Source organism: Benincasa hispida, chromosome 1 (genome assembly GCF_027475165.1).
Source record: "Benincasa hispida cultivar pf3 chromosome 1, pf3_genome.v1.1, whole genome shotgun sequence".
In the NCBI taxonomy this organism is placed as follows: Eukaryota; Viridiplantae; Streptophyta; class Magnoliopsida; order Cucurbitales; family Cucurbitaceae; genus Benincasa; species Benincasa hispida.
Genome location: NC_143478.1, coordinates 39,801,928 through 39,874,016, shown reverse-complemented (window position 1 = coordinate 39,874,016; position 72,089 = coordinate 39,801,928). Strand labels below are relative to the sequence as shown.

The window sequence follows — 72,089 nt, the reverse complement described above, 5'->3', positions numbered from 1 at the left end:
AATCTCGGATCGTTGGAGCTCATGATCTGTAGGTCCATTAGGTTCCCCTACTAGCTCGCAAATGAAATTAGCCTTAGAATAGCGTGATAAGTTGATTTGAAATGTTCAAATTCAAATTAAGGGAATTAGTAATTATATGTGATATAATTACACGTTTAATTTTGGAATTAAACGTAATTGGAGAATAGATTAATATATAAATATGATTTAAATATTAATTTCATGAATAGGGATTCATGATAATGGAATTGGTGACAAATTACTATAATATTGGATATTAAATTAATAGAATTAATTAAATTATTTAATTAATTATTAAGCATTAATTTTATTAGAAAAATTAATTATTGAATTAATTTTTGTAAAATTAATAAAATTTTAATTTTAATTTTAAAAAATAAAATTGGAAAAAGTTTTGATTTTAAAAATCAATTTCAAAATCAAAAGGAAAATTGAAAATTGAGAAAATCCTAATGTGGATTTTCCCACTTTCAAGCAAGAAGGTTAGTCACCTTCTTACACATAATTCCACCACCAAATTCAAGGAGTAGCTAGAATCACTTCAAATAATCAGTTTGCATGAGAGTCATGTAATAAAACCACTCTTGATTGAGGTGAAAAGGACATGCAATTTACTGAATTGCTGAGTTTTTTATGGTTGAAGAAGTTATTCTTCAATAAGCTAAAAAACCAGAAAACCTCTACTCCAATTTTCCTAAGTTCAAGCTTGTTTTGAGTCCTACAACTCAATCTAAGGCTCCTAGATAATAGTAGGGAAGCTCTAGTGGTGGTTCACAACAAGAATTGGAGAAGATTGTAGCTGAATTTTGAGTTTGAAGAGGATCTTCAAAGGTATGTATTGAAACCCTCTTAATACCCTATGAACATGGTTTTCTTGATGTCAAAATTGAGGATTAGAATGTTTAATGATCCTGTTTTCTTCTGTTGCATGTTTCTGTAAACCAACAATTGATAAGCTCCATCATCCCACAAACGTGAAGGAGGTTTGATCTTTTCTTAGGCATGTAGGTTTCTATAGTAAGTTTATCAAAGATTTTAGCAAAATTACTCAACTGATGACCTCTCTTCTACACAAGGATGTGGCTTTTTAGTTTAATGATGAATGCAAGGCAAGCTTTAACGTGCTGAAAAATGCTTTGTCATGTGCTCCGGTTATTCAAGCTCCTTGTTGAGATCTTCCCTTTGAGATCATGTGTGATGCAAGCAATCATGTTGTAGGAGCAATTTTGGGACAGAATATTGATAAGAAACATCATGTGATCTACTACGCTTCAAAGACCCTCAATCCGACTCAGTACAACTACACCACGACAGAAAAGAAGTTTTTAGTTGTTATATTTGCTCTTGAAAATTTTCGTTCTTATATTGTTGGATCTGAGGTAGTTGTTTTTTCTGATCATGCAGCTTTGTGCTATCTCATGTCTGAAAAGGAGTCCAAGCCCAAATTTTTGAGGTGGGTTCTTCTCCTCCAGGAGTTTAACCTGAAGCTTCAAGATAGAAAGGAATGTGAGAATGTTGTTGTCGATCACCTGAGCAGGCTTGTAGCTGAAGGGGATTGTCTCAGTTCTGATGGAGACTTCTTTGACCATACACTGATGCCAGCAGACGGTATTTCTATGACTCCATGGTATGCTAACCTCGTTAATTATTTGACCAATGGTGAGTTCCCTTATGGAAGGAACGAGCATAGAAGAGATAAAATAAAAAGTGAGTCAAAATATTATGTCTAGAAGGAGCCTTATTTATGAAAATTTTGTTCTGATCAGGTTGTTAGGAGGTGTGTCCCTAATGATGAGTTCTTTTCTGTTTTAGAATTCTATCATAAGCATGCATGTGGTGGACACTTTAGTCCCAAAGGAATCGCTAAAAAAGTCTTAGATTCGGGATTATATCGGGACACTTTGTTTAGGAATGCATATTTTCTTTGTAAGACTTGTGAACGTTGTCAAAAGTCATGAGGTTTGTCTCGTAGGAATGAAATGCCACAAGTCCCTATTCTTTTCTGTGAAATATTTGATGTGTGGGGGATAGATTTTATGGGACCGTTTTCTTCATCTTATGGGTTTAAGTATATTCTGTTAGCAGTGGACTATGTTTCCAAATGGGTGGAAGCAAAGGCCACTATTACTGATGATGCTAAAGTGGTTGCAGGGTTTTTGTTAACATTTTATGCAGATCTGGCTTCCCTAAGGCAATCATCAATGACCAAAGATCACATTTCTGCAATCGAGTCATTACTTCCTTGTTGAAAAAGTACGGTGTACAACATCATATTGTCACCTCGTACCACCCCCAGACAAATGGGCAGGTGGAGGTATCTAACAAGGAAGTGAAGGCTATCTTAGAGAAAGTGGTCAACCCAAGAAGGAAAGATTGGAGCCTTCGTCTTGACGATGCTTTGTGGAGAATTGAACAAATGGAGAAAAAGGTAAAGAAAATTGAAGATTCTGCCTAGTCGGAGCATTGTGCAACGCTGTAAGGCAATAGCTACCTATTCCATGAAGAATAGCGCAGCGTTGCAATGCTACGAACTTAATGGCGGAAGCGCGAGAGACAGGGCAACATTGCGATGTTGTGCACAGCGTTAACGCTGCAGCGACTGCTATAAATAAATTGCAGTCCGAGGTTAAAAGAGAGAACGCCCCCATTCTGATTTGGCTTGATTTTTCCCTCTACTCTAAACAGAATATTGAACTTTCTTGCCTTTTGAACACCATAGAAATTGAGAATTCGATTTAGAAGATGATTTGTGGCTAAAGGGTAAATTCTTAGCTTGGGTTTCGTAGTTTATTCCATTCTGTTTTCGTTCTTGAGACTCGGTTTGTAATTCCACTGAGATTATTCTGTTTTGTATGAGAATTTATCTTGAATTTAAACTCCAATCTGTCTTGCATGGGATAATCTAAAAAATTAACTATGTTTGCGTGATTGAATGCTTTGATTGGCTCTAATTTATAATCGTTAGATAGTGATCACCTAGAAGCAATGATTAAGAAAGTTTGTGAAGTTAAATTGGGATTCCATTTGATAAGCATTACTTTATAATCTGGATAATTCTCGCTCAAATAATTGATTAGACGATGGAAATCAATTGTTTGGATTAGCATTGCCCTTAATCTTAATGCTTGTTGATTTATAGGTTAGTGGAGGATTCTCGCTTTTCTTTGAATTAACTCGATTTTATGGACTACCGATTAGGATTCAAAACGAGTAGGCTAAGTTTCAATTGGAAAATCTCAAATTAATTGTATGATTTAGTCTATGATAGAATTGAAAAGTGAATGGAATAAACTAGAACGACCCAAGCTAAGTGTTTTGTTCGATTGATTATTTAACACAAAATTCACTCAATTTACTCTATGCATTTCAATTTTCATGCAATTTATGTTTGAAATTTCACAACCCCCCCCTCCGGTTACATCCTATAAGTTTCAAACTTGAGAAATTCAAATCAGTTCTACGTACTTCCCTTGCTATATTTAGTGGAGTAAGTCATGGAATTTAATTTGGGCATGATACGACCTAGCACGTGGTTCACTCCGTACCAGTGAGTTACTCTGGACAAGGATATATGGTTGTCCTAGACATACCACACATCAAATGTCCCCTGTGGTAGTAAACTAAATAACAAGGTCATATATGCACGCAGAGGTGCCTCAAGGCTAAATATAGATACACATTACAGGCCTCAAGTTCCTCTAGACTTCCCAGTATACTCTGGTCATATCTGATCCAGTCATCGTTCCTTGTACTAACTTCAAAAATTCATTCCATTTTCGTATCGTAGGATGTCCTTGGATAAAACTTGTCATAGAAGAATCTTCTAAATTTCTCCCAACTAATCACTTTGCCTCTATGGCGTAACTAAGTCATATGCCACCAGTCTTATGCCTCTCCTTATAGTAAGAAAGTAGCAAGTCTCACCTTCCTGCCATATAGGCATCTCATTACTCCAAAACACTTTTCTATCATTTCCATCCATTTCTCTACATCTGCAGAATCAGCTGCCCTTGAAAATATTGGGGCTTCTAAGGCCTTCAAACGTTCTATCCCAAAGTTATTCTATAGATTATCTTGTATGACTCTCAAACTGGCAGGAATTTCCTGAGCCAATCTGGTCATCATCCGTTCCCCGAAATTCATCTCAATGTAGGGTTGATTGATTTTTTATTCCTCGGTTCTAGTTTTCACACCACCAGGAGCTTTACTAGTTCTATCAATTGGCTATTTCTCCGTCCTGCCACAACAAGTCATAATGCCTAGATTGTAATATATGGCACCATGTTTAGTAAAAATCATTGATATCCTACTAAATGCAAGCCTAAGACATGATGACGCTCTAACACCTAACCCTTAATGTAACGACCCGAGTTCATGAGGGGTACATGAATGAACCGATATCATATCCAAATGAGAGGGATCCTGAGGACATAAAAGTATGGTTAAGAAAGGCTTAAAAGAATTGAAAGTTACTACCTATACCAACAAGATGCACATTCCTTTTCGTTGGCTCAATCATAAGAAATCCAAAGTTAAGCGTGCTTAGCTTGGAGCAATTCTATGTTGGGTGACCTCCTGGGAGTTTTCCTAGGATGCATGTGAGTGAGGACAAAGCATGATGAAGATCAGTTACACAATGATCATTGAATACATTTAATTTCCATTCGATGTATTGATTTCAGGACATTCATAAACACATATCATAACTATCTCCATCTATGTACATTAGAAACACTTATATGGTTATACAACAAACCACTATTTTATGTCCCATGTTCCTAAAACTCATATACATATGGTTCCTAGTATGTTGTCTACTCACATCATTAAGCATTCTAATTCATTAATTTTGGCTTTAAATTGAGTATGCTCATAAACTAATAAGAGGGCTTCATAACATACCTTTGAAGAACCACTTGAAACTCGAATTCCAATTGCAAATCTCCTCCAAATCAGCTTGTGAACCACCTCAAGGCCTTCTCTACGGAGATGAGGTTACTGCATCACCATAGGAGAAGACCTTCTTCAACCTCAAGTTTTTCAACAAATACCTTTCAGTTGCATGCCCGATTTCCAGTTCAATCTTCTTTATTTATTGCATGACTTTCATGCAAAGAGGATTATTGCATGAATTGCACCTCATGCTTGGAAAATTGACTCAAGATTAAGGTGGAGAGTGTGTGAGCAACTTGGTTTGAAAGTGGAGAAATCCCACTTTTGGGATTTTCCATTTTCCATCTCTTTTCATTTTTTTTTTATTTTGAAATTTGATTTCCAAAATCAAATTTTCAAAAATGAAATCTTTATTAATTTTATAAAATTGATTCATTAATTAATTTTCTAATAAAATTAATTATTAATAATTAATTAAACAATTTAATTAATTCTAATTAATTCAATATCAAATATTAAATTAATTTAACATTAATTCCACCATCATGAATCCATATTCATGAATTTAATATTTAAATCATATTTAAATATTAATTGATTCTCCAATTTCATTTAATTCCAAAATTAAATGCATAATTATATCATATATAATTACTAATTCCCTTAATTCTAATTTAAACGTTTCAAATTAATTTATCACGCTACTCTAAGGCTAATCCATTTGTGAGTTAGTAGGGGACCTCATGGACCTACAGATCATGGGCTCCAACGATCTAAGATTAATTGACTAATCTCTTTACACCAAATTAACCCTCATTCGTTAACTACTAGGTCACTCCACTAAAGCCCAGAGTTGCACTTCCCTCACTGTAGGTATATTACGTCCACTCGATATAACCATGATTAGTAAGTTAACCCTTCACAGGTTCTTCGTAATAACGGCTGGGTCAAATGGTTGTTTTACCCCCAAGATTACTTCTTGTTCCTTAAGTCCCACTCATCCTCTAATGAATAATTGATTTGTGGTTCAATCAACAAACCGAGTCCCTCTTGGGCCAATGAGAGGGTGAGGCCCCTTGTTCAAGACCCGGCATCGGCACTTAAGGGAACAACCTCTCTACTATCCCTGAAAGCGGGTAGGAGTGAATTCCATCTTGCACCCTGTGTCCACAGTTATCTACCCGGTCTTACCTCTGAAATGGAGATTTATTGAGTCAACACTATTAAGCCAACCCTCACCTATGCAAATCTAAGGATAATCCCGAATAAATAGGAGTTCATAGTTAGCTTAGAACTAAGGTCAAGTTACCTAGGTCATCGCTTTGAAATAATTAGTCTTAAACAGTAAACAATGTTATAAAATAAGAGTGAATTATTTCGTTGTCCGATCTTATACAAACTCATTGCAAAAATGCCTCACTCCTCATGTCATGACATGTACGAATAAGGATCACTTCATCTCTAGCACTTTACAACTCCTTGTAACAACTACAGAGTGGGCCGTATCCGATAGTGTTACCAGAATAAGGCACCTAAGCTTGTTCATATACTATAGATCATTTTGACTATTTACTCGAACCTGATCCACTTTTATGTCTCTAAGTTCAAGTATTCATGTAATAGTCATGGATCTTTTAGTTTATTGGATTTATTTCTAAAACGAAATAAGCAATTCATATATTCAATAACAACTTATTGAATTTTGAGAATATGTTTTATTATTTACAAACCACAAGTTTTAAGACATAAAACCTAACAAACACCCACTTGGACTAAAACTCCAGTGGTAACATATATATCTGAATATATAATACTGAGGTTTTTGAGTTTTTACAGAGAAATACAATAAACTAGGGCATCACATACCCATGGTTTACCATTCGATATCACATACCCAGTTTTTTTCCATTTGCGCTAGGTTACCTGGTAGTATAGTCTTACTAGGAGATTCTCAAAAACTTTAGCCAAGAAAATCGCTGTAAACATGTTAGTATACAATACACTTCTTATTAAACTATATGGAGAATGCATCTTATTGTCACAACACTTGCTTCTCAATAATGGCTAAGAAGTCATATATTCCTCCCACTACATCAAGGTACTCTCAACTCTTTGAGTAAGATGCATTTGACCTGTCTAAACAACCTTTCGTTTACAGTGTCAATTTTAATCAATAATTTTTTATTAAAATATTCAAACTTTTATAGAAACAAATAATACATTGTGATGTCGAACAATATTCCAACACTTAAGGATTCGATATTAACACGTATATCAAGCTTTTCAAGTTTCTGAACTATGTAAAAAACTCTTACATATCATAAACAGCTTTTATGAGTTCTCCATATCTCATATGGATTTCAGAAATACCTTAAATTGGAATGATGTTCAAAAACAATTAAGGCAACTAGGTGTAGAAAGTTTTTACTAGATTTCATGTTCTATCAAATAGTCCTAGAAATCTCAAACTTTCTATACTTTGATCCAATCGAAGTATTTCAGTTTTATTTTACCTAACAAGTTTTATACACACTTGAACTTGTCAAGTGTTCTAAGCTTATTATTTAGGTTAAATAACTTCTTGCCTTTATTGATTTTTAGTTGTTTTAAATATCTAAATATTTGCAAAAGGCTTTTAATTAGATTGGTTCTAACAAAAGTTGCTTTGCAATAGAACAAACATAACTTTTGCTAATGAACATTTCATTTACAACAAAAAGTTTATACAATTTGTTCTTTACAACAAGACAAAATAACTTTTATTACAGTAACAAAAGTAGATAAGATCATCTTCAGATGGCAACATCAACTATTGGTCAACTGAAGTATAGCAAGCAATCATCAAGAACTAGTTTGCTTGTTTTGCTTTCTCTGCTATCTTCTCAGCAAGGTACTGAGGGCAGTTTCTCTTCCAGTGCCCTTCTTCATTGCAGTGGAAACATTTTCCTTTATCTGCAACATTAGCCTTGCGTCTTTTACCAAGGGGTTTTTTCTTCCCTTTCCCCTTGTTCTTCTTAACTGGAATACTCTTCGTCTGTGAAGAAGAAGCAATATCAGGCTTTTTGGATGACATTTCTCTCTTCTCAGCGGTAGTAATATTTACTTCTGGTTCCATACCTTTTGCTCTCATCATATTCTGGTAAGCCTGTAGCTCATTTAGAAGAGTAGTCAGGTTATATTCTATTTTATTCATAAGCGCGTTCGTACAAAACTATAGAAAACTCTTAGGAAGAGATTCTAGTATAAATCTAATGACATGCAAAAATGCATGTCATCTTAGACCTTTTATTTAGAATTATGAAGGTTGTTAAGCAGAATATGCGACAATTATATTAGGAATTCATGAGAAAATGAGCTTGCATCGTTCAGCATGATGAATCTCGACTAATCCATTATTATGTGTTATTATGCGTTAAATGTTCTATTTTTGTAGCTAACGCAAGAAGTGGACACAAACGCGGAAGTTGGACCACTACATAGACGACCCCATGCAGAGAAACTCTCCATCACAAAGGCGAACGCGTTCGATCAATGCATGGGTGTTGCAGTAATCAGCCGCATGCATCCATCGCATGGGAGTTGTACTCGTCAATAGATTGCGATCATCGTGTAGAGTTGCGGTATTAAGTGAATGCGATCACTGCATGATTGCGGCTACACGATAACGCATACTAGTGGGATCAACGTAAGGATGGTGGAATGAACGCGTCAACGCATATCTCGGAAAAATCAAAAGATGATGTTGACATTTCACCTACCATGCTGTTAGCAACAGAGATTCAGAAAGGACTAAACGCGTCGTGAATGTCATAATCAGAGCAATCCATTAATGCTGTCGGCGATCCAGGCTCTATATAAAGAAGCTTATGAGCAGAATTTCAACTCATCCAGGGTTTATCCCTACGATCTAGAAAAATACGTGACAAGAAAGCTTGAGAGTTCTCCATCTCCTTCCTCCATTCCGAGTGATGACCGGAGCCTTCGATCGGAGCTAGATCTTGGGAGAGTTAGCTCCACCGCCCATCCATGGCACCATCGACAATCTTAACGCACATTCGCTGGAAGTAAGTCTTTGCTTCAAGCTGGTCATTTCATTTTCTCTTCTTTTCTTATATTGTATTGTATTACATTTTGTGATTAAGGAATTAATACATTATATGTTCAATGCATTTCTGTGTTTCCTTCGATTCCATCTCTACTTTTCTTTACTTAGCATCCATAACTTCATTGCATCACTTAGTGAGATTGCATGTGGATTAGAGATATAAAGCATGTAGCAAACCACTGGAAGGTGTGTGTAAGAAAAGCTTATTTGCTTAGTGTGAAGCTGTAACACGCTTGTCCATGAGTAGAGTCAGCAACAACTAACTGCCCGAGAGGGTAAGTGGTTGCTCGCATTAAGCAATGTAAGCAAGTATTCACTAGAGATAGGAATAATCTTACGTTAGCCAAGTTCATGTGGTTACCTTGTCTTATGTATGCATCCATTGCACCTTTAGAGCTACTCGGGAGAGAGACTAAAGAAAGAACCTAAGACTCGAGAGAGCTAGGTTAGAATCGATGCTCGGAAGAGCTAGATTAGGTTTGCATAAGCAAGAATGGAGACTTAGGAATAAGTTTCGTTTGCCATCACACAGCGTAGGCACCCTACGGATAGGATATTGCATGCGTCCAGGAAGTAGGATATCGTGGTGATATGCGGCCATCACGCTCATGCGGCGAGAGCACGTAAGCGGGTTATAGGGGTTTAGGCTGGCATAGGCTTCTCGGCACTTTTGCATATACATCGCATACATCCTAAAATTAGGCTTAAGTGTATGTGCCATGACAGCATGCTTGCATTGACTAAGGTTACCCTTGTGGTCACTCTTAAGGGTTGGAATGAAGAAATCTCCACATTTTATCTATTTTTCCATCTATTTACTTCATGTCAATAGTTGTCGTGTCTCTACCTCTCATTCATATTCTCATTGTGTTGTCTGATAGCTAGGAGTAGGAGTAGTGTTAGCTTAACAACCCCTCCAACATTCTTTTATTCAACCGCTGCATGCACATTACCGCATACATCTTGCTACAAGTCCCTGAGTTCGACCTCGGATCACCCAAGAAACTTGCGTTCGCGTTATACTTGGCGTGAGCACATGAAAATTTGTGACAAGACGCATGGTCATCGCATACATTTGTTAACGAATAGTCATTCCAATGCACGACCATCGATGCATGATAATCAACGCATAACTTAAGACATGCATCGCATATTGCGTCCACGAAATTTTAGTTGTTGAGTAATTGATATCTAATTTTCCGTCATCAAAAACCATCTTAACTTTTCTCGTCAACGACTGCTCAATTTACTTCTGTCACATTAAAGAGGACCATCATGTCCAAGACATGTTCTCCAACAGAGGCCCTTTCTTTCATACGACAGTTGTAAACATAGTTAATAGCATCATGTCTCAGGGAGAAGGACGGTTGTCCAAACATCCAACGAAGAGATTCCATAATCTCTTTGGCAGTATCTATACTCTCATGTTTCTTCGCCAAGACATCAGATATGCTAGCAAGAATATAGGCACGGGCTTTGTCATTTGCCCTGATCCATCTGTCGTATGCATTTCGAACAGTTCGATTTGCATTTGAGCCAAGAATAAGAAGACATTCCTCTGTTAAAACGAACCGTAAATCATCTATCACCCGTATAGTATTCAAGTTTTATTTCCAAGTGGCATAATTATCCCTAATAAGTTTATCAGATACCAACAATTATACTAATGAACTCGTCATTCTAAAAAATATAAACAAATTTTATCAGTGAGTTGCATTTAAATCCAATCAAGTTTTAGCAAAGTAATAATATACCCAAGATTATTTTTGCAACGATACTATAGCAAGACATTTTTTTACTAGATACTATCCCCAGAATAACTCATATTTCGATAGTCATTTAGCTACCGTTTTTTGTCAGAAATTACTAACTCTTTAGTAATTTTGAAAGTTTAACCCTCTGTTTTCAGACCTCAGAAGTCGGCCCCAACGATGCTCCTAAATTATGAAGTCAAAGTTAAAAACGACTTTAGAAATCCTATCCATTTCTGGAGTTTTAGTTGTTCTAAATCCTATGTTAAAACCCTCCGAAGGGATAGCTATCGTTAAACGACTAGCGAGGCCGACTTAAAGACGACAAGCAGGCGCGACATAGGAATCTCAAGGTCCAAACCAACAGAAGAAACCGCAGGATATGTTGATCTACTTACTATGAACTACTTCCCTCATTCACTTTGATCTTGACCTCGTGTCAAACACTTTCTGAATGGAGCAGTCGAAGTATAATTGACACGAAATGTTGCACGGATCTCACGATGGAAATTTTCTAGGGACGTGAGAATTGAAATCAATATATCGTATATTTGATTTTCCATTGAACAACTTCCCCTAATTCCCTTTGATATTGATTCCCGCAAACATTTTCCGAATGGAGTAGTCGAGGTATAATCAACACGAAGTGCCGCATAAACCTCACGGTGTGAACATCTTGAGACGTGCAAATTAAAATCAAAACATCACATTTGATTTTAAGGTGAAAAATTTCCCCTATTCACCAAAAATCTCGATTCATGTAAACAATTTTCGAATGGAGCAGTCGAGGTATAATTGACACGAAGTGAAACATGAATTTCGATCGTGAACTCTTAGGGACATGAGAACTAAAAATAATCATATCATATATGTTTATTAATCTCCCACTAAAGTGTTCTAACATATCATATACGTTATTTATTTTCACTGAAGTGTTCTAATAGCATATCATATATGTTACTAAACTCTCACTAAAGTGTTTGAACATTAAACTGGGTATACATTTTCTTAGGCTTGTTCTGGCTAATTAAACAACCTAAGTCTATGTGTTTATCCAAGTATAACATTTATATATGGATTTGACCTATGATGTTTAGGTGATAAACCAGTTTTAAAATCTCACATCGCTCATGTATTGCTCATAAAACCAGTTAACAACGCTTAATTATTCGGCCATAATCCCCAGGTAGGAGGTGTTCCATAGACCATCAATTTAAATACCCCTAGCCTTAGTCAGGATTATATATCGGTTGGGTTTGTAACCCTAGTTTTATAAGTTTAACGACCTATTTTAACTATTAAAACAGGTGATTAACCCACGTGAGCATGTAGTTGTTCTTTGTTATGGATTATAAATGTCTAACCCAAATTTATAACAACTTACAAAATTTTAGACATGCTAAACATCCACAACATACATCAAAGGCATTCAATATTTAATATAACACTTATATTAAATAAAAGAAACCATAAACATATATACTATATATTATAACACTTTATAACATACTTGTAATGCATGTAACATGCTCTGTATAATGGGACTTTAAATCTACATGGCATACTTTATGAATATACAAGATTTATTTAATTATAACATACATCACATGTATAAATAATTAAACACATACTGATATGGTTTTAGTTTTGGCATTTTCAAGCAAACAAAGGCCTAATTCTTACAAAATTCAACAAGAATTGGCTCCAAAACGCTTCTGGACCACTCAAACCACCCCAAACCAGACCCGAACTGTTTGAACCGGACCAAACAAAAACCATTTGAGGCCAAACCAAACAGGACTGAAGAAAACCGATCGAACCAGCTCAAACTCGCTCGTCCTCACTTGGTCTTCGGTTGAAAACTCACTGCTCGACAGTTGGTTGGTTCAAACTCGCTGCTCGGTTGGTTGAAACTCACTCCTCGATGCTCGATTGAAACTCGATCCTCGATAGAATATGAGAAGCGTTGCAACGCTGCTTGGACAGAAGCACAGCTTCAAATTTCTACAACTCAACCTTCTTTACTTCTTTCTTCGATTACACCTTAATTTAAACTCTTATGACTCCAAATAAATTACAGACTCTTGACACACATATAAGCTCATCAATTAAGAGCAAATTACAAATTTAACAAAGGAATCAAAGAGAATTTAAATGCTAAATCTCATAAAACCATATCAGTGCACCATTTTCATATAACTCATGAAAAAACATTCACCAAGCCAAAATTAAACCAAATTGAATGTTTAAATGAAGCTTTAATACCAACTGCTAGAGTTCAAAAACACGCAGCGGAAGAAAAAACGAATCATTAAGCATTCTAATTCATTAATTTTGGCTTTAAATTAAGCATGCTCATAAACTAATAAGAGGGTTTCATGACATACCTTTGAAAAACCATTTAAAACTCAAATTTCAGCTGCAAATCTCCTTCAAATCAGCTTGTGAACCACCTCAAGGCCTTTCCTACTATCCTCTTGGTGCCTTAGATTGAGTTGTGGGACTCAAAATAAGCTTGGATTAAGGGAATTTGGAGATGAGGTTACTGCATCACCATAGGATAAGACCTTCTTCAACCTCAAGTTTTTCAGCAAAAACCTTCCAATTGCATGCCCGATTTCCAGTTCAATCTTTTTTATTTTTTGCATGACTTTCATGTAAAGAGGATTGCTGCATGAATTGCACCTCATACTTGTAAAATTGACTCAAGATTAAGGTGGAGAGTATTGATTCAAGATTAAGGTGGAGAGTGTGTGAGCAAACGAAAATTGACTCAAGATTAAGGCGGAGAGTGTGGAAAATTGACTAAAAATTAAGAGGGTGTCATGGAATAGAAAAAGAGCTATGGTTTATATGTTTCATGAGATGAAATATTAAAACTATATGTTATACATATAGTATGATAAGTTGGTTATCATTTATATTTATAATAATATTAATTATTGGATAATTAACTATTTTTCTCTAATAACCATTTGAGTAGGAGGTTATTGGTGGTTTCATGATAATTGTGAGATAAAAGGAAAAATGTTTTCCTAATTTTAGTAAGAATAAGAAAAAACTTGAGATTTTGTGAATTTGAGATTTCCTTTCTCGAAAATATTCTCACGGGAGTTGTCATGTAAATAGGATTTACTAAGTGACGACATGGATGAGGTAAACAATCGTGGAGTGTTTGTAGGCGACAGACACTTAGCTAAGTGATGAGCTAAACGATCACATAGCTTTTGCTAGACGATCGCTTAGCTTTTCCTAAACGATTGGGTATCGACCTATATGTTGGATCGATATGGAAACCCTAGAGGGGGGGTGAATAGGGTTTAATTAAACTTTTTTTTTCTAAATTAATCCAATTAAACTAATTAATACACTTTTTATAAATAATAAGAAAAATTCAAATTATGCAACAAATAAGATGACAAAAAATGTGATAATTTAATTTTATCAAATTTTAGCAAATAAATAAGAACAAACTAAAACATACAATAAACTGCTTAAATTAATTGCAAAAATAAAAAAGAAAGAGTTAGAGAAGAAGACACCATAATTTTTATAGTGGTTCGATCAAACTCGACCTACTCCACTCCCCAAGTGCCTCTTGGGAATTTGAATAAAATCTTTCCGACTCTTTCCACGGATTAGAGCCCAACCGTTACACCACCGCTCCTTTTACGGGTTCAAGAGCAAACCTGATCCTTTGCACGGTTTAGGATCAAACCGTTACAAATGTTGGAATTTGTGAAAAACACAATACAACTCTCACTAGAGTGGATTTACAAGTTTAAGCACTCAACAAGTTTATCCTCACAATACAATAACACTCTCTCAAGAATAAGATGAAAAGAAAAAAAATTGGGAACTTAGAGAGAGCAACAATGGAACTTTTGAGTTTTGGAGGATTATGAAATGTAAAATTTGTTAGTTTATAATTTGGAGAGGAAGATGGTTCATATAGAGATGGAATTTTTTTTTTTTTTTTTTTAGAAACCACAATTAATTTGGACCATTGAATTTTGGAAAAGAAAAATCAATGGTGGAGATTTTAACTAAACTAGTCGTTAGATACAAAAAAAATATATAATATTAAATTCTTTTTCTTTTGAAATTCATTTTCTTTTTAAAATTAATCCAAAAAATAAAAAACATACCATGTGTCAAAAACTAGCCATTAGACACAAACATAAAATAATATTAAATTTATTTTTCTTTTAATTCATTTTCTTTTTAAATTCATTCTTTTTAAAGTCAGTCCAAAAATAAAAAGCATACTATGTGTAAAAAACTAGCCGTTAGACACAAACATAAAATAATATTAAATTTATTTTCCTTTTAAATTTCTTTTTAATTTCAATTTTTTTTATTTTAAATCAATCCAAAAATCAAAAGTCCATCATATGTTAATCTCTTAATGATCCACCATTCAACCAATATGCCGCCACATGTCTACATGTAAATGGTCTGGTTATGCCATGTCATCCACCACAGTATTTTCTCTACAGATTTGTTTCGGTCATATCATCTTCGTTTTAGCTCCGATTTGAGTGATTCAAGAGGTGTTGGAATCGTTATTTCGAGCTCTACGCTATGTACATATTAAAATACTAAGATTTTTAGTAATTAAAAATTGAGTTTGTTATCATCAAAACATTGATTAATTAATTAATTTGAGATTAAGGACCAAAAAGCCAACATTATACGATAGGTTCTTCCATCTCACACTTGCTCAATCGTTTACACGATTGTGTTTCCTCCGTCTTCTTCCTCAAACCAAGTCCACACAGAGCCCACCCTCTAGATTCTCACACCGAGAATACCAAGGTAACCTTCTTGGTGGTGTCATACTCAACTCGACACTGTCAAGGTTCTGTGGAGGACGTTCGTGTTGTTCGAGGTGTTCGTCACCTAGGCGATCGCTAAGTTCGAGTGCACGGTGCTCGTGCAGTGTAGTGGTCATGTTGGACGAGCGTTCGTGTGTTGCGGTGTCATTGTGTTCGAGCGTTCGTGATCAAAGAGCTTGGCAATGAGTCTGCAAAAGTGTGTAGCTTTTGTCCTTGATCTTTTGTATGTCATGCTGTAATTTTCTGTAATTAACGCATAATCGTATGTTTCTGTTTGTGATTGTAATTGTAAAGTTCATATACGATTGTAATTTGGAAAGATCTTTCCGCTACTCATGGAAATCCTCGTGTTCGTTTTCCTTCACTTGGTTTGAAAGTGGAGAAATCCTACTTTTGAGATTTTCCATTTTCCATCTCTTTTCATTATTTTTTTATTTTGCAATTTGATTTCCAAAATCAATTTTTCAAAAATGAAATCTTTATTAATTTTACAAAATTAATTAATTAATTAATTTTCTAATAAAAATAATATTAATTAATTAATTAAACAATTTAATTAATTCTAATTAATTCAATATCAAATATTAAATTAATTCCACCATCATGAGTCCCTATTCATGAATTTAATATTTAAATCATATTTAAATATTAATTGATTCTCCAATTTCGTTTAATTCCAAAATTAAACGCGTAATTATATCACATACTAATTCCCTTAATTCTAATTTGAATGTTTCAAATTAACTTATAATGCTACTCTAAGGCTAATCTATTTGTGAGCTAGTAGTGGGACCTCGTGGACCTACAGATCATGGGCTCCAATGATTCGAGATTAATTGGCTAAACTCTTTACACCGAATTAACTCCCATTCATTAACTACTGGGTCACTCCACTAAAGCTCAGAATTGCACTCCCCTCACTGTAAATATAATGTGTCTACTCGATATAACCATGATTAGTAAGTTAACCCTTCACAGGTTCTTCATAATAACGGCTAGGTCAAATGGTTGTTTTACCCCCGAGATTACCTCTTGTTCCTTAAGTCCCAACCGATTCTCTTATGAATAATTGGTTTGTGATCCAATCAACAAACCCAGTCCCTCTCAGGCCAATGAGAGGGTGGGGCATCTTGTTCAAGACCCGGAATCAGCACTTAAGAGAACAACCTCACTATTATCCTTGAAAGCGGGTAGGAGTGAATTCCATCTTGCACCCTATATCCCCAGCAATCTACCTGGTCTTATCTTTGAAATGGAGGTTTATTGTGTTGAGATTTTCTGTCCTAAAACTCGTGGTTTGTAAACATTAGAACTTATTCTGAGGATTCGATAAAGTTGTTGTTGAATATATTGTTTTTTAGAAATCCAATAAACCTAAGTCCCTTGACTATTATATGAGTACTTGAACTTTATGTAGAGACATACAAGTGGATCAGGTTCGAGTAAATAGCCAAAATGTTCTATAGTATATGAATAAGGTTGGGTACCTTATTCTGGTAACACTAATGGATACGGCCTACTCTGTAGTTGTTACAAAGTGTTGTAAAGTGCTACATACAAAGTGATCCTAATTCGTGCATGTTGAGACATAAGGAGTGAGGGTGTTCTGTGCAAATGAGTTTTATGCAAGATCGAACCACGAAACCTATCACTCTGACTTTATAACGTTGTTTACTGTTTAAGACTGACTATTTCGAAGCGATGACCTAGGTCACTTAACCTTAATCCTGAGCTAACTATGAACTCTTGTTTGTTCGAGATTATCCTTTGATCTACAAACGGTGAGAGTAGACCAATTGTCTCTGCTCAATAAGCTTACCATTTTGAGGATAAGACCAGATGAATAGCTGGGAACATAGGGTGCAAGAGGGAATTTACTCCTACCCGATTAGGGTTAGTAGAGAGGTATTCCCTTCAAGTGCTGATTTTGGGTCTTGAACAAGAGGCCTCACCCTCTCATTGGCCTAAGAGGGATTCGATTTGTTGATTGGATCACAAATCAATTGTCCCTTAGGGGATTAGTGGAACTTAAGGAACAAGAGGTAATTATGGGGGTAAAACAGAGATTCGACCCAGCCGTTATTACAAGCAACCTGTGAAGGGTTAACTTACTAATCTTGGTTATACTAAGTGGACATAATATATCTACAGTGAGAGGAGTTCAGCTATGGGCTTTAGTGGAATCACCCATTGGTTAACAAATGGGGGTTAGATTGGTCTATTGAGTTCAGCCGATTAATCTCGGATCATTGGAGCTCATGATTTGTAGGTCCGCAAGGACCTCCTACTAACTCGTAAATGGGTACACTTTAGGGTAGCTTGAGAAATTAATTTACAACATTCAAATTGAACGGAACAAGAGAATAAATATTTAAATATGATTTAAATATATGAAGATAATTGTTGTGCAAAAAAATTAATTTAATAAAATCAATTTTTTGAATTAAAATGATTTACAAGTCATTTTTTGTTTTAAAAATAAAATGGAAATTTGTTTGCATGGATTGCACAAAGTGGAAAAAGAATTTTCTCCATTATCATCATCTTTATGCTCACACACAAAGCATTTTCTTCTCTACTTTGATTCTCCAAACATGAACTGCAAGCCATGCACTTCATCTCTTTGCATGTTGATCTTAATATATAAAGAAGATTGGAGTTGCTGGAGAAGATAGAAGAAAACAGAATTTTGAGAGAAAATATCGGTGAAGAAGAAGTTGTCTTCTTCAATTTGCTGTTGTGAGCTTTCCTTGTTTCTTGACATCTTCAAGATGTTCTTGAGTCCCACAACTCTGCCTAAAGCTCCAAGAGTATAGTAGGGAAGGCTTTGATGTGGTTCACGTTGATATCAAGTGAAGACAGCAGCTGAACAGACGATTTCTTAGAGAGTTCATCAACGGTATGTTCTGAAAACCCATTTTTATAAACAGCATGCTTTAGTGTTTGCCAAAATTAGTGAATTAAAATGCTTATGGATCCTTGATACTTCCATTACATGTTGTTTAACTCTTACAATTGGAATCAGTGCATCTTTTAAGCTTTCAATTCGATCTAATTTTGGCAAGGTGGGTGTTTTTTTCATGAGATATATGAAACTGATGCACTGCTATGGTTTTCTCTGATTTGGCATTTTAATTCTCTTTAATTTCTCAATTAAATTTTTAATTGGCTCTTGTTTGATGAGCTTTATGTGTTAGCAAGAGTTCGTAATTTATTTGGAGTCATTAGAGTTGAAATTAAGATGTAACTGAAAAAACAAGTGAAAGAGGTCGAGCTACTGTTCCAAAGTTTTCAGCTTCTGCTTAAATATGTTGCTGAGTCCAGTTGCTAAACGATCATTTTGCTCCAGACATTACACGATGAGAAGAAAAGCTAGACAATCATTTAGTAATATACGTTGATCATTGTAATATTGAACGCTAAATGATCATGTACCTACAGGAGCTAAGTGATGCGTTCATTTGCTATACGATAGCATTACGCGATCATTTAGTTTTAGTCGTGGGAACTAGACGATACGTTGATTTTGCTAAACGATGGCACTATACGATCGTTTGGTAACAATGTGTGCTAAGCGATCGTGTAGATAAATGCTATGCAATGTGATGATGTTCTATACAATGGAGCTATGCGATCATTTAGCTGCGGTGGATACTAAACGATGACTTGAATGCACTGGGTGATGGTGTTATGCGATCGCTTAGTACTGTGCGATGGCGCTAAACGATTGCACTGCGATGGATCCAAACGATCGCCTAGTTCTATGTGATAGAGCTAAACAATCGTCTAGCTTCCAACAAACACTATGCAATCGTGTACTTCCTCTCAACCCAAGGCGACGACGCTAGATGATTACCTTCAGGCGTTACACGATCAGCCTTAGCAGCATATTGAGGTTGGACCGAGAGCAATCGGTTCGACCTGATTACTCAAGGTTCTATTCAGTTCAGCCTTAAATGGTTGTGGTTGGTCCGGTTCAGACTCGTTCAGCCCGGTTCAAGTTGTTTTGGGTTTAGTTTGGAGCAGTTCGAGAGGTTCAAAGACGATTATGAAGCTGTTTGTAATAATTAGCTATCTGTTTGCGCCAAAACAAAAACCATAACAGGCCCAGGTTCCTTGTGACTTCCCGGTATACTTTAATCTTACTCAACCTCGATAGCCCCCTGATCGCCTGGGTGGCACTACAGGCGCAGGTTCCTCTAGACTTCCCAGCATATTCTGGCCATATCTAACCTTAGTAGCCCTCTGATCGCTTGAGCGGGGCTACTAAAATACATTCAAGTAGCATGGAAAAAATATCCATCTCTCGGATACAAGAATTTGTAGTTTGAAACCACTTTTACAAACCATTCAACATCATTTATTTCAATATCAAGAGGTTTTCTTACAAAACCATACAAATCAAGTAAAGTAAAACCAAGTTCCAAACTATATTTTTATAGCTCAATTTCATACAAAATCAATGAGAGTTCAAAACTCATGATTCAATGCATTTCGAAGATAATAATCAAGTAAAACAAATCATGCCACCACATTTCACAAATCATAGCATACTTTCCTACTTATATACTTCTCATATCCAAATTTTTAAAATAAAACCAATTACAGTCATAAGCATGAATTCCTTGGCTTATAGGCCTTCTCAATCTCAATCTAACTGGAAACAAGATCTCAACGTTACTAGACACTCATAAAAGGTTAAAATAACCCTAAACAACTCTTAATGATTCCATAAAACCAATTGAACTCAATTTGAGCCCTAAACTTTCACATTTTGCACCTTAATCACATTTTAAATACCCAAAATGGGCCAAAAATCACTTTAAAGTCCAAAATTGTTCATTTTAGGGTCAAAATATCAAAAAAAAAAATCTTAATTAGGCTTCAAAAATGCTCACTAACACCCAAAATGGTTGAGGTAAGGCCAAGGGATAGCAAAAATAGGTGTGGGCGCACGATAGGGGGCATGGGCGTGCGAAGGTGGGCATGGGAAGTGTGCTAAGGGGCACTGGCATGGCAGGAGGCACGCACGCGGCGTGGCTGATGGGTGTGAGGCACGTACGCAAGTGGGTACCCTAGGGGTGGTTGGCTTGCAGTCTTCACACAACGTTTTCCTTATTTCAACCCAATTTTCCAGAGCTTCAAAACGCCATTTCTAATTTTTTTAAAAAAAAACTTCAGATAACTTTTATATAACTAAAGAGGGACATTTAGCTAGCTTAACAAAAAGTTTGGGCATCTAAATCCTCCTCAAAGTCCCTTGAAAAATCCTTCAAAACAGCAAGCTCTGTCTTACCCGATTTCCAAACAACTTCTAATTTCTTCAAGTTTTCTCAAATTTTCTAATCTTCAATCACTCTGACATTTCTATGCTGTTTTCTACACTCATTCAGCTTTCATTTGATCCAAAAATCACGAATTTTGCATGGGTAAATTGGAAGAACTAGCCTTCCAAAAATATCCTTCCAAAAAGCTCTGTCTTACCTTTTCTTCCTCCAATCATATTCAGCCAACCAGTTGCTTGTTTGCTTATTTACGTGGCTTTTTTTCTTTTTTTTCTTTATCCTCTTCATCCCTAAACAAATTTATCAAGTTAAATTAATTTTTAATTTAGAAAATTAATCCAAAAATTATTTTTCAACAAAACAATTTATTCTCCTCCACACACTCGCAAACTCTCGGGTCCCCTTTCTTTCACTTATAAAATTTTGTTTTCTTCCTTTCTTTTCCTAACACTTAGCCAATTATCCACTCATAATCAATTTCTCCAGCACTCAACAAAGTTGCTAAGTTATTAAATAAATTAAAAAGAACTTCCACTTGTATAATAAACTCCAACTACCAACTTTAACACTTAGCAACAAACATATTTAGATCATGTAATCCAAATGATTTTTTTAGGTAAATTCTAAAGTTATTTATTTAAGTTAATCCTACACTTAAAAAAGAGGAAAAGGAACAAGGGCTTAAAATTCTTCTGTTAATAATCTCCACCTTTGAAACAATGATTTGAAACTCGATCCCTTTTTAAGACTAGATTTATCCTTTTTCTGGTAGGTTCAGCCCTATGAGCTCGAGGCAGTGTTCCAATTTTGGCTTTATAACTAGCTTTGTCATCATATCCGAGGAATTTTTAGAGGTATATATTTTTATTACTTTTACTTCTCCTTGCTTTATTTGATCACGGACAAAGTGGAATTTGATGTTTATATGGTTTGTACAGTTGTGGAATTGTTGATTTTTTATAGATAGATTGTACTCTGGTTGTCACATAATATTTGTACTATTCTTTAATTGTATCCAAAATCACTTAACAAAGCTTTAAACCATAGACCTCTTTTATAGCTTCGGATAGAGCTACAAATTCTGCCTTGGTTATTGAGAGAGTGACCACTAGTTGAAGCCTTCCAACTCAGGTTCCCAAATAAGAAGATATATCATGTAAGTAATCTTCCCCTATCCAAATCTCCTGCATAGTCCGAGTCAACATAGTCATATAATTCATTATTTTTTGGTTCATTATATTTGTACATAAATTTGGCATTCTTAGAGTAGTTTAAATGTCTTAGAACCCATTTTGCTACCTCTCAATGCCTCTTGCCAAGTTTTCCCATATATTTACTTATGACACTTGTAGCATAGGATAAATTCGTCTTGTTGAAATCATGAGATACATCAAGTTGCCAACACACTGAGAATAGGGTATTGTTTTCATAAAAGCTTGATGTTCTTTTTCATCTTCCGTAGGAGAGTTTTCTGAAGATATTTTGAAATGTTGAGCTAGTGGTATAGTGAAAAATTTAGCATTTTCCAATTTGAATTTTTGTAGGATCTTGTCATTGTATGAAGTTTGACTTATAGTTAAGCTAGAGTTTACTCTAGACCTTTTAATTTCTATCCCAAGTATTTTCTTTGCTTCTCCCAGGTCTTTAATTTTGAATTCTCTTTTCAGAAATGATTTGACTTGATTGAGATCTTCCTTAGACTGTCCTGCTAGGAGCATATCATCCACATACAAGATACACATTCCCTTTGTATGAATGAGAATTTATATAAACACAACTATCAAAGGAGCTTCCCTTGAATCCAATTCGAGTCGCATAGTCATGAAATCTTTGGTACCAACATCTTGGAGATTGTTTGAGACCATAGATTGATTTTTTAAGTAGACAACAAACATCTTCTTTTCCTTTCTCAATGTATCGTTGTGGTTGCTTCAAGTAAATGGTTTCATTTAGAAAACCATGTAGGAAAGCAGTTTTTACATCTTGCTGATCCATTTCTAAGTTGTTTTGAACAACAATAGACAATAGTCTTCTGATAAATGTTTGTTTTACCACATGTGAGAATATTTCAATGTAGTCTATCCTTCCTTTCGTGTAAATCTCTTAGCTACTAACCTTGCCTTAAATCTAGGTTCATGGATGCATGGGATCCCTTCCTTGATTTTATAAATCCATTTGCAATCAATTAGTTTGTAGCCCATTGGTAAAAGTTTTAAAATCCAAGTATAATTCTTTGAAAGGGATTCCATTTCCTCATTCATGGCATTTATCTATTGCCTTGCATTAGGACTAGTCACAGTTTGTTCAAAGGTTATGGGTTTCGTTTCATTTATGTAGTCTTTAGCACTTAGAACATAAGAGAGTAGGCCAACTTCAGGAGAAGCAAAATTAGCTTCTGAATATCTAGCTGGAGGTGTAATGTTTCTTCTTTGTCTATCTCTGGCTAGAGAGTAGTTTCTAAGGTCAAAATGTTCAGAACTTGTGATCTTTGATTGTTTTGTCACTTGGTGTTCAGATTCTTGAGATTCTGAATTCTCATTAGTGTTGCTAGAGCTAGGAATTACTTTATGTTGCACCTCAATTTGTGTAGGATCACTTCTAGATTTCTCATCTGAATTGAATCCAAAAGATATGTACATGATGGAATCCGTTAAGGTTCATAAGTGAAAACAGGGATCGGACCAAAATCCAAAAAATTACAAAATAAGAATTCTGCAAAAACATACATAACCATTATGCATTTAAAATATAATTACAACATGCTTGGACAATTTTACAGAAGAAATATAGGTTTAGAAAATCCTTATTTTTAAAGACCAATCTTCCAAACCCAAGGCATCAAAACCTCAACCTTCAAAATGCGCAGCGAAAAGAAGACATGTTGAGCCTTCCGATAATGAGCCTAGAAGTGAAGCTTCACAAGAAGAGCAAGAATCTGAAGCAGAGCTGACATTAGAGTACAAGAAAACCACTATCGTGGGCCTCAACTTACCTCTTCCTTCCTTAACTTAACCTCTGTTGATGACCAAATTGATCCAACACCCCAAGATGAAACACACAGATATCACATTGACAAAACACAAAGCCCTCAGCTTTCTCCTTTTTGCTCACCCCTACTTCCTTCCTTTAATCCTCCCACGATCGTCTATGAGCTAACTAGGATGGGAACCAACAACGTCCAACCCACTAACGACCCAGTTGAGGAGACGTATGAAACCCAACCTCTCCAAACCAACACACTCACACCTCCTCCCAAAGCCAATATAGATGAAATCAAACAATTCAGCCAAGACCAAATAAGACCCCTGGCCACATCCATAGAATCACTTCATTTGCAATTGGCAACACTGCAATGCTAGAACATTATTCTAAAGGATTATCTACGCCAACAAATGCAAAGGAGTTATGACCAATTTAACTTTACAATGCAGTATATCAACCAGGTCTTGATGGGAATGTTTACTCTTCCTCCTCTACCTCAACACTTGAGGACCCTTAGATTCATGGACGAAGACCCAACAGCTGAACGCAAGGATGATGTGCCAATCTCATAATTAAATTTGGGGGTGTTGACCTTTTTATTTTATTTGAATTTCTTTTCTATGTGTTTACACATTTTTTGAATTCCGTGTAAATAGTGATATTTTGCTATATTTGAAAATATTTTCAGCAGTTTTATCATTTAAAACAATTACCCTTTTTTTATCAAATTACATTTAAGGAATAAAAAAATTGTAAATTTTGAGGTTTAGTTTTTATTTGGCTACTAAATTGTTTCCAATATTTTAATCCTTTACGTTTAAAAAACGATTCTAAGTCTTCCAAGGGAAAAGAGAGAATTAAAAAAAATAATTTATAATAATAATTTTGAAAAACTCCAAAAGAAAAAAAAAATTATAAGAAAGAGAAAGTATATTTTTTAAAATATTGTTGTAATTAAACTAAGGGCTTGTTTGGAATGACTTAGAAAAAAAAATGTTTGTCAAAATTCATTTTTACTTAAACATTTTTTATAAAAACTCCTTAAAATAAAAATACACATGTGTTTGACCACTCTTTCTTAAAAGTATTTTTATATACAAGTTTTTTTTTTTGTTTGTTATATAATAAAAAGGTTTTTTATTAATTTTTTTCAAGGTTGATTGGCGGTGGTCGCCAGAGTTGTTAGTCGAAAGTTTGTCGGTGGTTTGTCAGAAGTAGTGGTCAAAGGTTGGTCGACAATGGTTGTCAGAGGTGGCAGTTGGCGTTGGTCAGTGGTGGTCACCGGAAGTTGGTTGTCGAACTTCCGAGATTAAATTGGGGGGGGAAAAAGATAACACGTGGGTTTGAATAGTGTTTACTATTCAAACCCATGAAAAATGGTGTAAGAAGCCAAGGCATCATAAATCCATGCCCCAAAAAAAGGTTAGACTTAGTATGTCTAACCCATCCAAGCCTAATCCTTTAAATAAACACCCTTAGGTCAATAAAAGGTGACAAAAACTTCCCCAAATCATCAAGCTTCATTTCCTTGGAGAAACTCTAAAAAATCACCACTCTTTCATCCTTTGTTTGAGAACCTTGGAGCAACATTGTTGTTTGATCCTCTCTATTGTTGCACATCCTTATTCGAACACTTATATCGAAAGAAAAAGTATATAGGCTTCAGCTTGAAAGAGATTGAATCAAGCTAGATAAAGGAGAATTTTGGAGAGTTGGTGTCATTCTTTGCAATGGCGGAGCAAGGAATTCTATATAGGGGGGCACTATATGTACAAATCTAACAAAAAAAATTCTATAAATGAATGTAAAAAAAAAAAAAGTGTTCATGACTTCATAAATTAACTAATTTAATACATTGCAATTTTCATCTACGAGATTTCATGTTTAGAAATCGATCCATGAAAACTTCAGTATATAACTTATCAAATAAATCATTTTCAATATAAGCTATAAGACAATGATTCATTCATTGACCTCCCATTAGATTACGCAATCAAGTCTTCACAATATACATAGCAAAAGATGTTCTCTCTACATGAGCTAACAACAGGTAAAATCAACGTTAAGATGAGTAATTTGTAAACTAATGGATAAACCTTGTCTTTATCTGTTAGGACCATTTTTACTACAAGATCACATATGCTTTTTAGCTGAACAAACTCAATATTTGAACGCATATCAATAATATAATTTTGAAGTTGATTCTCAAACATAGAGAGTTCAATAGCTAAAAAGTCTCTTAGGTAAAATTGAGCAAGTTAACTAAGCTTTTTTCTATCAAAAGAAATAAATGAATTATTCGGATTTAGACATGTTACACAGAGAAGCAATTCAGTATTTGTTTCAGTTTCACCTCTTGAAGTTGTATATCAATGATGATACCGAAAATTTCAACATGATAATGTTGTAAATTTGTAACTGATTGAGAATATCATGACTATGACAGAAATCAGATACCATACTCAACAACGAATCCCAATTAGGTGAAGGTTTAATGGACATCAAGCAAGTCAGGCATCTGCTTTGAGGCTCGCCTAACCAACCAAGTCTACCTTCCAAACCCAAGGCATCAAAACCTCAACCTTCAAAACGTGCGGTGAAAAGAAAACGTATCAAGCCTCTTGATAATGAGCCTAACAATGAAGCTTCATAAGAAGAGCAAAAATCTAAAGCTAAGCTGGCGTTAGAGTACGAGGACACCACTATCTTGGACCTCAACTTACCTCTCCCTTAAAAGAACTCTTATAGAAAAAAACCAGTGAGCAGAAGCAAAATCTTTGCAAGCCCATTGTGTAAGAATAAATGCATTCACAAACATACAAGAATAGTTATGCATTATAAAGAAAATTACAGCATGCTTTCTTAACTAAATATAACAGGAATTGAGAGACATACCTTTAAAGAACTCTTCTTCTAGAAATCTCTCGCTTTTGTGAGCAACCACACAGCAACATCTCGCTATCGTGAGCAATTATCTAGCCAACCTCTCGCTGTCGTTACAATCACGAACAGTCTGCTCCTCAAACAACAATCTTTCGACACTGCCATTCGGCAACCTTGGTATTCTCGGAGTGAGAATTCATGAGGTGTGAGCTCTGTGTGAATTTGGTAGAAGGAAGGAGGAAGAAAACGATCAAACTACACAATCAAGTAAGTGGGAGAAAGGTTTTGTCTATCGCATAGACTGAAAGTACTTGATCATTTAGTAATCTCTCGCTCTCGTGAGAATCGTCTAGCCAATTGTCTAGTAATATCTCGCTCTCGTGAGCAATCGTCTAACTGATCATTTAGTCTCTCACTCTATCGTTTAGAGTCGATCATCTAGCAAATCTCGCTTGATCGTTTACATGATCATTTAGTCTCTCGCTAGATCGTTTAGTCTCTCGTGAGGGCTATTGTATAGTCTCTCGTGAGCAAACGATTAGTAATGCTATAATAAAGCGATCATCCATAAAATGAAAACTCTTTTCATTTTATTCTTTAGTTATTAAAAACTAAAATTAACCTCCCACTTGCACGTTAATGAAGAAAATAAACAACCAACTAAACAATCATCTCATAATTGTTTTTATTTTTATAACCTATAGTTTTAGTATCACATCATTTATAATATTTAAACCATAGTTCTTTTCTCCTTATTTAATATAAATCTATTTATATTAATTCCTCCAATTGATGTATCTAATACATCATATCGATTATATCACATATAATTTAATTAATTTAATTATATCACATATAATTAAATTTCCTCTGGTTAATTTGAACACTTCAAACTAATCCAAAATCTGATTCTCAACTTGAACCCATTGAGCTACCAATGGGACCTCATGGACTTGTAGCTTGAAGCTCCAACGGTACGTGAATAACTAACTAAACTCTTTAGTCACGAGATCCACCATCCGTTAATTGTTGGTCACTTCACTAAAGACCGATAGTTGCACTCTTCTCACTACAGATATATTTCTGTGTCCATATAACCAATCAACAATGCGATGACCTTTCACAATTCACTCATAAGTATAGTTGGGCCAATTTATCGTTTTTTCCCTGTAGTTACATCTAACTCTTTAAGTACCACTGATTCCTCTAGTGAATAATAAGTCATAGTCCTACTGTGACTGAGTCCTCTCTTCCAAAAAGAGGGTGTGGCCACTATGTTCAAGACCCGGCATCAGCCCTTAAGAGAGCAATTTATCTACTTACTCCTGTTTCAGGGAATGAGTGAATTCCGTCTTGTATAGCTGAGTTCCCAGCTCCCCAATCAGACGAATCCCCAAAAAGGTAGGCTTGTTAAGTTGGCAATCTGGCCACTCTCACCCATACTAATCAAAGGACCGCCCTCATAGGCAGGAGTTCCCAACTCACTCAGTATTAAGGTCATATCACCTACGGTCATTTTAGCGAAATGTAAGTCTCAATTATCAACAGCGTTATATAAAGAGACTAATCATCTCGTGGTCTGGTCTTATACAAACTCTTTGTATAGGATACCTCCGCTCACATGTCTTCACATGAATGGTTAGGATCAGACCATTTGTAGCACTTTACAACACTTGTAACATCTACAAATTGGGTTGTATCCGTAGTGTCACCAGGATAAGGTATCCCTCCTTTATCCATCTACTACAGACCATTTAAGTTATAACTTAAGGCATGATCCACTTGTACGTCTCATATACATGCTTAAGTTACATGAAATAATCACGGATCTTAGTTTATTGGATTTGAGTAAATGCATATAAAATAACATTTATTTTATTAATAACAATGTGTGTATAAAATGTTTACAAACTACGAGACCACCGAGAGAATTAGGACACAAATCCCAACAATTTTCCACTTGTCCTAATGCCTCAGGAGACTAATGTACAATACATAAAAAATAGTACAATATACAATAAACTAGGGCATACTCTATACCCCAGATCATCTCCCACTTACCTTAGACAAGGTGTCGCATGTCCCTAAACTCAAACTCTCCAAATGACCCTCGAACACTTTAGCATGAGAGCCTTTATAAACGGATCAGCAACATTGTGCTCCGACGCGATCTTCGTTATCACATCACCGTGATGCACAATCTCCCTGATCAAATGATACTTCTATTCAATATGCTTGCCTCTTCAGTAACTCTAAGGTTCCATGAATTTGCCACAGCCCCGCTGTTATCACAATAGAGTGTGATCGGCAAAGACATATTTGGAACAACTTCCAAATTTGTAAGGAACTTCCTAAGAAAAACAACCTCTTTAGCAGCTTCACAAGCGGCTACGTATTTGACTTCCATAGTGGAGTCTGCAATGCATCCTTGCTTGATGCTTCACAAAACTACAACTCCTCCATTCAGAGTGAACACTAACCCTAATGTCGATTTCTGAGAATCTCTATCAGTCTAAAAGTCAGAGTCTATGTATCCTGTAAGGATCAAATCCTTACCTCCATACACGAGAATCTAGTCCCTCGTTCTCCGAAGATACTTGAGAATCATTTTGACCATCGTCCAATGATCTAATCCTGGATTGGATTGATATCGACTGACAATCCCTACTGCATAGCAAATGTCAAGTCTAGTACATAACATTGCATACATGAGGCTTCCAACAGTCGAAACATAGAGAATCTGTCTCATTACCTCAACCTCTTGAGGTGTCTTAGGACATTGTTCCTTAGAAAAAACGATTCCATGCCTGCAGGGTAATAAACTCCTCTTGGAATTCTGCATCGAGTACCTGATCAACATCTTGTCAATGTACAATGCTTGAGACAAGGTCAACCTCTTGTTCTTATGATCCCGAATGATCTGGATCCCTAGAAAAAGTTGTGCCTTTCCCAAATCTTTCATTTGGAATTGGGTGGCTAGCCACGTTTTAATGTCAGTCAGAAAACCTACATCATTCCCAATGAGTAGGATATCATCCACATACAGCACCAGGAAAGCTACTAAGTTGTGGATGATTTTTCTGTAAACACAAGGCTCATCAATATTTTGATCAAAGCCAAATGATTTGATAGCACTATCAAATCTAATGTTGCATGACCTAGATGCTTATTTCAGCCCATAAATGGACCTTTTAAGCTTGCAAACTTTTAACTCTTGATTTAGAATAATGAATCCCTTTGGTTGAGCCATGTAAATGGTCTCCTCAAGATTACCATTCAAAAAGGCAGTCTTGACGTCCATTTGTCATATCTCATAATCATAAAATGTGGCTATGGACAGGAGAATCCTGATAAACTTCAATATGATAACAGGTGAGAAAGTTTCCTCATAGTCCACTCCCTCAACTTGGGTATAACCCTTTACCACGAGTCTAGCCTTAAAGGTTTGCACATTTCCATCTACACCTCGTTTTCCCTTCTAGATCCACTTGCACCCTATAGGTTTTACCCCATCAGGTTGATCCACAAGTTCCCATATGGAATTGAAGTACATAGACTCCATTTCCTGATTCATGGCTTTAGTCCACTCATCTTTGTCAACATCCTCCATTGCTTGCTTATAAGACAAAGGATCCTCAACTCCATCATCAGATATGATGTTTTGGGCTTCAGTCAAACCCATGTAATGTTTCGATGGGTTTGCAACTCTTTCATTACGTCGAGGCAGTCTTAACTCTTGAAATGGTTGACTAGATGAACCGATATCAACAACTTTTGTTGATCTATCAGTCTGTTCAACAACTCTTGTTGAACTCTCAGTAGTCTCATCAGAAATCTCATTTAAAACAAGTTTACTTTATGGTTTATGATCTGTGATGTGGTCTTCTTCCTAGAAGATAGCATTTGTCGATACAAATACCCTGTTCTCACTCTGATCATAGAAATATCCACCTCTCATTTCTTTAGGGTAGTCTACAAAGAGACAAACTTTCGAACGCGGTTCCAACTTTTTAGGGTTAGTCACAAGTACTTGATCGTTTAGTAATCTCTCGCTGTCGTAAGAATCGTCTAGCCAATCGTCTAGTAATATCTTGCTCTAATGAAAATCGTCTAGCCAATCATCTAATAATATCTTGCTCTCATGAGCAATCGTCTAACCAATCGTTTAGTCTCTCGCTCAATCATTTAGAGCCGATTGTCTAGCAAATATCGCTTGATTGTTTAGACGATCATTTAGTCTCTCGCTAGATCGTTTAGTCTCTCGTGAGCAAACGATTAGTAATGCTATAATAAAGCGATTGTCCATAAAATGAAAACTCTTTTCATTTTATTCTTCAGTTATTAAAAACTAAAATTAACCTCCTACTTGTACGGTTAATGGAGAAAATAAATAACCAACTAAACAATTATCTCATAATTGTTTTTATTATAAATAAATATAATAATTAACTTATCATATTACATTTATAACCTATAGTTTTAATATCACATCATATGTAATATTTAAACCATAGTTCTTTTCTCCTTATTTAATATAAATCATATTTATATTAATTCCTCTAATTGATGTATCTAATACATCATATCGATTATATCACATATAATTTAATTAATTTAATTATATCACATATAATTAAACTTTCTCTTGTTAATTTAAACACTTCAAACTAACCCAAAATCTGATTCTCAACTTGAACCCATTGAGCTACCAAGGGGACCTCATGGACCTGTAGCTTGAAGCTCCAACGGTACGTGAATAACTGGCTAAACTCTTTAGTCACGAGATCCATCATCCGTTAACTATTGGTCACTCCACTAAAGACCAACAACTGCACTATTCTCACTACAGATATATTTATATGTTCATATAACCAATCAACAGTGTGATGACCCTTTGTAAATCGCTCGTAAGTACAGCTGGGTCAATTTACCGTTTTGTCCCTGTAGTTACATCTAACTCCTTAAGTACCACTGATTCCTCTAATGAATAATAAGTCATAGTCCTACTATGACTGAGTCCTCTCTTCCAAAGAGCGGGTGTGGCCACTATGTTTAAGACCTGGAATCAGCCCTTAAGGGAGCAATTTATCTACTTACCCCTACTTCGGGCAATGAGTGAATTTTGTCTTGTGTAGCTGAGTTCCTAGCTCCCCAATCAGACGAATCCCCAAAAAGGTAGGCTTGTTGAGTTGGCAATTTGGCCACTCTCACCCATACTAATCAAAGGACCGCCCTCATAGGTTGAAGTTCCCAACTCACACAGAATTAAGGTCATGTCACCTATGGTCATTTTAGTGAAATGTAAGTCTCAATTAACAATGGCGTTATATAAATAGACTATCATTTCGTGGTCGGGTCTTATACAAACTCTTTGTATAGGATACCCCCGCTCGCATGTCTCCACATGAATGGTCAAGATCAAACTATTTGTAGTACTTTACAACACTTGTAACATCTACAAAGCGGGTCATATCCGTAGTATCACTAGGATAAGGTATCCCTCCTTTATCCATCTACTACAGTCTATTTAGATTATTACTTAAGGCATGATCCACTTGTATGTCTCACATACATGCTTAAGTTACATGAAATAACCGCTTGTTTATTAGATTTGAGTAAATGCATATAAAATAACATTTATTTTATTAATAACAATATGTGTACAAAATGTTTACAAACTATGAGACCACCGGGAGAATTAGGACACCAATCCCAACATCCCTTCCTTAATCGTAACCCATGTTGATGACCTAATTGATCCAATGCCCCACGATGAAACGCATAGTGATCAAATTGGTGAAACGCAAAGCCCTCAGCCTTCTCCTCTCAACTCACCCCTACTTTCTTTAATCCTCCCACGACCGTCTATGAGCCAACTAGATGGGAACCAACAACACCCAAGCCACTGACGACCCAATTAAGGAGACTTATGAAATCCAACCTCTCCAAACCAACGCACTCACACCTCCTCCCCAAGCCAATATGGATGAAATCAAACAATTCATCCAAGATTAAATAAGACCTTTGGCCCTCGTCCATGGAAGCATTTCATTTGCAACTATCAACGCTGCAACGCCAAAACGTTGCTCTAAAGGATTATCTGCGCCAACAAATGCAAAAGAGCCAAGACCAATTTGACTTTACAATGTAGTATATCAACCAGGTCTTGATGGGAATGTTTACCCTTCCTCCTCAGCCTCAACACTTGAGAAATCCCCTTAGATTCATGGACGAAGACCCTGCACCTGAACACAAGGATGATGCGCCAACCTCATAATTAAATTTGGGGGTGTTGGCCATTTTTATTTTATTTGAATTTCTTTTCTATTCGTTTACACATTTTTTTTAATTCCATATCAATTTCTTGATCAATTAATGAAATTTACATCAATATGATTCTTGAGTTTGACTTTAAGTATTCCTCTCATGCCTTCTTTTATTACTTTTGTGCCTTGCGTCAAGCTAGGATTCCTTAATGAAATTATTAATATTTGATAACTTACATGTTTAGTTGGGCGATAGAAATATAAGAATAAAACCTTACTAAATGAAACATAATTTTGATTTCCCATGCGTGTAAGCCTCAATCAAACCTCCTATTGAAATTTCTAGGGCATTTTTATAGTTCTTTTTCAACAATGAGGACCTTACTGATCTCCAAAATTTGAGGATGAGGGATGTCCGAGTTGATGCATTCTCTAGTTATAAAATTTCCATAATTTCATTTCATTCATAAAAAAAATTAATTTCAGACGTAATAAGCAAACTCCACTATCAAAGCAAAGGAAAAATCCCAATGATATGAGTTAAAATTGGAAATGGCACTTACCCATAGTTGGATGCCCGCATGACACCAGTGGAGGTAAGCCAAAACAAAGTTAAGAACTAAGACCAACGCGTCCCAACTCCACTACTAACATTGTAAAGTCAAATTATCGACTATTCAAGATATGGGTACCTATATTTAATTCATGAGAAGTCTCAATCTTTGGACATTTTCAAGTCTTTCAAAGTTGAAGTAACTTCAACTTGGAAAGAAAATTAAGGCTATCAAATCTAATCATGGTGGTGAATATTACGGTAGATATGATGGATCAAGGGAACAACGTTCAAGGCCCTTTGCCAAATACTTAGAGGAATGTGGAATCATCCCGCAATACACTATGTCGGGCAAACCCAGTATGAATGGTGTAGTAGAAAGGCGAAATAGAACACTTAAGGATATGGTAAGAAGTATGATTAGTCATTATTCTCTACCATAATCCCTCTGGGGTGAGGCACTAAAGACTGCAGCATATATTCTTAATAGGGTACCTAGTAAAGTAGTAGCCAAAACCCCTTATGAGTCGTGGACAGGAAAGAAGCCTAGTATTAGGCATCTTCACATCTGGGGTTGTCCAGCTGAGGCTAGGCCTTATAGGCCTAATGAAAGAAAATTGAACTCAAGAACTATTAATTGCTATTTTGTTGGGTAATAGTCGTCTATGGATGTTGAATAGATGACTATTACTTAACTATGCATATATGCTTAGATAAGAAAAATACAATGCATATATGCTTAGATAAGAGTTAGTAGTGAAGGACATTTGCCCATAGTTGCATATACGCATAAAGACAATGCATCAAGGTGAAAACATAATAAATCATGATTGGACGGAAAGCTGATGACGGTCGAATCTGAATTTAGTTGACAAACCGTTAACGACACACTATAACAAGTACACTCAACTTTTCGATGACCATTAATCAGCGCATCAGAGCAGGAGATTTAATTACCGCCCATCATTGTAATCATTAAAGAGAAAAGCTTCTTCACCTTGTGCTCTATAAATACTGGAGGTCACCATTGTAAAATGGTCAACAAGTTAAATCATATAAAAAATAGATAGTCGTTAGTTTGTAGTTATTCTTATACTTAGAAGACAGAGACGAGCGAAGAGAAGAAGATGTCGAGAGATCATTCTTGGATAACTCGAAAGACTACCGAGAAGCTAGCAAAGATATTCTTCTAGGCAGAGTTGGAGTGAAAAGACAGTGTAAAAAGCCACGAGAAGCAAGACATTGCTACCAGGCTTTCTATCCCTACATTTTATTATTGTTTTGTATTCTGCACTTTATTTATAGAAAATGAAATTTTCATCTCACCATCTATTCAATCTCTCCACATCTCGCATGAATAGCTAAATTTTTGAATGGGTTAAGAAGTACTTAGCTAGCATGACCTAAGATTTACACCTTATGCGATCATCTTGTCTTATGTATGCGTCATTCACCCTTTGGAGATACTTGAGAGAGTAGTCTAAAGAAAGAATCTAGACTTGAGAGAGTCAGATTAGAACCGCATAAGCAAGAGATAGAAACTTAGACATAAGTTCTGTTTGCTATTATGCATCGCATGCACCCTAGAAATAGGGTATGATAGTATGCGGTCACCTTATGTATGTGTGTATCATTCATCATCGCATAGAAAAGAATAGAGGCTTAACATAAGTCCTATCGACATTATCGTATACATCGCATGCGTTTGAGAAATAGGAACTATGGCATTTGCATTGAGAGATGACATGTTGTCGTGTGTGTGTAGCATGATCGCATAACTTGAATGCAATCTTAGGAAATGTTAACTAAATCTCTTCTCAACCCGTTCATCGCATACTCATTGTAATTCTCGATTTCATCAACTCTTTACTCGAATTCGTCGCATAGGAAATATACTTAAACAAAACACCAACCAACTTATTTGTTTGTGCCACCGCAAATGAATCAAATTTACTGTCGCATAGTAACTCAGTAGTCCTTGTGTTCGGTCCTGGACTTATCAGGAAACCTAGTGAGATTTATACTTAGGTTTTACTAGGAAAACTTGCATGTGCAACGCATAATGAATCACCGCAATTTCATACCATTATTGCATCACATTTACAACGCATCAATACTCGAGGACGAACATTGTTCAAAATCTAAGGGTGTGATAACTTGTAAAACTTCAAGTTATTGTTCTCTCAAAGTTGGAATAATTAGGATCTTTAGTGATATAAACACACTTATTATGAAATAAAAACGCATAAAATTCCATTCATGTAGTGAACTTATACAAAAGTATCTTTTTTAAAGTAAAAAGTTGCTTCACTAATGCATCTCAATGCAGAAATCAAAGAAATCTACTAAGTGTTGCAGCCAAGGCCAACGCAAGTGGTATGCGCTCGAGAATATTCAACGCATGAAGGATACATTGGCTCTGCATTTCCTGCCAAATCAACACTTGCAGGCATGGGCATCTAATTGAGCGAAGTCTGAACATTTCAGAAATGGTAGGCAGTTGCTCCAGGGTATGGAATTATTATAGGTCCAATCACTAAGTTGTTGAGATTTGCCTATATAAGGAGAAGCCACCTTCAGAATTAGAGTTGGCCAGTTAGAAACTTTTATTTTCAGCAACAATAGATAGCATCTTCCGTTTGTAAGCAAGTAATAGGGGGAAGATATCATTTGACCGTTGATCAAGAGGTGTCGTTAGAGAGAAGCTTGAAAGAGATATCTTCTTCAACTCCTCTACCACGTTGGTTTATAGAAAGCATGAAAAACAAGCCAAAGAGGACAAGAGACTAAACTCTCTAGCTTGACTTCTACTTTTCACATTTCACTTCTATTCACCATTTCATTTCATTAAGCTGAGATTGTTTGTATAAACACCGGTTATCTTTAATTCAATCTTAAATTTGACCATTTATCACTTCTCCATCTATTTACCTTCGAAATTGTATGTGCTTGTGAAATTTTCTAACTTAATAAGAGTAGGAATCTGTTGCTTAAGTCTCCCTAATCAGTTGATTTAAGTAATTAAGTAATTAAGTCACTCGAGAGAGCAATGTAACTATTGAATGCATTAAGTCAGAGCGTGAAATAAGTCTAGAGATAGAGTTGCTCACGTCTTTTGCATGTTCTTTATGGCCAACGCATGCACCCTAAAGATGGGATTACATGTGGCTTTCGCATCGAGAGATGTTGAACTTAGCATGAACTAAAGAATAGAATTTCCAACGCATAACACACACATTTAGATTTTAAACAAGTGTCGGTATCATCTTCATCTCATCTTCATTGCGCTCACATAGGCTTGCTAAACTTACCAGGAAGTCAATGCATACCACTTACACTTAAGAACCATTCATCCATCAAATCCTTTTCTCCTTCTCCTATTTCTTCTTGCATGTGTCTCATTAGCTCAGTGTAAATAACCAAATTTTCTTAAGTTAATTAGGAAACATCTGTATTAGATCCAAAAACAAAGTCTGTGTTAGAAGCATTCTAGTGTCCCTACGTTCAACCCTGGACTTACCAGAAAACTTAAGTTAGATTTATACTTGGGTCTAACTTAACAGAATTTGTATGCATTCACAAGGTGTGCATGCATCCACTACCAACGCATCGCCCACCAAGAGAGAAATCATTCAATCATTCATCTCTATTCATCATATTCATTTATCTCATTCTTCTCCATCTTCATAAGCACATTTAGCATCAAAATCACGAGGCAAATAATTCCCTTTTATCAACAGCAAATCTCCCTCAACCTAGAACTGCCTGGTTTTACCAGCTTTAGCTAGAGCAATGATAGCTTGGGCGGAGGAGTCCTTCTGTAAGAACTCTTTGATGATGTCCCGCATTGACTCGTCGACCTTACTTGCATGAATGTGATCTAACATGCACAAGCCTGTATGCTCACCCTTTTGACTCAGGGCATCGGCTGCTTGGTTACTCGTCCCTTTCTTGTGTTCAAACTTAAAATTGAATTCAACCAGGAACTCTTGCCTTCGCGCCTGCTTAGAAGTCAACTTGGAATGTTCGAAGAAGTGATAGATGGCATTGTTATCGATCTTCACTACAAAAGAGGATCACAATAGATACTATCTCCAAGCCCTCAGAAAATGGACCACAACCAACATTTCCTTCTCACAGACTATATATCTTATGTTGACGTTGTTCAGTTTTTGGCTTTTCATAGGCCATAAGATGGCCTTCATGCATGAGGACACCCCCAAGGGTGTACTCTGACGCATCCGTCTCTACCTCAAACAGCTTTGACACATCAATTAGACAAAGGACAAGACCCCTTGTCATGGTTGCCTTTAACTCTTCAAAGGGGTTCTGACATTCTGCCGACCACTGCCAAACTGTGTCTTTCTTTAATAACTCGATCAGTAGGGCAACTCTTCTTGAAAACCCTTCAATGAATCAGCGATAATAGTTAGCCAATCCCAAGAAAGAATGCAAGTCGGTTATAGAGGTAGGGTCTCGCCACTCCTCTATAGCCTGTAACTTCTTACTATCCATTCTAATCTTTCCATATTCAATTATGTGTCCCAAGAAGTTTATTCGTCGTTGCACGAAAGTACATTTCTCTTTCTTGACATACAACTGATTTCGTCACAACTTATCAAAGACTAATCAGAGATGAATTTGATGTTCTTCCAGGGTAGGACTGTAGACGACTATGTCATCCAGATAAACCACCACAAACTGGTCGAGATACTCACGAAAAACTCGTTTCATCATGGTACAGAACGTCGCAGGGGCATTCGTCAGACCAAAGGGCATCATAAGAAATTTGAAGGCTTTGTATCTTGTCAAGCAAGTGGTCTTCTGTTCATTACCTTCTGCATTGCGAACTTGATAATAACCCGATCGGAGGTCGAGCGTTGTAAAGTATCGAGCTCCATTCAACTGATCAAACAAATCAGATATGATCGGTAGTGGGTACTTGTTGCAAACTGTAACTTTGTTCAAAGCCCTGTAATCAATACACAGTCGTAACATCCATCCTTCTTCTTCTGAAACAGGATCGGGGCCCCATAGGGCACTTTCACTAGGCAAATAAAGCCAACGTTCAGTAGCTTATCTAGTAGTTCCTGTGTTTAGCAAGTTCCGAAGTAGCCATCCGATTAGCATTTTTCGTTGGTGATTTAGCTCCCGACACCAGGTCCATTTCATGATCGATCTCCCGTCATCTTTGGAAAGCTTCATGACATGACATAGGCATATTCATTCAGAACTCCTGGATTTCAATAAAAATAGGCTCTTTCCTAGTAGGCTCATCAATAACCAGGATAGCCATAAAGGTGGGCTCTTCTCTACTAAGCCATTTCTTCAACTGGAGGGCGGAGATCATTCTCACTCCACTAGGCTACTTGATATTAGTTGGGATTACCATGAGGTCACTACTTTTAATGATTAGGCGCTTAGCCAAAGGCATAAGGATGACTTTATGCTCCAAGAGGAACTCCATTTCGTGCACAACGTCAAAGTCATCCATGCACACAACAACAAAATCAACATTTCTATTCCATTCACCTATTTTTAGGGATACCCTTTTTTAGGTCCCCACAACAGGAAGGGCTTCAGATTTAACAACTTTCATCTTGCTCCTGACTCTAAAATGAAGTTATGGGTTGCCCCTAAGTCTACCATGGTGCTTTTTGCAGGTTTGGAGTTGATGACTGCGTCAATGGACATAAGGCCCCTTTCTGAAGCATCCTTATGACAAGAGGCTTTCCTTTGGATTCCTGACAAGAATTTCAATGCTCCTACTCAAGAAGTTTCCCTATCCTCTTCTTCCTTTCAGCTTCAGCTTCTGCCTTTTTTTCATTATTATATTGTACTGAGGCTCGTAAGGCTGTCAAGGCATCTTGGTGCAAGCACTCGGCTATTCGGTGAGGGCCTTTGTTGATTTGGGTTTGCTTGATAGGACCCCTGGGAAGGGCCTGCACCCGTGGTTTGCAGTTTCTTGTCATTCATAAAGTTCTTCGGGGGATTAGGCTTAATAGCCTTATTCCCTTGATTCGAGATTTATGCTTTGAAATACTGCTCCATATCAAAAATGAAATTCTCAAATTCTTTAGCATCATGTTCCCATTGAAAGATTTGGGCTTCGAGATCTTGCACTTGCTTGATACAATGCATGTCTGGTTCGGAGTCTGGTTCCCCACCACAAGCATTGTCAAATTCACTTGCGACTTCATTTCTGCCATCTCAGCTTTGATGGCATCTATTGTTGCTCTAAAGTCGTCAGTTAGGTCATTGAACAACTTTAGTATGTTCTTCTGCAAACTATCAAGCTCTTCGACACACTCCTCCATGTGTGTAGCAGAGCTCATGGAGCTATCCCCACGCTTATAACTACCAGGTTATGTAGTTTTGTGTTCCAACAAATCAACTCTCAGCGTCAATTCTTTTATTGGCAGCCCTCTACTAGGGCATTTAGTGCCTCAATTCCTTCAACCTTTTCCTCCAACCCATCAAGGCGGGTTTGGACATACCTCACTTCATCGGGCAATTCCCTCATATATAGAAATTTCTCTTCAATCTCAGTAAGTCGCTCAGATTGCAACCTCAACAATTGTTTCATTGCGGACATGATTGCGGTCTTTATTAGTCAATGAGCTAACTAAGCTCTGATACCACTTGTCACAATCGTCGACTTTTGTAGACAAGACATATAATTATACGGCACTTGCTCTAATCCGGCGAGCAAGTCACCCATGTAAAAATCGAAAGTCGCGAATAGCGTCCATATATGATGTAGCATCTTCTCACGTTTTGAGAGAAAATGGTTTTATAAAACGTGAGAGAGGAAAAGCATTGAAAAAATCAATAAAAAATCATTGAAGACTGACAATTGCAAGAAATCTTTAATTGCAAAGAGTACATCAATACATTAGTCGGGGAGTTGACTGGTGGGTTTCCCCTATAGTGCATTCTAAGCAATTTCTAATATGCCTAACTTGCATATCAAAAGTGGCAAGGGGTCACTCACATGGAAAACAACATGAAATTTTTTTTAAAAAAAAAAAACTTGCTAAACTAATTACAAGACTCAAAGATAGAATGGTTGAGGGTGGTTTGGACATGCAGCCATGGGCTAACATTACCCTGGACGAGTATGCCCAAGAGAATGTGCGCCCCTGACCCCTGCGTGGCTTCACCTTTGGTTCTTTATATATTTTTTTTCTTATCATTTAGTCTTACTTTTATGTCATTAACTTTTGGCTTGAGTTTCATTCTTTCTATAGCAATCTTTATATTCTTTATTTTCCATTATAAACAAATCAGGGTTTCAAATATATGAACGCCCTACGAAAGGAATAAAAGCCCCACTTGTGCGCTTTTTACTTTGCTCAACACTTAACAGTCATTTGTTTTTATTGCTTATATCATTTATTGTTAATCTAGACCAGTCATTTAGATGAATATACTATGTTGAGACTAATATCAGAAGATTTAGATAGTATATGATTGTCATAAAACTAATATAGGAGAAAAACCTAAACATAGGATTTTGCATTAGGCCAATGCCTATCGTGCCATTAGAATTTTATGTTAATTTATCTAAGCTAATATGTATTTAATTGAATTCAATTCATGGTGCTTAAGTGTAAATTACTATAGATTGCATGCATAATTTGATCGTATATATTTTAAAAAATCTTTAGAAAAATATATACGAATCGTGAAGGAGGCAGGCATTTCAAGAAAGAAATTAAAAACTTTTCAAAAGAATTTATAAAAAAAAAATGGTAAAAGAAACAAAATCGAAGCAAAAAGAAAAACGTTATTGACGAGCAGAACAGAGTGAGAGAAGAAGAAAAGAGAGAGAGGGAGTGGGGGCATGGAAGCACTGAAGTACATCTGGGAAGGTGCAATTCCATTACAGATTCATCTCCATGAATCTGAAGTCACCACCGTCCCTCCTCCACCGCCTGCAATGGTAATTCTCTGTTTTTTCCCCCTTCGCTGCACTTTCCCTTCTAACTATCTAATTTGAGGCTCTCAATTTGATCAACGGATGAACATCATGGGTTCATTCTGCTTATTTATCTCTTTTCCTCTGAGAAATTTGACTTTGGTTACTAGGGTTGTTTGTATTTGCTGCTTCTTGTGTTTTCAATTTGGTGTTTTGAATAAGGGATGACTTTTATGTGTCTACTGTACGCCCAAGTAGAACGTCGATTGAACTTAATCGAATTGAATTGCTTTCCATGTGAGATTTTGTCTTTTGATCTACTTTAGGTCTTAGCTCCTCGAATTGGCTACCTGCCTCTTTTGGCTTCTCAGATTAAACCTTACTTCAGTAGTACGCTTCCTCCTGGAGTTGACACCATCTGGTTTGAGTACAAGGGTTTGCCCCTTAAATGGTACGCTCTTCTTTTCTCTTCTAAATTTCATCTTTTTTAATAGTTTCTTTGAATTTTGTAGATCAGTTTGAATTTTCTTTAACAATCTGCCAATCGCATCTCGTGGTTGATCCTTGTACTTTTCTCTGTTTTTGTAACTACTTACTATACACTGCTCCTCTCCGTCATTCTGTCCCTTTTAGGGAAGTACTTATGGCTGTCTAACATAATTATTCTTGCTACTCTTTCGCTTTTGATCCAACTCTTTCTCTCTCTCATTGCGTATGTCTCACAAGGTACACTGTGCACCATCTGCCTTTGTTCTGGTCCTTTGGGGATGAAGCTGAAAATTTAGACATGTTAAATTAAAATTATTGTTCTGTATTATTTGTTAGTAGGATGGACTTCAGTTAATATAGGAACTGGAAAAAAAGAAAATAAGATTAGATATTCATCTCAACCTAGTCGAGTATGATTATGGACACTCATCATTTAGAAGGGAAGAAGATGATAGACACTCGTGATAAAAGAAAATGACAAAATGGAAACAAATGTCATAGGTAAAGTAAAAAAATGAGAGGAAAGGACAGCCTTCACCACTGCTAATGGGAGTTACAAAAAGGCCTGTTAGCATATATATCTGTTAAAGAATGATTACGAAAGGCTTTGTTAAGTCTACACCATGAATCTACTGTCTAAAGGATGCAATCCCCAAGAAAGGGGGAAGTTTTCTCCCACCTCACTTGGTGTTGGACTACAAAAGAGGGAGTGAAGATTGGAAGTAATGTCTCTCAGGTGGATGGGCTTAGCAAAGCTAGGTTGTAACAGGATTTCACATGGTGGGGACAAGCTGGCAATGAACAAAAATGTGATACCGTTGTTTTGAGCTCCTCTTGCAAAGAACAAACCAGTTAGGGGAGAGAGCTGGATGCAGATTCCTCTTCTGAATTTTGTCGTGGGTGTTGGTGTTTGTCAGGGGTGTTGGTGTTGTTCAGACTACAGAGCAATTTCCCGAATGAAAATCTCCAAAAGGCCTTGCAAAAATCAGGATTGAATAATTTCCTATTGATGTTTAGGTCTTTGGGAAGAAACTTGCACATTGAATAGCCTGGAAGATCAAAAGTCCTAAATCACTTATCTGGAGAACTGGAGGACAAACGTCCTTTAATACTTTACAAGGGAGAGAGTCAATCTGCAAAGTCTTTGTCAATGGACTTTTTTGTGAACAAATTCCAAATCAAAGGTTTATTGACCAAATATGGGCAACTATCTTATTTGAATCAACATAGGGGGAATGAAGTTGTAGGTAGGGAAAGCAAGGGAGGTATTACCCCTCCAAGAGTCTTGATACATCAACACTAAGAACTTTGGTGTAGGCTATCCTTTGCAACCCTTTGGTTATGTGGACCTCCCGACCACAACTTAAGGAAAAGGTCAGAAACAGATTACTTTTATGGTCTAGGACCAAGATATGAGAGAATTCATTCTTATCTCTGGGTTGAAACACTCCACAATTTTGGTAACCAAACTTGAATATTTCAAGATTTGAAATCTAGACACAAGGCTTGTAAGGGGAATTGGCTCTGTAACATCAAGAAAAGTAATCAAATATCATTCATCATCAAAGTTTGAGAAGAATATGACACTCCTTGGGTTTATATAGCCAATGGTGGAAAATAAAGAGAATCTAAAAACCCTAGGTCTTGAAAATCCTTAAGGGGGTGTTTGGACCAAGGAGTTGGGAAGTAAGGAGTTGTGAACTCCACTCCTTATTTGGCCCAAAGAATTCGTGGACCCCACATCTAAAAAACATCAATTTTATGTCTTATTAATTCCTTACACCGTGAGCCCAAAGAGTTCACAACTCTCCAGACTTCATAACTCCTTGGAGTTCACAACTCTGCCCCTTGCCCCAAATACCTCCTAAATAATTAGGGGCTAATTAGAAACTCTTTCTAAAAATAGGAATTTCAAGATAATTGAAAGTTGATTCATCTAACATTCACTCCTAAGAATCATATATAGTATTAAAATAGCAAAATTTAAAAGAAGCAAAATTCTTTTGGAAGGAAGCAAGGTTGGTGACAACCCTATGAGGCAAGACACATGGGAGTAGGGGTGATGCTTGATAAGCAATAGGTGGGCGTGCACCTAGTTGATCGTTGAGCAGCATGGGCGTTATGGGCAACATGGCTACGGAATCAGGGCAACATGCAAAGTTGCAGAGGGGTTGTAAGGCAGGGTTTAGATGCATGGAATATGGTTGAGAGTGCATGTAGGTTTATGCTGACAGGTCTGTGTGTGTGGGCTTCGTCCATGGATGCATGTTGATGGGCTACATTAGGAAAATTTCGACTATGCAGACCAGGCATGCATGGGTGGGCTTGCACGAGGAGCAGTGTGTGCAATGGGCCATGCAGATATGTTATTGAGCACCAATGGTGTGGGCGCGTGGATGGATGGCTAAGTGGTGTGAGGTATTCGGCTTCCTCTTTAGAGTTTTTCCATGGGCTTACGTGGGCTTCTTGTGCAATGTCATGTCATATAGAGCTTATTAGGTGGCTTCCAACCTTTGGGCCAGCTACTTGCAATCTTGGATCTTCATGGACTTGGACAAGATTGTGATCACATCAGGTGGCCTATAAAATGGTCTAAGACCATCAACAAGAGAATGGATAACTCAGCAAGATATTAGCTTTTTGGCTTTTCAAATATCCTTCCAAGGGCATTAGGAGTGCTTTGTGGTGTCATTCTGCCACTAACCTCTAGGAGAAAACTCAAATTTAGCTTAAATGATTTTCCTCGAAAGTGAGCATTTTTTTTTCAAGAAAATAGAGCAGTGCCAATAGACTAACACTCTTGAATTTACATTAAAAAAGGGGAAGAGTCATTACAATAAGCTCTATAAACATCACTCCAATTCGAGATGCCAAAATAAATAAGCTCCCAAGGTTTCAGAAAGTATCTTTAAATCTTTCCTCTCCTTGAAAAATTATTTATTTATTTATCTCAAGTCAAATCTGTCTAGTTGGGATGGGAAAAAAAAAGACAAAAAGAAGGTAGTAATGCTTAAGACCTTTTGGCTGTTTTAATTATTATGTTTATTGTTCTCAGTGGAGAAATAGAAGTTGTAACTTGTAAGATGATTTTGTAGATATTTGTTTCAAATGATTTATAATTTAGGACTATAACTGGAAGAACAAAAGTATTTAAGATGGTAATAGATAATAATAAATTGAGGTTGCCCAAGTGGATTCTTTTCTAATTTCTGTGACTTAGTTGTCAGTTTAGTTGGACAACAACATTTCCACAGTTGTTTAGTACGTTACGATTTCCAATTAGTTTTAGTAATTTATTCAGAATGAACAATCCTAGCAAAAGTTTGTGTGTCTCATGTATTATCTGGTGCATGCTTCTCAGGAATATACCGACAGGAGTACTCTTCGACCTTCTATGTGCAGAACCAGAAAGACCATGGAATCTAACGGTACAAGTTCTATCTCTTCATCTTTGTAGTTCAAGCTGCATTTTTTTTAATTGTATCTGCGTCCCATTTTCCTTTGAATTTGGGGTGAATTAAAATTTAGGAAAAAATCAATTTATATTCCTACTCCAAATTAATAATTGTATCAATTCAAACCTTAAACTTTTAAGATAAATCAGTTAGCACTTTATAACTTTTTCACTTGATTCCATTTAAAATTAACTCACAAGTCACCTAAATAAAAATATTATTCTCCCAAAATCCTACCTAAGCAATAAGAAAAATTTATCATGTAATTCGTTCTAACTAGGTATAAAAAATTAAGGAAAAAGAAAACAAACCACTCGTAACCGCTACTATTCATTTAATTTTAAAATTTCCCTCTAATATTTTGTTAATTCATGCATTTGAAGAAATCTTATTCACATACACATGTGAGAATTATGTATTTATCGTTCTAAATTGGAATCATAATGGAGGGTCTAAATTGATCCATTTAGAAAAATTTTGGGTTTCAATGGAAAATACAACCCAAGGGGTATATTGAATTTTTCCCAAAAATTTATCAAATGAAAAAGTTACGACCTTGCTTGGTCACACATGAGGATTAATATATATGTGGATCTGGGTCTTGATTGTGTATTATGTGATTGCAGTTGCATTCGAGAGTATGAGAACCCTAGGTGCGTTTATGATGAATATAGGATTGGTTGAACTTTTTGTAGGAATGAAATTTCAGCTACTTCAAGGTTTCTGTTTAAATCTCTTCTTTCAGGATTGTAATTCAATCCAAAGTTAAAAATTTCAATAAAGTTTCATGGAATCCAGCATACTTTTTAGTTTCCATCATAAAGAGTACGAATGTATGAGAAGAGAAAAGTAGAAGGCGATTTTTGCTCAACATCCAAAATAAGTACGTCAATATATCCACACTCCAATTAGGCTACTGTAATTTGTTTCAATGTTTTTATCCTTTGAGAAAAGGGTTCATTGAACAATTTTAATGGTTGGTTGCATGTTATTAATGAGTAAGAACTTAGCTCTCCTAGCCAAGTGGCTGTCGCTCTACCTTAAAGACAGATACTTCATGGTACAAATCAAACACCGTTTTCACATTTTTAGGCTTTTGACTCTCATTTCCATACACACTCAAATGCCGGTTTCCAAATCCCATCGTTCCTAATTCTGGACTTTCAAGGGTGGAAGGCCTTTGTAAGCGTTTTTACCTACCTAGGAGTGCAAATGCAATATACCAAATCAAGCGTGGAAGGCCCCTTGCTATCCCCTGCTCAAATTCCATCCAAATTTTCTTCTCTAATGGGCTCCAGTTGAGAAATATTTCAACAAATCTACATTAGTTTCAGTTTGATCATGAAAAGATTTTATAATATGGCTTGAATTTTTATCGAATTTCTCGTGGTCACATTTGTTTAGCAGCAAAGCTTTTATCGAATATATGGAAGTTTGTTAAATTGGTCTTGGCACAAAGTTGTTGGAAGATGACCTTTTCTTTTGGGTTTATGTTTCACATGCCACGTTCTCGGTATTTTGGTTTGAAAGGCCTTGGTCTTGATATTCTAGAAGTCTTCTCGTGATTTTACGTGTTTTGCTCGTCTGAATTCGTCGTCTGATATTCTGGAAGGCCTTTTTCCATCTTTTTGCTGGCTACTTTGTTCACTTTTTTATATTTATGGGTTGCTTAATTTTCTCTATCAATGTTCTCTTGGTGTTCTTTTTTTACCCTCCTTCAAAAGTTATGTAATTGGAGCATTAGACTCTTTTCATTTCATCAATGAAAAGTTTTGTTTCCTTTAAAAAAATTTTTTTTAATAATAATATAAAAAAATTGGTTACTGGGGTATTTTAGCTAAACCTAGGACTATTTAAATGGGGTATTGCTTTTACTTTCTCATATTTTGTGACAAATGAGTGACGTGAGAATCATCTCATTTTTTCTAACAGGTACATTTTAGAGGTTATCCAAGACAATTGTTAATTCCTTGTGAGGGTGAAGATAGTATAAAGTGGTGCTTTATTAACTCATTAAAGGAGGTCAGTTGATGGTACTTTTACTTTCTTGGTTAAATTACAAAGTTAAACTTGTGTTTGTTTGGTCTGTAAACTTTCAAAAAGTTTATAATTCCATATTAAAATAAGATTTAGATCTAATCGATCAATTAATTCTAAAAAAATTGAATTTTTCAAATACTTAAGTTTGAGGACCTATTAGACACATTGAAAGTTTTGGGACTTATTAAACACTTTTGAAAATTTAGGAACCAAATAGATGCAACTTCTAACTTCTGATACTAAACTTGTAATTTAACCTACTTTCTTTAAACTTGGTCAAAATCTTCTAGAATGCCACAACTTTGTTTTAAGGCCCCAAATGGGGGTAGGAAATAAAAGGTTAAATTACAAATTTACAAGCTTAGTTTTGGAACTTCCTTGTTTGTGTCTAGAGGTCCCTACCTACCTTGGGGTGGGGGGAGTCCATGGGTTTGGCATTTGAAGTCGAACCCATGTTTGGGCCATTAGAATGAAATTCTCAAGATTAAGAAACCAAATCTATGGGTTTGGAATATGTTTTTTTTTTTCTAATGAATGTCATAGGTTTGAGAAAAATTTTCCGTAATTTCCTACATCTTATCATTGGTTGTCAATGACGGTGGACAACTGTTGGCCAAATTTTGGTGATTGACCCTCAGCAACCGATCGTCTTGACCGTCAACGACCGATCTTGACCGGCAGCAACCTACCGTCTTCAACGTCGATGGGCGATTGTCTTGATCGTAAGCGACTAACTGTGGTTACCGTTAATGATCAACCATAGTGACGGTTGGTGACCAGCCGACCCTCTTGACCATCAATGACTGATAGACCGTCGTGCCATCATCAATTGATTGGCGTGATCATCTTTGATCGATGCATGATTGTTGGTGATAGTCGGAAATTGTTGTCGGTAGGACGGTCGTCGGTAGGCCGCTTATGACCGTTGACTGTTAGCAACTTTTTCCCTTTTTTACTTTCACAATTTTTTTTTTTTTAAAAAAAATTTCCCTTATTTTAGGACCTTCCTCTCTGAAGCATGGTTTCGATTATGCTAGTCGTGGATAATCGAATGTTCTTTGTCGCTCGCCACCCACTGTCGGTCACTAGGGTTTTATTTTTGTTTTCCCCCCTTCCTTCTTCTCCTCTTTTTCCCATTCTTACTCATTTCCACACACTCAAGAACAAGAAATTGACTCTTTCATCTAGGAGCACTAAAGACTGAAGTATTGCATCGATCGTGCTGTCATGGGTCATCAAATTCTCTTCACCGGTCATTTCACACATACCATTGTTGGTCACCCACTGGCAGTCACCAACAGTTTTTTTCTTTCCTCCTTCCTTCCTTTTTTCCCTTCCATTTCTCATTATCTTGATCTCCTCCTTCATTTTCCCACACACACACACACAAATAAAAAAATAAAACAATAGAAACTGACTGATAGATTAAAAATATTATTAAATCCAAACCTCAAAGGTAAAATTCATTTCATGACTACAAGAAAAAAAAAAAGATAATTTAAGGATTTAAAGCAATACTATCTTCGTTATAAATGTGTTAGTATACTAAATTTCAAACTTTACTATTGTATTATCAAAAGATATATTTGTTATTTAAAAAGTGATAAATTCGAAATTTAAAGGCAAACTAAATTTATTATAAAACTTAATTTCAAAGCTTTGTTACTTTATTACTAAATTCTATTTCTTTTTACATAAAAATAACTAAATCATTGTCATTTCTACATTATTTTCCTGGAAATTAATGGACCAAATGAATTAACTTAAGATTTTTTCCGCAAAAGTATTAGATTAAAATACGTGGGTGGGGAAATTGAACCTCTGGTCTCGAAGTTGATAGTACTAACACTATGATGTAGCCTAAAGGAGATAAAAGGAGAATTGTCTCCAAGAATCAAGATTGTGGATCTTTTATTAGAATGAATAATGTGTTTGATGCAAGAGAGGAAGGTTCCTATTTGTAGAGTTTTGTTACAAGTGGGGGTAAAAAGGGAATTAACCTAGAATATTACCTAATTACCCAATTACCCAATTAACCCCTATTCTTCTTACATCATTCTACCCCTTCAAAAAGAAAACTTGTCCTCGAGTGTTAAAAAGAAAAAATTTATGAAGCAAACAAGGAATGAAATAAACTCGTTCAACGAAGTATGACCAAACCAACCTCCTACATTTTGAACAAAAATATTATGATCAAAGGGATAAATTTGAGACAAAAAATCCAATATTTCCACCAAAATATGAACTTCTCCATCGGCCATAAACCCAAAAAAGATGTTTCCTTCAGGCTCATTCAAAACCGTATTTGAAGGACCAATCATTAAAAAACCGCCTTCCAAAGAGAATCGTTCAAGACTCACGTCTTCTTTATTATCCGCTTCAAGTTCTTCGACAATTTGGTGATCCATTTCCATCGCAATCAATGTGTCGTTGTTCTTGTTTGATTCTTACTTAGTGTTCGATACTTCTCTTCCATCTTCTTTGTTGGATTTTTGTTCTTCACTTGCGACTATTTCCAAATCAACATCTTCAAATTCTTGTTTTCTTCAATTTTATCTTCAAAATCTTCTACTTGAAATTTTTCCAACCGTGATTCTTTTATTTTTCTTCGGTATATGAAATCAATCTGTTCTTGAACTCTTGCAAATGAATTGATAATTGATCAATATGTTGAGTCATTTTCCCCAATGAACGTTAGATTTCTTTTGTTGTTTTCTTTATTTCCTCCAATGCTACGGGATCAAAGTAGTTATTTTGTTGGATATGCCTCAATCTTGTAGTGGGTATTGGACTCATCCATTTATTTTCTTGAATAAACCTTTCTTGATTGTGTTTCATAACCAAAAGAATAATTTTGAGTCTTGAACGTTCTCCTTGGGCTGTAAAAATCCATTCTTGATGATTCTTTAATTCATATAACTCCTAATCTTTACGTTGATTTCTTGAAAAATGGGTTTGATTGGATCATTGGGCCCTTTTATGATATTGTCGCCTTCTTATTCTATCTCAAACTGCCTTAGAAACATCATCGAAGTCACTAGAATCACTAGAATCAAATTTCTAATGTGGTTATTGATAGGTTTTTTGAGAAAATCGAGCATGGACAAATTTAGTATGTTGGAATTCTTCTTCTGAATCACTTGAACCAGAATTCATGCATTATTTTTTTAAGTAAATTTGATTTTCTTGCCTATACCATCTGCAGATTTTTTTTCTTGGATATCCTCTTTGATCAATAATAGGTCATTCTTGCAAAATCTTGATAAATCTTCGGTTTCTTCAATCCTTCTTGGTATTTCAAGGGTTCCCCCTAATTAGACGTGTGTTGTTTGGCAATGAGCACAACTCACGAAGCTCCCTCTTGCGATCGGCGTCGTCAAGAGTTTCCCAGTCTTCCACCGCCAACAGTCAACATTGACCTAGACGGATGCTCTGATACCAAATTGATGTAACCTAAAGGAGATAAAATGAGAATTCTCTCCAAGAATCAAGATTGTGGATCTTTTATCAAAATGAATATGTGTTTGATACAAGAGGGGAAGGTTCTTATTTATAGAGTTCTATTACAAGTGAGGATAAAAAGGGAATTAACCTAGAATATTACCTAATTACTCAATTAACCTGTATTCTTCTTACATCACACTATGCGAATTAGGATTACAAAAGACAAAGCTAACATTAGCTTCATTTTAATATGAATAGATTAAATTTTTATTTCTAAATTATCATAAAATTTGATCCAAAATACACTTGAGGTTATCCAGTTCACAAAACAACCACTAAAAATAAGGGGAAATCATATTGCCCAAACCATACCTGCGCCCTAAACATAGGCATTTGTGATTTCCAGGCTTCAGGACCTTCTCAGATAAGCCCCCGGGCATTTGATTCTTAGGCTTTTGATTCCAAACCTGCACTTAAACACCTCTTTAATTTGGTGTCTGATGGATCCCTAAAATTTAAAAATATTAAGTAGGGCCTTGAACTTTCAATTTTATGTCTAGTAGGTTTTTGAATTTTATGTTTAGTAGAACATTTAACTTTTATTGTGTCCAATTTGGTGAATTTTAGAAGATTTCTAGTAAGTCAATGACCTTTTAGATACAAAATTGAAAGCTTAAGGACTTATTAGGTATCTTTTAAAGTTAAAGGACCTATTTGACATAAATCTTACTGATAGGTTTCCATTAAATAAGATGAAATTCATAGAGTTAGAGCTTACACTGATAACATTTTAGAGGACCATCACTCTCCCAAAATATTCTCGGCCCAAGAAAATATATATATTTATATATAGGAATTAACTAAGGAAGAAGTTGGTGTAACTCCCTCCACAACGTTCTCAGACTAGAAAACTACTTCATACTAACATTCCTAGACCATATTTATAACTACATTTCCACTTCTGCCCTTCCTCCTGTACACTTCCTGAATTGGAGTCTCCAAGCTAGAATAGAACCTCAAATGTAAGCATCATTCACCTCTTATGCATCAAATATAAAATTGGAAGTTGAAGGATACTAGTTCAGGACCTATTAGACACAAATATAAAAGTTTGAAGGCTGTAATTTAACCAAAATAAAATAGAATCCCAAATGGAAGCAACATTTATCTCTTATGCTCCAAAGATTTTCCATTCCCCTCCAACCAAATGTATCAAAGCAGAGAGCTAAGAGACTTTTCTTATAAGACTCAACAATCTGTCCAGTTAGATATTTTCCATCAAATATACCGTGGGACACTATTGAAGCTCATATTGAAGCTCATATTTGCCATCATATCTAGCACCAATAAACTTTTGGGACCATATGGTTTTACAGTAGTGTTCTTCTAAAAAACCTGGACCAACATCCTTAGAGTGTTCCACGATTTTTTTCCAGAATTCTATCGTCAAATGTTAGGCTTAACAAGGTTTATATTTACATCCCAAGAAATTGGATCCCAAATCAGTGGGGGACTATAGACGTATAAGTCTTACATCTTGTTGATAAAAATCATCACAAGGATTCTCTCTGATAAACTGAAATGTGTGCTTCCATGCCCTTTTTCCAATAATCAATTGGCCTTTATGGCCGGTCGACAAATCCTTGATGCTTTCTTCATGCCAAACGAGCTCATTGAGCAAGGTAAATCCTCGTAAGGGCAAAAAGGAAGGTTTGATCATTTAATTAGACTTGGAAAAAGCCTTTGATAAGTTTGTTTGGGCTTTTGTGGATGAGGTTCTAAAGGCCAAGGGGTTTGGAACAAAAGGGAGAGGATGGACCAAGAGCTGTTTGTCTTCTAGAAACTTTGCTTTCATCATAAATGGCAAACCTAGAGGCAAAACCTTGGCATCAATGGCCATTTGACAAGGTGATCTCGTTTCATATTTTCTTTTCATCTTAGTGGCTGATTGTTTTACTAGAATGATGACACAAGCCGCTCAAAACAATCCGATCCATGGCTTCCCCATTGGCAATCTTCACATCCACCATCTACAATTTTGCCGATGACAATTCTCTTTTCCTCCATAATGAATTGGATATTGAAAAAAGGCTTCCCCATTTACAACTTCCATTTCGTAAGAATTCAAGTTCCCTAGGAAGGGTTTAGAGTTTACCATATCATTTTATAAAAGGAAAGATGCACAAAGACAACGGGGGGATAAGGCATCCCTCTTGAAATCTTGAAAAGGAGGATCAATAGGACCCCAACTTACAAAATTACAATATTACCAAGACCCTTCTTTATCTCATAAAATAGAGTAATAATATGATAGAATCTCGGTTATGTATTCACTATTTTGGCTCAAAAATAGTCTAGGAAGTCGAGACCTCCTCCCCTGACAGCTTACAAGCTCAATTCTAAGATGAAAATTCGATATCCATCCCTCCTCCTACCTCCTATCTTTATACTAAATCAGTCACCCCTAAATAACAGATTTAATAACAGATTTCTTCCTCCCCTAGTGGCCCCATCTCTAACTACTTTTATTCTCTTCCTCATTTACATTTGTACCCCTCTTCCTATTCTTTTTGTTAATTCTCCTTTCATACTTTCTAAATATGGGGGGTCTATCATTACCCTCCCCCCAAAGCACCACCTTGTCCTCAAGGTGAAAGTTCGGGAATTGCTCGACTAATTGTGCTCCTCCTTCCCATGTTGCATCTTCGATTGGTAAATCTTCCCACTGTATGAGTACCTCGAAATCATTAGGTGATGATATGGTCGAACCAATCTTCCGGACTCTCAAAACCGACATTGGTTTGAGCTACTTCCCGAATAGTCCAACTGTTGGTGATGAGAATCTCCGTAGTAAGGTCCCCTCGGCTTTTCTCAATTGTGAAACATGTATTACAGGATGTATGCTTACATTGGGGGGTAGGTCAAGTTTGTATGCAACTGGTCCGATCTTTTGAATTATTTGAAAGGGGCCAATGTAGCGTGGAGCTAGTTTGGGATGCTTGTGCAACAGTAAAGAGCCTTAGCGGTATGGCTTTAGCTTAATGTATACCCAATCGGAAATTTCAAAGTTCACTTCTCGTCGTTTAGAGTCTGCTAGGGTCTTCATTCGTTGTTGAGTTGCTTCTAACGTTTTCTTCAACTGTCTGAGCATATCATCTTTGTTCTTTAGTAACACATCTACTTCCCCCACTATGGCATTCCCCGATTCATAATAGATTAGTGGAGGTGCTGTGCTGGTCTTCCATATAATACCTTGTAAGGTGTCCGTTTGATGGTTGTGTGGTAGGATGTGTTGTAATTGTACTCGGCCCATGCTAGCCATTTATGCCATTGTGATGGTGTCTCCATGGTGAAGCATCGAAGGTATGCTTCTAATCCCCGATTGACCACTTCTGTTTGTCCATTCGTTTGTGGATGGTAGGATGTGCTTCTCTTGAGTTGTGTCCCCATTTGTTTGAACAATTCTTTCCAGAATAAGCTAGTGAACACCTTATCTCTATCTGATATAATGTTTCTCAACACTCCATGCAGTCATACAACTTCTCTTGAGAACAGACCAGCCACGGTTGCTGCGGTATATGGGTGGCGGAGGGCAATGAAGTGTGCATATTTGGATAGCCAATCAACTACCACCAAGACTGAGTTATAGCCCTCGGATTTTGGCAGGCCATCTACGAAGTCCATGCTGATATCTTGCCAAGTGAGTTCGGGGATAGGCAGTGGTTGTAGTAGTCCGACAGGGGCTAGTGCTAAGTACTTGGCTTGTTGACAAACGGAGTAGTCTCCCACAAACGCCTTCACCCTTGCTTTCATGCCTGTCTAAAAGAATTCTTTCTTTAATCGCTGATACATCTTAACTACCCCATTGTGTCCTCCGATTGGATTATTGTGGAACTCTTGCAAGAGCAATGGTATGGTAGGTGACTGTGGTGGCAAAGCAATGCGCTGCTTATATAGTAGAAAGTCTCCCTGTAATGTATACCCTCGGGGGTGTGGTTGCCCTGCTCGGATATTATCCCAGATAGCCCTTAGTTCCGGATCCTGTTCGACTTGGCTGGTGAATACCGTCGGATTGAGTGAACGCATCATGCTGAGCATCGACATCTCCATCTCCATCGTGGTAGGTAATCTAGACAAAGCATCAGCGGCCGAGTTCTCTAATCCCTTCTTGTACTCGATATCAAATTCGTACCCGATTAATTTGACCACCCACTTTTGGTATTCCCCTGCTATAATACACTACTCCAACAGAAATTTGAGGTTCTTCTGATCTGTCTGCACGGTGAACTTTCTTCCCAACAGGTAGGGCCGCCATTTTTGCACAGCCATGACTATGGCAATCAGCTCCCGTTCGTATGCAGCCTTGAGGCGATGCGTAGGTGGGAGAGCCTTGCTGAAGTAGGCTACCGGTCGCCCTTCTTGCATCAATACCGCTCCAACTCCTACCCCGGATGCATCTGTCTCTATTATAAAAACTTGGTTGAAATCAGGGAGCTTGAGGGTAGGAAGTTGGGCCATCCTTTGCTTCAAGATCTCGAAGGCCTCCTGAGCTTCCTTATCCCATTGTAACTTGTCTCTCTCGAGCTGCTGCGTTAATGGGAAAGCAATGGAGCCATAATGGACTACAAATTTGCGGTAGTATCTGGTTAGCCCCAAAAATCCCCTTAGTTGCTTTACTGTGGTCGGGGTTGGCCATTGAAGCATAGCCTCCACCTTCGATGGATCTGCAGCCACGCCATCCTCTGATATTATATGGCCCAAGTAATCGATCTGTTTTGCCGCAAAAGTGCACTTCTTAAGATTGGCCATGAACTGGTTATCCTCCAATGCTTGTAGTACCAAGGATAAATGATGCACATGATCACACAATGAAGAGTTGTAGATTAGGATATCATCGAAGAATACCAATACAAATTTTCATAAGTACGGATGTAAAAGGTCATTCATTACCGATTGAAATGTAGACGGGGCATTTCTTAATCCGAATGGCATGACTAGAAACTCGTAATGGCCTTCATGAGTGCGGAATGCCGTTTTGTGGATGCCTAAAGGGGCCACCCGAATTTGATGATAGCCGGATTTCAAGTCAATTTTGGAGAAGACTCGTGCTCCGGCTAATTCATCTAGGAGTTCATCGACCATCGGAATAGGAAAATTATCTGGCACCGTGACTTGGTTCAATGCCCTGTAGTCAACACAAAATCGCCAGCTCCCATCCTTCTTTTTTACTAATAATACAGGGCTGGAAAAAGGACTTACACTCGGTTGAATAATCCCAACAGTGAGCATCTCTTCAACCAACTTCTCAATCTCATCCTTCTGGAACTACGGATACCTATACGGTCTGACATTCACCGGTCCTGCCCCCGGCTTGAGTTCAATATGATGCTCTTGGTGTCGCACTGGAGGTAGCCCCTCTACTGTTTGAAAGACTGATTGATATTTTCTTAGGATTTCTCGGATTTCTGGTTGGTGTTCTTCCTTCGGTCGGTCTCCTTCCCTCTCAGTGGTCAAGAGAGAATTCAACTCGAGTAATATGCCTTGGCCCTCTCTTCTGACCAGTTTCATCATCGACTTCAGCGAGATTTGGGCGTTCATCAGACTGCGGTCCCCCTTCAAATGTACCCGCCAATCTCCGATTTGAATTTCCATCTCCGACATTCCCCAATCACACTCAACCTGTCCTAAGGTCATTAGCCATTGTACTTCCAACACCACATCAGCGCTGCCCAGAGGTAAAGGGAAGAAGTCATTGATAATAGTGAGGTTAGGGAGATTAAGAATTACCCCTTTACAGATACTCGTCGTCCTCACTGAAGTTTCTGTCCCCAACATGATCCCGTAGCTTGTCATGGGCGTCTTTGGTAATTTCAGGGTCCTCACCAGCTCTTTGTCGATGAAATTGTGGGATGCTCCGCTGTCAATGAGAACGACCACATCCCTGTCCCCTATAGCTCCTCTGGCCTTAATCGTTCGGGGCGAATCAATTCCTGCCAGCGAGTTGAGGGAGAGTTCTGCCGCCTCGTGATCGCTAGTCTCCACCACCATCGATTCCAGCATAGTGGTCACTAGAATTTTAACTTCGCCTGTCTCCTCTGCTTCGTCTGTTCCTTCTTCCTCATCGTGGTACAGCAGGATACTCAATTCCTTCCTTTTGCATCGGTGCCCCGACGTATATTTTTCTTCGCATCGATAGCACAGCCCCTTATCCCTCCGATTTTGCATTTCGTTGTCGACAGCCGTTTGAATGCTCCAACCGTGAATGATTTCCCATTAACGTCTCTTAGGGTAACTGAGTTAGAAGACGTACCTGCCACGCGGGTCGGGTTGAGAGAAATTGTTCGGGCGGTCGACTGTGTGTTTTGGTTCGGGGTGGGGCCGGGTTGACCCGAGTTCGAAGATGCCCCTGTCGACTTCGATGGATTTGGGCTGCCTCCGCCCCATTTCTTCCTTCGGGCTTCCTCCGTGTCTTCGATTATCTGGGCCATCCTCATCTTCTACTTCAGCCCAATTAACTTAAATATTCTCATCTCGATTTGTATATCATCTTTCAGCCCACTAACAAACTTACTTTCCAACGTTTCGTCTGAAAGGTCCTTCAACGGTCTTGTAAGCTGCTCGAATCGCCACCGGTATGCACGAACACTACCGTCCTGCTTCAGAGTAAGAAACTGGGCTCTCTGATCTTCTTCTTTGACCGGTAGGAAGCGCAGCAGGAGCTGCTCCTTAAACTTTGCCCAGGTATTCATCGGTGTTCTCTCTTCCTCCCATTGATGCCACTCTAACGCTTCACCTTCCAAACACAGAATCGCGGCTTCGATTTTGTCCTTCTCTGATAATCGATTAACTACGAAATACCTTTCTACTTTGTGAAACCAACCCATCGGGTCTTCTCCTATTTCCCCTTTGAATATCGGAATTTCCAGTTTTCACAACCTCATGTCGAACAGCAGCACTCCTCTTCTCTCGCCGACATCCTCCCTTGCCGATTGCTTCCCTCTGTCCGTCACCATTCTCTCCCAAGACCCCGATTCCCCTTCCTTGAATATTTTTTATTTCTTTGACCATACTTCCAACGCACAGATTATGTTCTGTTCCAGAGTTTCTCCCAAGGCTTCGATCTTTGTTGTCATCATGCTCTCAGTGATTTGTTGCATCTCTCCAAACCGTTGATCCATCCTATTTTCCATTCCTACTTGTAGTAAGGTGAGTTGTTCTTCCACAGCTGATAATCTTGCTTCCATCTTCTTCACCATACCCTTCCCAAGAACGAACGACTCTGATACCAAATTGATAGAATCTCGGTTATGTATTCACTATTTTGGCTCAAAAATAGCCTAGGAAGCCAAGACCTCCTCTCCTAACAGCTTACAAGCTCAATTCTAAGATGAAAATTCGATATTCATCCCTCCTCCTACCTCCTATCTTTATACTAAATCAGTCACCCCTAAATAACAAATTTAATAACAGATTTCTTCCTCCCCTAGTGGCCCCATCTCTAATTACTTTTATTCTCTTCCTCGTTTACATTTGTACCCCTCTTCCTATTCTTTTTGTTAATTCTCCTTTCATACTTTTTAAATATGGGGTCTATCATAATAGTATATAAAAAAAAATAACAATAAAACCCATCTTTATATTTATGGTTTTTCCTAATTACTATTTTGATTGTGTTATTATTAGTTTTATTATTATATTTGATAAAAGACACTTGACGTATCATATAAAAAATGGAAAGATACGGAAAGAGAGTGGATAGGCATCTCCTTCAAAATCTTTAAAAAGTGAATCTATGAAAGAACGCCAATGAAGTCAACAAAAGCAGTAGGAAAGACGGTGTGTGCCAAACAAACTCCCAACGATCATAAAAATGCCTGCTAGTCACTTCGGAAATTCTATTATTATTAATTGTTATCATTAATATGATTGCTGTCTTGTTGTGTAATTTTAATTCGACTTTTAGTAAATTAATGACATTTGGTGAAAGAGAAAAAGATTTTCTACAAGTTGACAAGGGATGTTCATTATAACCAGGCCAATTACATTGTCAATGGGAACACCAAGAATGTCATGAGCATGTCTGAACCTGATCTGGTGGAGTTATGGCGTTCTGTATCGAATGGTATGTTAGCAAGTGTAGTAGTACCGTGGTTTAGAAATTAAATCAATAGTTTATCAATGTAAAATGATGATGACTAGATGGCATTACTTTAGCTTTCCATAATTTTGCACTTCTAGCTAAGTTAATATTGCACTATTATTTTGTAATTTTGCACTTCAATTATTTTGTGATATAGTTAATTTTGCAGCCTCCAATTAAAGCGCCCTTTTCTAAAAAGAACATGTAATATACAAGCTTAGGAGCCAAGGATAGAGAAAACCCCTACGTGAAGGTGAAACTACAGAAGGAGAGCCTTCTAATAGTTTATAATTATAAAAATGTGTAATTACATAATAATTTCTCGTGGTTAGACCACTACCAAGAAGTAGTATGTTGTACATTTACCATCTTAAAATGTCCTCTAGTTTTTTCCTTCCTGATTAGTCAAACAACAGCACCATTTTGGTGAACTTCTATAGTTCCTATTTCTTTATTTACTCCAATAGTAATATTATTGGCAAGCTCATTTGGTTAGAGGGGCTCTTCTTCCTTATATGTCTCTTCATTGATTTGTATAAAAAGGTTTCCTATTTCTATTGTAAAAGCAGGAACATAAATTATGTTGAAATTAGGAGGAAGACTGTCTATATGTATAAGACAAAAATGCTAAATAGATAAGGAAATTATAAATCGATAACTAATATGACTAATATTTATGAAGAATATAAAGGAAATCCAATGGACTTCATAATGTGTTTTTTCCTAATTTTTTGGCTTGCTGATTGGCTACTAGCAGGTGATTTAGAAGCCTACCTACGTATATCATCTAAACTTAAACTTGGAGGAACTGGTCACGAGAATGTGTTGAAATCTATATCAACTGCATCATTGCCTGGTCAAAGTACTGGCGAGATGGATATAGCAGGACAACCAATGACAGGTATGACAACCACTTTTAGGTATTCCACTTTTGTGCTTCTACTAATTCTTTGTCCTCTGCATCTAATTTTGCATATTGGAGATTTATTTTGTAGACCCTTTTTTCTTTTTTCAGATGGTTACATTTTGTAGTATTCCTAGTAATTTGTCTCTTCATTTATTCTTTGAAAAGACGTCACCATCTAGTGAAGTAATTTGACGACATGTTTTCTCTTGGAGGGGGAGAGTTGTTCCAAATTATTGTTTTGACTTCAAATGTGAGATGTTTACGCTAAAAAGACCATTGACTTCAAACTAGTAGTGTTTTATCATTCTACTTTCTGCCTATTTGATTTGAGACGCAAAAGAATCTCCGTTAATGCTTTTGTATGTCAATCAAAGCAAGTTGTGGTTTGCGAGACATTGGATTTCCATCAAAATTACATGAGGGTTCCGTATGCGTGTGATTTTTAAATTTTCACACTTCTGTTACTCTCTCCCTTGAAGGCTAATAATCATTAACCCCTCTTTATGTTATCATTTCACTTGTTAGGATAAGTTTCTTATTACTTCAGCATGTCCAGGTCGAATTCCAGTTCGATTATATGTAAGGAATTTAGGCGATGATTTTGATAACTTAGAAGATGCACCGCCAGTTAATAATTGGGATGATGTCTCATACATTAACCGTCCAGTAGAGATTCATGAAGAAGGTAAGGCAACATTAACGATCACTTTTTGTTTTTAGTTTTCTTATTCTTTTGGAACAGTCTATTATATGAGCACGGTGTTGACTAGCCAGATTTATGTTGTCCAATTGATAAAAGAATGATAAAAGAAAGATTAGAGGCTATTTTATAAACATGGAGGATCGTGTGTAGATTGATTTTTCTCGATCAATCAAGAGTTCTTGTGCTTTAAAAATATAGTTATCATACTGGCTTAAGGTGTATATCCACGACCACAAAGATCAACAGTTGGTATCCTCACCCCCACAGAAAACACACAGGAGGTTCATCTTTTGATGCATGGTTATGTACTGATTACGATTTATATTGCAATTGTCAAAGTCTAGGCATATGCAGAGATTTTCTTCCTCATCTTTATACATCGCAGGTAAGTGCTTCACCTTACATGATGCTGTTAGGAGTCTGTTCCCCGAGCTTTTCATCGAAAAGGCGACAACTAAGGAGGAATCAACAAATGTTATAGGTGAAGAACAAAGTGAATGTACAGAACCGTTGGATTGTACCAAAACAGAAGAAAGGGGACCAAATTTTTCTGAGGAACATTTGCAATCTTATCATCCTAGCATCAAGCTGGTTAGGATCCAAGGGATTGAACCAAAATGCCAAATTCCTTTCTCCTGGGTAGTGAACAACTTAATGAACCCAGAATACTTCCTTCATATCTGTGTTTTTGTATCAGTTCAACAAGTCAGATGCTAAGTTATAGGGGACCAAAGACCAAGTAGGTATTTCCATTCTTTTATTTGTGGTGTTGGGGACTGGACATTTTTTTAATTGACATTCTTTTGAAAAGAATTATCTGTAAAGTTGTACAGAAAGTAATGTTGTCAATGTTTATAAGTAGTTACCCATTTCATTTCTAGCATCAGGTTATTCTATGTTAATCTTCCCCTGGTCACTATTATCATGTTGCATGGTGTCAAGAGGCCAAACTTGCAACAAGAACTTGACGTAAGAGGTTTATCTTTCCATGAGTTAAACATGTTATCCCATCATTGAAATCTAAAAAATTCAATCCCATCATTGTTGGACATGCAATTTCTATAGGACTGTTGTAACTTTTAAAATAATTGCTAGTAAATATATGTTAGAAAAAATCAACTGTGAAATAGAATACATGAGTGCTAGGTAAATTTCAATTTTAAATTAAAAAGACTAGTTAAGGTATTTGGTAAATTAATACTAAATTAGTGAAATGTATTCAAATGTGTAGATTTTACTTCGATTTAGGTTTTATCATCTATTAATATTAATTAAAAGAATGGAAAGATAAATTTAAACATCTTAATTTTATCTATTTGTCAGTCATTATCAACATCGTGTCCATCTCGTTAAATTAAAACAAGTATAATTAACTCATTTTGTTAATTAGTCTTAGTGGTCTATAGCTTAAATGACATAAAACTTATCAAAATTATATGTAACATTAATGCCATTCTTAAAAGTAGGACAAAAGTCTCTTGTTAAAGGAGACATTGCATAGAACACAAAGCAACTTACCTTATCTTTCGTTTTCTTTTAAAATCATTCAATTTCTTTACACGATTCTTCAAAACAATATGAATGAAATATATTCCTTATATTTCTTACACCTTTACATCCCTTCCAACTCAAAAGATATTTATGCATGTTTCAAAGATCATTGTCTCCATGTTGCCATTGCCAAACAGGGAATGAATTTGTACATCTTTTATATACTGGATAGAAATATGTTTTTAGTGGCAACTTTCAAGAGAGAGATGTACTCATTGATAATTACAAACTTCGGAGCCGATGAGATGTGGGGTGTGGATCACGTATTCTTTTCCAGAACGGATAAGGCAGGGGTCAGGTAGTTGTTGGCTTTGTCAGGCAAATGAGCTACCTACAAACACAAACATACATGCAACTCTAAGTTATACCTTGGTGATAAATAACTCAATTTCACCAACTTCAATAAAATTCACTATTGAAGTTTGAACATCTATCGAAAAACTTCATCTTCCCCGCTTTCTCTCTCCCTCCCTCTAATAGTCTAATGTATCTAAACTTCAGATTAAACAACTCTGTACCCCAAATACAGACTTCCTAACTCCAACATATTAACTCAAATTTCATAACTCAATTCAGCGTCTCATACACCTTTGACGAGTCCTTGAAGAATCTGGCTACTTTGAAATGTAAATTTCCATTTTTAATATCCTATTCAACATGTGGAGTAGGAGAATTCAAACCTCTAACCTCTTGCTCAAGAATATTCTTAACAAATCGATGAAGTAAACCTTTTTAATGAAGTTTTGGCTATAAACATATTTTAAGGTCATTTTGTTTTTCTTTTATATCCATAAGTGTTTGGGTCGGCTTGTAATTGCACCACACTTGGACTATCTTTACTGGACAACTGTCAGATCCTATGACATTTGATTGCAAAGGTAACTATCCTACCATAGCTTGTTCACATTTCCCCTAAACTCTTCTATTATTTATATAGTCCTTGTTGATCACTAGATCAACCCACCCATGGTGGCTAGCATGGAAACATTCTACGCGGCCATTCTTTTTACATTAACCTATTTAAGTTATCATAAGTTGGGTCACAAGTAGGTTTCAATTTTATGGGTCAAACATATCCGACGAACTATTCCAATTTAGTTGAGTAAACGTATTTAAATGTTCCATCGTGACTTGATTAATGAGTTCTGATGATCTGTGAAAACAAGGAATTAATAGGAAAAAAGATGCATCAAGCACAAAAGAAGAAATTGAAGCTAGTTAAAAATTAGACACGGAAAAAGATTATTGGTTTCTTACCAGCTCATAGAGTTCTCTTCCTTGCTCAGCAACATATTCATAGCATACCTGTAAACAGTACAACTTTAACTTTGCTGGTCACGAGATATGTACACTAATGCCAATGAAAGAGAAGTTTCAACTCACATCAAAGCTTTTGTTTCTTGCTGTAGAATCATGCAACGCTTTTACACAGATGTCAGCAACATCAGCACAGCTTATGGCCTAAATGTTGAAATGGTAAACCAGCAAAGGAATAAGGACCGAGTCTAATAGTCTATTTTAAGAAAAAGACCATTTTTACCTGAGTTATCCTGTTTCCTTGATCAAATATGAGGGCACGTTGGCCGCCAGGTTCTTCCTGCAAGCACAAAATTCTGGTTACATTTCTGCAGCACAAATAACTAAGCAACTTGGATAAATGCTCAAATTATAATTTAACTAAAGATAAAACACAGCACCCAAAACATGGAAAGAAAGGCACATGCCATTGTTACTGTCACACACATATCAACATGATCATAACTATACAGCCTTCAAATGTTCATCATCCATGGCTATTCACTTAAGATCTTGGGAAGCTTTTCGAGGTTTACCATCACAAACGTTAACTGTATTTTCAGGTTAATACCTCAGTCCAGTCTGTTTTGTCAGAGCAGATTAGGTTGATACAAATACCAAATCAGAGCCAAAGTTGATATTTTTTTTAAGACGTGCTATTCTGTTGTAGGTTGAGTCAAATAAATTGCATAAAATACAATGTTTCGAAACTCAAGGAAATAAGAAAGGATTAGCACACTTCAAATAATCAATGTAGCCACACGGCAAAAACTGTACCTTGAGGGGACCGGGACGGATAATTGTATACCCAAGGCCTGATCTTCTCAATGAATCTTCCCCAGCCTGAAGGCAAGACGTACTATACATTTAAAAGAACAATTGAATAATGAATCGGCCAAAAGGAACAAATGAGATAAAAGGGATACCCTTTTTGCCTTGAGAACCTGCTCCCTTCTGGTTGGTTCGACACCAGATCCTGTACATGAAACCAAGATGAAGTCTGTCTCTTGCCCAGTCTGTAAAATACCCATTTGACTATTATGGAGGCTGTCGCAAGAAAATATGTAAACATTTCTACCCAAATGGGCTATACAGTACAAGTCATGAACATGTCGTACACTTCTACCAAAACAAAATTGTTATCAAGCAATACTGTGTGCTTCAAAAATCTTATACTGCTTTTGAAATTTAGTTATGAACTCAAATGGATTTCAAAGAAGATGAAAAAAAAAAAAAAGGAAGTTGTAAGGAAACAAGTTCAATGTCTATAAACAGGAAAAGGAAAAAAAATGACAATGTCATCATATGCCCTAAATTTATCATGCACTAATGATCAAGGCATTTGCTATACTAAGCTTAGATCAGACTGCAGCTGATATAATATTCCTCAGAATCTTGCAAATAAGTTCGTTGTGATCTAATTCTACGTCTGTCAATTATGACGAATCATTGAAATGAAAGTAAACTATAACCTGAGCTAAATGATGCCATCAAAATGAATAACGTAAAAACACATAAAATAACTCACAGGCAAGGCTTTTATGTACTCCAATATGAGCTTAAAGCTTCTCAAGTCTTGCTGCTTTACACCGGCTGCAGGTCCTTCAACGGGTCTCTGCAAAAAGGAACATAGAGTTAGTAGCCACAGGAAACACGTTTTTTGCGAAAATTAATCTAAATATCGGTCAGTTTATGAGCTTTTATCATGCATGTGACCTATATAGTTTTCCAAATCTGGGGAAAAAAGGGATGACTCCAACATACTTTTAGATTGGTATGTCGTGGATGAACGATTGTTTTTTATATATTAAAAAAAATAAGAGAGTCAAAAAGAAAAAGGAAGTGTTAGATATAAAGCTCATGCATTGAAGCTACAAGTGGGCGGGTGGCACCATGGTAATTGAAGAAGGAAGAGAAAGAAGAGTTACGAGATAAAATATATTCCTTTTTTAGAAAATCTGTTTTACAATCAAATAAAACCTAATAGCTTATGAACCACCAATAATTTAAAAATCACAAAATATCAGCAAGCTGTACTTGGGCAACAATTATAAAAATAAATAATTAAAATTAAAATAATTATCTTTTGAAAAAACCATCATCTCAATGGTATTACTTTTCTGCACTTAACGGAAAAACTGAGTAAAATCAAATGCATCTCCAGGGCAAAATAGTGGAAATTTTAAAATTTTTAATGAGTTTTAACGTGATCATCTGATACAGAGTTGTACTTGAGCACCAACCTGCCTCCTGGGCTCAAAACGAATGGTCAATGTATGCACAAGAAATGGATCTAGAGGAGGATCATCTGGTTTTACAGGGCGGAAGGATGAAAAAGGTATCCTGACCTGCCAATCATTGATACAATCTTGTAAACTGTATTCTAACATAGCAATATTAACAAATTTGTTCAGGCTGTTTGCATCTGTATTCTACATTATTTTGGTAAAGAGATGCTTACCCTACAAAATCCAGCTTTTGTGCTAAATCTTGAGAAATATAGTTTACTTTGAGTTGTATCAGCTGAAGGACCAGCTTCGAGAATTAACACATAAGATCTTCCATTCCCACCAACTGAAAGAATGATCCCCTCATATCTAGTGATGAAACATAAAAGAAACAAAGGTATTTGCAGTCAACACCTTTATGAAAATGAACTGTTGACTAGAATTAATAATAATAGACAAGTAAATCAGGAACCTATCGAGAGTGGATCCCAGTGGAAGAGAAAGCTTTGTTGACAACTCAACATATCCTCCCCTTGTAAAAACGTATCCTACAGTGAAATTCAAGAACATTAAATGCCACTTTGGTCTTATATTTATCACTAATTGGAGAAAAATTATTATAATGGCAATTGAAGTATCACGTTCATGAACCAGCTATATTTTATGATTTGTTCAGCATAAACGAGTTTTACCTGAGAAGACAGCCTCTCCAGTTTCAGTATATTCAAATTTTGCATCCATGCCTCCATCATACTTAGTAGCAATAACATCCTGGAAGTAAGTTCCTTGGCGAACTTCCCAACCACTCAGAGACACTTCAGATTTGAACTTTGAAAGCAGAAGCTTACTTTTGCTGCTTTTTCCAGCTCGAAGTTGGGCTAGCTTATTATTATAGTCCTACAATTTACATCAGGCATCAGCTTTAGTCAATCTATAACAGTTAAAATTCAATGTGGGAATAGATGAATGGGCTATATAACGTATAAAAGAAATATAGGAGCCAATACATAATGCTTAAAATTTCAAAGAAAATGCAACCAACGTCCATTACATAAAAAGATAACAATAATAAAGAAGAATTTAATCGGTTATTATTCAGAATAGGAAGTAATAAATGGATGAATCCTGTTCTCCATGTTTCCTTTTCTGCAGATGCTGACAATTTCAAGTGATTCATTTTTACACTACTTGCCATTTGCACAGACATGTAGCAATAAAATACTCGGGCCCAAATTCACATACCCATGGTCAGGAAGAGAACTTTTGATTATGATTTATGAATGCAGGAAGACAGACCTGAAATGCTTTGGTGATATTGTAAACTCCTTGATGATCAACCCTGAAGAGATCAGCAGTAATTGTGGAACGAGCAGTTGCACAATAGATAATTTTATTGCAGCCCTCCACAGCAGCCTTAAGGGTATTAGCATCACCAACATCTCCAATCACTATTTCCACCGACCTTGGTAGCACATTCACAATATCTTCATCCGCCTTCCTCACTAGAGCCTGCTTGGCAAAGGATAAAGTGATGGCTCAATTAATATAAAGAATTTATGAATCAAGTTGCACAAAATGATTGAGGGAATAGATAGCACTGCCTAGATTCAATTGAAATATTTTGTGGCATTCAAGCAAGCCCCCAGGCACTATATTTAACATCTACAAACATGATTTCATCAGACAGGAAATCGTTGTTTTAGGACCCTAGAGATGTTAAACTTCTGTCTCAAATGAATTCTCCTTCCAATCTCTTCAGTTGAATTCTTGAACAATGCGAATGCATGAAATTGATTAACAGAAATGTTAACTCACAAGTACATGTTGCAGTAGTCTCAAATTATTGCTTTCACAATCAAAAAGAACAAATTTCAACACACCATAAACAAAACCCTCTTTTCTTTCAATAACCAGAGTATCAACTACCCCATGCCTTCCATTAACATTATGCTCATGCGCTACTCCACAAACCCCGAGAGGCTTTACCTACCCAGACCAACTCCAAATGAAATAATAGTGTAAGTTCTTAAGTTTTCAACCTAGAGCTTGAACCTTTACCTCCACCAATAAACACCTCAATTCAAACCTTGCATAGACAAATAGCAGTTTACTGTAAAGGTGAGTTTGGGATGATTTTGAAGCAGCAAAAGGGCTTTTAGCTAACTAAAAGCACTTTCCAAATTTTTCCCAATTTTAAAGGGGTAATACTTGGGTGCATCCATTCTCACCACTCACATCAAAAAAATATATTAAAATATTTCCAAAAAAAAAAAAAAGAAAAATGTAAAATTTGCCACATGAAAAGTTATGATTGGACAATTTGGTAGGATGCACAAAGATAGATGATGTCCATGATGCACCTAAGTATTTTTCATTCTAAAAAAACTTCAAAAATGTACTCTAGGAAAGCATTGACATACCATGTTTGGGAGTGATTTTGAAGTTCAAAATCATTCTAAAATCCACCTTTCATCACTTAAAATCCATTCGATGCTTTAAATTTGTAATTTTCACGTTCAAACTATTAAAATGGATGTTGAATGACTTGAAGCACTTCCCGTGTGACAAAACCGATTTAACCATTTTAGCATCACCCCCAAACATGACACAAAAATACTAGTGAAGCACTGCTACACTGAGAAAAGCAATCTCAATTCTCAAACTCACTATAAGACATTAGCTCTTTACAATGTAACAAATTCCATCACAGTTCAAAAAGAGCAAGCAAAAAGGAAGAGAAATGAAAAGAACACAAGAAGCAAAACCAAGTAAAACCTTGACACTGTAGCCTCTCAGCATAAGCTTACGAACAACAATGCGGCCAATCCGGCTAGTGGCACCAACAACAAGCACAGTGGTATTTTGAGCCCCAGGAATAGCAAACTCACACATAGGGCCTTCCCTAATAAGCAGAGCATCAAGAGCTTCCTTATCATCCATGCGAGTAGTCCTCGAGATCTGTCCCAACCCAGAAAACTTCCTCCACACTTCATCAAACAGTTGGCGGGACTTCCGCCCCAACCCCACCGGATTCACATCATCCAACGTAATCTTCGGCTGTGGTGGCTGTTGCTGCTGCTGCTGTTGTTGAAACCCTTCACTAGAATCCACAATCTCATCGACTTTCTCTTCATCAGCAGCAACTGCAGCTTTCTTCGATTTGGTTTTCTTTTTGCCCTTATTGTCGGTATTCGCAGCGGCCCTCGCAACCAACGATCCGGATCGGCTTCCATTGCCACTGCTAAAGGAATTAGAGAAGAAAACGGTTCTGTATAAATCTGAACAGGGTCTCAATCTCTGGTTCCATTTACACTGATGAGTTGTTGTACTACTCAATTTGGCACAAGATATCGTCGCGGCAGTTGCCTCCATAGGCGCAACGCTTAGTTGAGGAATTGACTGAGGTAATAATCTTGAAGATTGAGTTTGGAATACGTGGGTATGTAGAAAAACGACTTAATAAGGGAGAAAATGGGTTTCCATTGATTTGTTTGAAGTTTGGGTTGGAAAATGAAAGCAACCCATTTGGTTTCTCGCCCATAGAAAAAGGAAGCAGCCCAGAAAATAGAAAAACAAAATGAAAGAGAAACGAGTGGTAGTTGATAGGGATGGATGCGGTGGAAGAGAGAGTAGAAGCTGAGAAGAGACTGTTTATGGCTCTGAATTTTCCTAACCACACAAAGAAGATGAGGGAATTTGGGGCCATTTTGACGATCTTTCTCGCAGCAGGAGTGCCACGTAAAGCCCTTCTCTTCCTCTACCTCGAGATTCAAGATTCAAGACGTGTTGTACACTAAAATCCTACTTTTCCGAATGCTTCGTACGATGTTTGTGGAATTGGATGATGGAATTTGATGGGGTTTTTCCTTTTTCCTTTTTCTTGTTCTGAAGCAGTAGTTTACAAAAAGTATGAAAATTTAACCAAGTATGGAAGTTTTTGTTAAGATGTGGAATCTATACATCAGCGCAATACATTCATTGTGTGATTCTCAAAAATTGACTTTAAAAATAAACTATAAATTTGAATATTCTACCTTTACGATGCATAATCTCAAAGAAGCAGGGGAATTTTATCCAAATGCCAACTTGTTTCACTTCGAGCTATCCCTTTTTCGTAGACCAAAAAAAGGTCCATACAATTGTTTTCAATAAAATGAATTTGGGCAAAGTACATTTTTAGTCATTTGAATTTGTGTCTAGTTAGTGAATGAGGTCCAAAAAATGATCCTTTAAATATGAGATTGAGTAATCCTTAGCTTCTTTGATGAATGAACAGAATGATGTAGCCATTAAATATATTGTAAGAATTTTAGTATAATAATAATCTTGGGCTTCCAATAAAATTAACAAGTGTTTCTTTCTTGTTCAACCATTTACACAAACCACAAGCAAAAGATATCTTCAGTTTACCCAATCGATCAAGTATTTAAAGAAAAAACAAAGAGAGAACGACCATCAAGAGAGGGGAAAGAAGAAGGTGAAAACATGGTGTTTAAGTGACTTCGTCAAAGAGGCCTACATCCTCATGTTGAAGAGCATCTTGAAGTTCTTTTATTGCTCAATGAAGAATGATGTGGCAAGATAAGTAACTCTCTCTAATCACCCATACTCTTTTCTCAATTTAACAAACTATTTATAAAAATATCTTCGAGTACATATTTACTAGCATACAAGTTTTCACCCCTCCTTCCTAAAGAATATGGGAAGAGTAGAAGCTAGAAAGACATCTTTCTAGACTCAAGAGGACCAGAATAAAATACTTAATTAAGTTATGGGTATCTTTGTTCTCCTCTCTAGGGACTTCACATTAAATGAAAGATATTAACATAATTGGTGAGATTAAGAGCCTCTTTAAAAAAAAATAAACTCCAAACAAAACCAAATCTTGAACAGTAAATAATCTAACCAACTCCAAAGAATTATACTCAACTTCCATCAGAGGATTATGCATATGCCAGGGCTTATTAATCTCAATCAGACCATCCACCACATCTTTTGCTTCCAAAACCTTGATTCCCGAGTTGCTGCTAATATGCTTTCAACCTCCCATGATTGGCTTCCTGGGATGATCCCTTAAAACACAGCTTGTGCCCTTTGGTGAAAAGACTTCGACCATGTCACGTCAACATTGAGCTTTCAAAGGCCTTCCTCAAAAGCTTTCCAACTGCTTCCACACGACGACGCTTAGTATGGAAATGAAAGAGGGGAGGAAATATTTTTTAGGAGACTTCCGGATTAGGCTCCACATCATGGATAATAGATCTCTTGTGTAAAGGTCGTTGATCAAAACGAATCGCATTTCTTTGATTCCAAATATTTCAAAAGCAATGTAGGGATTTCCCCTAACTGCTCTTTGGGATTGATCTCCTTCATGTACTCCTAATAATCACAAGAAGACCAAGAATCTCAACCCATCAAAAACACACTAACATTAGAGAGGAAGAAAATATTACAAATCTTCATAGAAACCTCACACTTCCATATTAAGTGACACGTGATTTCCAAATGATTCATGCAAAAAGAGCAAGAAAAGTTAGTAGCAATCTCTTTCGTTGAGAGATTGTCAACTGAAATAATATCATTGACAATTTTTCAACCAGCAATCTTAATCTAAGATAGTGCATCCAACTCCCGCACCACCCTCCAAAAGCTAGCAAGTTTGCCTTTCGGTGATTGGAAGGTTACAAAAAAGTCAAGTAAATATATTACCTTAAGTGATGAGCGCTTTGCACATAAAAAATTTTCCTTTTTATCTACGCTCCAAATAAGTTCATCTTTTTCGAGACGAACTACAGAGGAATGTGAAGGATATCATCTTCATCATGAGGAAGAAACGCCTTTTTAACCAAGTCGATGTTCCAAGGCCCTTTAAGAGAGATGAGGTTAACCACATGCTTCTACACATACTCGTGTCTTATCACACACGGCTTCATGTTTCTAAAAGTTAGGATCCATTGATTTCGACTATGGATATATGTCTATCATTCCTCACTCTCCATTTATAGCCTTTGAGAAATAGGTCTTCCCCAACCAAATTTAGTTTTCACTTTTATGTGAATCGATGACTAACCAAAATTATTTCTTTTAAAAGAAAACCAAAACTGATTGTTATACATATGAAATTGACACGATCAACCTTTATTTGGTCGGTTTCGATCAGTCAAATAATTTTTGGTGTATATGTGTTTGCCCCAACTTATTGGTGGCTAGCGATGTCATTTTCTTGTTGTTATTATCGTTATAGATCAAAGAAGTCCTTATAATTGGGATGAGGTAGTTTCTCATTACATAATGGAACAATAAAAGCTTTTCTTGGCAGTGATTACTTATGGCAACAT

General features: G+C 36.5%; 2 protein-coding genes across 5 annotated transcripts; one reads left to right on the top strand and one right to left on the bottom strand.

Moving 5' to 3' along the window:
• The first annotated feature begins 41,253 nt into the window (after positions 1–41,253).
• APG5 (autophagy protein Apg5 family) lies at positions 41,254–61,556 on the top strand. Of its 3 annotated transcripts, none has more exons than XR_016526076.1 (8): positions 41,254–41,522; positions 41,825–41,949; positions 45,349–45,415; positions 47,375–47,464; positions 58,961–59,048; positions 59,824–59,967; positions 60,499–60,658; positions 61,062–61,556. XR_016526076.1 is itself a non-coding variant. In XM_039050872.2 (8 exons), the coding sequence occupies exons 1-8, from the start codon at positions 41,424–41,426 to the stop codon at positions 61,391–61,393; spliced, it is 1,074 nt and encodes a 357-aa protein (XP_038906800.1). In that variant the 5' UTR covers positions 41,254–41,423; the 3' UTR covers positions 61,394–61,556. The 3 variants fall into 3 exon arrangements, 2 of the variants coding, with proteins under 2 accessions (XP_038906800.1, XP_038906815.1); XM_039050872.2 differs by having other exon boundaries at positions 60,530–60,658; XM_039050887.2 differs by lacking the exon at positions 47,375–47,464 and having other exon boundaries at positions 41,321–41,522; positions 60,530–60,658.
• Positions 61,557–62,176: 620 nt separating this feature from the next.
• Positions 62,177–69,723, bottom strand: HCF173 (high chlorophyll fluorescence phenotype 173). Of its 2 annotated transcripts, none has more exons than XR_005483724.2 (13): positions 68,527–69,723; positions 67,048–67,260; positions 66,444–66,648; positions 66,224–66,299; positions 65,985–66,120; positions 65,767–65,871; positions 65,052–65,138; positions 64,450–64,499; positions 64,301–64,366; positions 63,768–63,824; positions 63,611–63,688; positions 63,485–63,532; positions 62,177–62,558 (listed from the first exon to the last, which is right to left on the bottom strand). XR_005483724.2 is itself a non-coding variant. In XM_039040210.2 (13 exons), exons 1-13 carry the CDS (start codon positions 69,121–69,123, stop codon positions 62,487–62,489), a joined length of 1,830 nt encoding a protein of 609 aa, XP_038896138.1. In that variant the 5' UTR covers positions 69,124–69,723; the 3' UTR covers positions 62,177–62,486. The 2 variants fall into 2 exon arrangements, 1 of the variants encoding a protein (XP_038896138.1); XM_039040210.2 differs by having other exon boundaries at positions 64,450–64,539.
• Positions 69,724–72,089: the final 2,366 nt, after the last annotated feature.

Coding starts and splice junctions, on each gene's coding strand:
- APG5 (XM_039050872.2), top strand. CDS start 41,424: ATGGAAGCACTGAAGTACATCTGGGAAGGTGCAATTCCATTACAGATT. Junction 41,950..45,348: donor AAGGGTTTGCCCCTTAAATG/GTACGCTCTTCT, acceptor CATGCTTCTCAG/GAATATACCGACAGGAGTAC. Junction 59,049..59,823: donor ATGGCGTTCTGTATCGAATG/GTATGTTAGCAA, acceptor GGCTACTAGCAG/GTGATTTAGAAGCCTACCTA.
- HCF173 (XM_039040210.2), bottom strand. CDS start 69,123: ATGGAGGCAACTGCCGCGACGATATCTTGTGCCAAATTGAGTAGTACA. Junction 67,261..68,526: donor TGAGAGGCTACAGTGTCAAG/GTTTTACTTGGT, acceptor TTTGCCAAGCAG/GCTCTAGTGAGGAAGGCGGA. Junction 64,367..64,449: donor AGGTTCTCAAGGCAAAAAGG/GTATCCCTTTTA, acceptor TCTTGCCTTCAG/GCTGGGGAAGATTCATTGAG.